Source organism: Arachis ipaensis, chromosome B1, assembly GCF_059453495.1.
Source record: "Arachis ipaensis isolate K30076 ecotype BB chromosome B1, ASM5945349v1, whole genome shotgun sequence".
Classification (NCBI taxonomy): Eukaryota; Viridiplantae; Streptophyta; class Magnoliopsida; order Fabales; family Fabaceae; genus Arachis; species Arachis ipaensis.
The window spans coordinates 86,880,505-86,952,593 of NC_142436.1; the positions used below are offsets into that span (position 1 = coordinate 86,880,505).

At 35.3% G+C, this 72,089-nt stretch overlaps 3 protein-coding genes, 1 non-coding gene and 1 pseudogene across 4 annotated transcripts; 3 read left to right on the top strand and 2 right to left on the bottom strand.

Annotated features, from left to right (window-relative positions):
- The first annotated feature begins 8,961 nt into the window (after positions 1–8,961).
- LOC107618327 (AMP deaminase-like) lies at positions 8,962–11,919 on the top strand. Its single transcript, XM_088501552.1, has 4 exons — positions 8,962–9,004; positions 10,057–10,118; positions 11,227–11,365; positions 11,900–11,919. The coding sequence occupies exons 1-4, from the start codon at positions 8,962–8,964 to the stop codon at positions 11,917–11,919; spliced, it is 264 nt and encodes an 87-aa protein (XP_088357678.1).
- A 9,141-nt stretch (positions 11,920–21,060) lies between these two features.
- Positions 21,061–31,313, top strand: AGL19 (AGAMOUS-like 19). The gene is made up of 8 exons (XM_016334459.3): positions 21,061–21,235; positions 21,415–21,597; positions 27,870–27,954; positions 28,059–28,120; positions 28,231–28,330; positions 30,111–30,152; positions 30,272–30,313; positions 30,921–31,313. The coding sequence occupies exons 2-8, from the start codon at positions 21,416–21,418 to the stop codon at positions 31,080–31,082; spliced, it is 675 nt and encodes a 224-aa protein (XP_016189945.1). The 5' UTR covers positions 21,061–21,235; position 21,415; the 3' UTR covers positions 31,083–31,313.
- Positions 31,314–33,907: 2,594 nt separating this feature from the next.
- LOC107618320 (uncharacterized) lies at positions 33,908–35,272 on the bottom strand (annotated as a pseudogene).
- A 14,974-nt stretch (positions 35,273–50,246) lies between these two features.
- LOC107607540 (uncharacterized) lies at positions 50,247–50,771 on the bottom strand. The gene has a single exon (XM_016309485.1). The coding sequence runs from the start codon at positions 50,769–50,771 to the stop codon at positions 50,247–50,249; it is 525 nt and encodes a 174-aa protein (XP_016164971.1).
- Positions 50,772–57,492: 6,721 nt separating this feature from the next.
- Positions 57,493–57,596, top strand: LOC148577348 (small nucleolar RNA R71). Its single transcript, XR_015903952.1, has one exon. It is a non-coding gene; the product is annotated as a small nucleolar RNA R71 (small nucleolar RNA).
- Positions 57,597–72,089: the final 14,493 nt, after the last annotated feature.

Genomic DNA, 72,089 nt, shown 5'->3' on the forward strand with positions numbered 1-72,089 from the left:
TGTTTAGTAGTTTTAAAATATGGAAAGGAAGAATTTACAATCCAAAATGTATCAGAATTCAAGTTAAATAGAAAAATTGTCATTATGCCATGGTTAGAAAGTTAGAGGAAAGTGAAAAATCAGAAAAGAGATTTCAAAAGGTTAGTATGGTTAGAATTTCTAAAAGAAGTTAGTAAATTAAAATTAGTGAGTCAGTAAAATGCGGGTTAAAGTAAGTGGCATAAATAAAATAGTTCCATGTAACAAGGATTCACAATTATGACTAGAATTAACTCATAACCGAACAAGGAAAACAGGGTGATGTTGATTCTAATAGATATAAAAAAAAGCAAGAACTCGAATCAGAATATCACAAATGCAGTTTATAAACCAGGAAATCAAAGAGGATAAGAAAGTCTGCCATAGCATTCATGAAACAGTTTGGGTAAGGCAGAGGACAACAGAGTTCAGATCGCCAAACCAAAACATGAATGAAAACAATTCACAAAAAATTTGGGCAGCATTCCGGCTAAAACTGGATTGTCCCGGAAAATAAACAGCAATCAAAGCAGTTCATATGAATTAAAATTGAAGCTTGCAATTTACATATAATAAATATAAACATGAAAAACAGAATAAAGAGCAGCATGAATTAAGAAATTACAGCATATGAACTAATATCATAGCAGCAGCAAGATTGCAAAAACATAGAGCAATAAACAAGAACGGTGCAATTAAACAGACCTAAATCCACTAACCACAGCCTAAGCTACCTAACAACCTAAAAATCCACTACAGCAGACATATCTATCTATCCTAATTATGAACAGAAACAGAAAAAAATTGTAAAATAACTGCGAAGGACAGAAAGGCGGCGTTCATCGGAACCTGGTAGGCGTGAGGAGTAGAACGGGGTAAGAAAGCGGCTGGGTGGTGGCTGCGACGGCGTCCGGCGCGGTGGCGGGCACGGCGGCGCGGTGGCTGCTTGCGTGGCAGTTCGGTCAGGGGAAAGGGAGGGGTAATGGGTGAAATAGGGGAGGGGGTTGGATAGGGGAGAGGGGGTGGCGCGGCTGGGATGGCCGGCGGTGGTGGGTGGTGGTTCGCGGAGGGCAGTGGCGGGAAGGGGGGGAAGAGAGGAAGAAAGAAGAAGGAAGAAGAGGAGGGAGGAAGGGGGGTAGGTGGCGGCGGCGTCTGGGCGGCAGCAGCCTCTGGATGGTGGTCGGGGCGGCAGCTGGGTGGTGGTGGTTGAGGGTTGGGGAAGAAGAGAGGGAGAAGAGGAATTGGGGGGGCTGCGCGAATGTAGGGTTTCGCGTGACAGGGGGTGTTATATTTTTGAATCCACGCGGCCGCATGGGGCACGCGGTCGTGTGGTTAGGGTGAAAATGGGAGTGACGCGATCACGTGGGGCGCGCGATCGCATGAGAGGGGTGGAAGAGGGGATGACGCGATCGCTTGGGTCGCGCGATCGCGTCGCTGGAAATTGTGCTAAACGCACGACTCCAGCACCGTTTCAGCGCAACTCTCTGTCTCCTTCGAGGGTGTTGTGGAATCCATGCGACGCGATCGCGTCGCTCACGCGGTCGCGTGGGATTGGTATTGCGCAAGTGAGGCGATCGCATGGGGTATGCGATCGCGTGGGCCAATTTGTGCAAAACGCACAAGGGCCGCACGATTCCAGCCTAACTTTCTGGACGTTGGATATTTACGCCGATCTCCAGGTCACGCGGCCGCGTGGATGACGCGGTCGCGTGGGAAGTGTAGTTCGCCAATTGACGCGATCGCATGGGTGATGCGGTCGCGTCGCGCATCCCATTTTTTTTTTTTGTATGATAAATGCAGAATGCAATGATTAACATGAATGCAATGCATGATTCCAGGTTCAATGAAGTAAAATGAAAAGGAAATAAAAATGAAAGCAATTAACAAGAAATAAATTGAAAAAGAAGCGACCATACCATGGTGGGTTGTCTCCCACCTAGCACTTTTAGTTAAAGTCCTTAAGTTGGACATTGGAGGAGCTTCCTGCTATGGCGGCTTATGTTTAAATTCGTCCAAAAATCTCCACCAATGCTTGGAATGCCAATAGCCTCCGGGGTCCCAAACTAGGCATGTGAAGCTTCTGATCAGCTTCACGCAGATTTTCAGGCTCTCGGGATGACGAATGTCAGAACAGAATCCATGATCCCAAGCTTTATTTTTAAATCCGCCTCCGTCTTGATCTACATGTTTCCATCTGGGCGATTTAAAAAGTAGAATCTCACCATGGTGACCAAACATTCTCCGTGATCCATGCAATTGAGCATGATACCAATCCGTGTACTTCGAGGTGAAGCGTGGAACCTTATTGAACCTTGCGCACCAACTCTGAGTACGAGCCATTTCCCTCTTACTCTTAAAGCCGCAAAGAGCTCTAAGCTGGCCATCTGTTTCAAGCAAACCATATTCAAGTGAATAAGTAAAGTTATAGGTTAAGGATTGTACCCACTTGAAGCTTGTATTAGGTGGTAATGGCCTTGGGATAGGTGTTTTCGGTGGTTCTTTAAGTTCTACTCCCTTCTGCTCTTCTGTGAATTCCTCCACTTCCTTGCAAGGCTCTACAATTGTATCTGTGTCCTGGTCAAAGTCTTCTATGTCTTCCTCATCACTTGAGTCATAGATTGGAGGTTGAGAGAAATCTACCTCCGCATCGTCTTCATATTCACTTGGGGAAGATTCTTCGATCTCAAAGAATTCACTTGCGGATGCAAGTTCATTACTAAGAAAGCCAAACTTGTGGCTATCATCATCAAGGGAATTTATGTCCTGGGTTATTCCGTCTGATTCTTCATAAATGACTTGCCTTGGGGGTTGTGTACTATCCTCCTTGGCATCAACTGTAATGTCCTTGACGGAGTTCTCCTCAGTTCTGGATTCCCATGGAGGTTCAGCATTTCCTAGATCTTCAACCAACTCTTCTTCTTGTACAATGACAGCTTCTTCTACTTGTTCTAGTACAAATTCATTCTCTGTCTTGTCCACTGGAGTTTCTGGTATCTCCTTCATGCTACGCTCTTTGTTAGACTGTTCACATGGGGCCGTGGTTGATCCTTGTGTATTTGAGCGCCTAGAAACCCATTGAATTATTGTTTGCTCCAGTTGTCGAATGGTTGTTTGAAGTTTATTTACTGTTTCCTTTAGGCGAACCTCTGCTTCTCGGGTTGCCGGACTTGGACATGATACATAGGAAAGTGGCGATGATTGGGAGTGATTGGATTAGTACTGGGGTAAGGAAGGATCATATGGTGGCGAATGGTGAAGAGAAGCTTGTGAGTATGGTGGTTCGGGGTTATGTTGAAAGGATGGTTTATATGCACGGTAGAATGGTCTTTGTCCAGGATATCTCGGAGGGTGTTGCTGCCTAAAGGGTTGATTAGATCCTCTTGGCTCCATCCATCCTTGATTGGTCTGACCTTGATGCATATTCCTACTGTAACTTCTATTTCCTTCAACAAAGTTAGAACCAAACTCAAAGTGAGAGGGGTGAGAATTCATGGTAGCAAATAAAGATAAAAAGGAAAAACAAAAATAAATAAACAAGCAAAAGAAAAATATTTACAATAACCAATAATAAGGCACACGTTAGCAGTTCCCCGGCAACGGCGCCATTTTTGACGTTGGGATTTTTGCCAGTAAAGAAGTTCATAAAAACAGTCACGTTGAAGATATAGTCTCTAAACCGACAGAAATCCCTTTGTACAAACGTTTTGGGTGTCACAAGTAACAAACCCCTTTAAAAATTGTTAACCGGGTATTCAAACCTAGGGTCGTCTTCTCAAGGAACTGCAAGGAAGTATGTTCTTATTATTGGCTATAAAGGTTGTAATCGGGGTTTAGAAGGTGAGAAGCAAGTGACTTAAATGACCAGTAAAGTAGATGGCAATTAAATTAAATAAATACTGTAAAGCAAACTTCTGGCAAGGTAAAAGAAATTGGAAGTCCAACTTAACTATCTCTCTCAACAATAATGAAAGTTGAATCTAAATTCCACTTAGTTAACCTTTACCAAAGCAAAGGAAAGTCAAGGGACTAATTAGTTTGACCTTTGAATCCTATTTATTTTCAAAGAAAAAGTTGGGATTATTGAAGTTCAGTTCAATTAGCAAGATAACGATTATCAATTATGCTGAGTTTAATAATGTTGAGTTACTGATTTCTTAACCAAGACCAAAAAGGGAAAAAGTAAAACTGTTGGAATAAAAATGTCCTTAGATGGAAAGCAATAGTAACACAAATTAAAGAGAAAGCAATCAATAACTGAAATACCTCAAATAATCATTAATTCAAATCATAACATGGAAAGGGTTCATAAGTCAAGTTAGCAACATTTATAGATACGAATAAAAGCATTAAAGTAAAAGTAGCATAGAAACATAAATTAAAGCAAATATTAAACCTGGATCGAGAGTTACTCTTAAAAACTAAGAGAAGTCCTAAATCCTAATCCTAATCCTAAGAGAGAGAGGAGAGAACATCTCTCAAACTAAATCTAAATCATGGAAAGTAGTAAAAATGCGAGCTCTCCTTTGAATGGATGCATTCCCCCACTTTATAGCCTCTATTCTATGTGTTCTGCACTTGGATTTGGGCCAAAAAGGCTTCAGAATCTGCTTTGAGCGTATTCTGTAAATTCTGATACGTGGCCTCTGTCACGCGTCCGCGTGGGTCACGCGGTCGCGTCATCTAGAGTTTTTCTTGCCACGCGGTCGCGTCAATCATGCGGCCGCGTCGCTGCTTCTTTGCTTCGGGCACGCGATCGCGTCGTCCATGCGATCGCGTGGATACCAGTTTCTGCAAAACTCTGTTTCGCACTTTCCTTCCATTTTTGTACGTTTTCTTTTCCATCTTTTAAGTCATTCTGCCTTAGAAAATCTAAAACTACTCAACACACTAATCACGGCATCGAATGGAAGTAAAGGTAATTAAAATAATTAATTTTAAAGCTTAGGAAACATGTTTTTCACATACATCATATAATAAAGAAGGGAAAGTAAAACCATGCAATTAATATGAATAAGTGGGTGAAGGATTGAATAAATCACTCAAACTAAGCACAAAATAACTCATGAAATATGGGTTTATCAGTTAGTATTTAAAGGAAAAGATCACTTAGGTCTAGGATCTTCTTCTTTCTGCAGTTTTTAGAACTCTGTTTTCTCTGTAAGTCATGAGCAACTAAACCTCCTGGTTAAGGTTAGGAGCTCTGTTTATTTCTATGGATTAGAACTATTATTCTTCTATTTTAATTTATGTTTGATTCAATTCTAAGGATTGTTTTCATTCTTAATCTTATGAACTGGGTAGAACGAGAGTATGACCCTTTTCTACATGAGTTCTTGGGATTCTCGAGAGAGAGTTATCTCGCTTGAACAACATCTTGAAAACAAATTCCTCTTAAATTGCTAATTGTATGAACTAATATGGATATATAACATATAATCCTGTTAGTCTTGGGTAATTAGGGTTTTCGTGGCGCTAAACTAATTTTCTGAACTTCACCCTCTAATCAGAATCAAGTGACCACGAGAGTGGCAGTTGATGAACGTTAGAGGAGGCTAAATCACTAAGAAATTAGGGTTTAGACATTTAAAGTTTGCCATAGAATGAATCATTCATTGTTAAAATAGTTGGTAAGAAACTTTAATCCGGAAAGGTAAACATCTCCGAAACCTTAACTGTTTTCTCATACTATTTTTACATCAATTCTTATTTGCTTTCTTTAATTTCTTATTTATTGTTCTATGCGATTTCAACTCACCAAACCCCTTTGTGATTCGCCTGACTAGATCCAACTTGACAACCATTGCTCTCTCAGTCCGACAATCCTCGTGGGATTGACCCTCACTCACCTGAGGTATTACTTGGATAACCCGGTGCACTTGCCGGTTAAGGAAGAATACCACTCAAGGAAGAATTCCCGGATGAACAACTCCTAGCCATTAGAGTTATGCCATGATTTGCTGACATGGCTAACTACAAGGCTGGGAGAATCATTCCCAAGGAATATAATCGACATCAAAGGAGGAAACTGATCCATGACTCCCGATTTTTCTTATGAGATGACCCATACCTCCTCAAAAGATGTTTTGACAACATCATTTGGAGGTGCATTCCTAAAGAAGAAATATGAGGTGCACTATGGCATTGCCATGGCTCGTATTACGGTGGTCATTTTAGTAGAGAAAGAACAGCAGTCAAGATGCTCCAAAGTGGCCCCTATTGGCCTACTTTTTTCAAACATCACCCGAGCTTTTTTTTTTTCAAAAATGTGAGAAATGTCAAAAATCTAGAAATATATCCTGGAGACATGAGATGCCACAAAACTTTATACTTAAAGTGGAGCTATTTAATGTATGGAAAATTGATTTCATGGGGCCTTTCTCATCTTCAAACTCAAACCTCTTCATTCTAGCAACAATCGACTATGTGTCTAAATGGTTGGAAGTCATGACATCACCCACTAATGATGCTAAGGTTGTGATTGGATTTTTTAAGAAGGCTATATTCAATAGATTTGGGATTCCAAGAACACTAATAAGTGATGGAGGAACCCACTTTTGCAACAAACAACTCGAAGCTCTTCTTCAAAAATACGGAGTCAGAGATGAAATGGCAACTCCATATCATCAGCAAACTAGTGGACAAGTAGAGGTATCCAACCGAGAGCTGAAAAAATTTTGGAGAAGATGTTCAATGCCTCTCAGAAAGACTGGTCTTGAAAAATTGGTGATGCTTTTTGGGCTTATAGAGCAGCTTTCAAGACACCAATTGGCATGTCATCTTATCAATTGGTTTATGTCAATGTGTGCCATCTATTAGTTGAATTGGAACATAGAACATTTTGGGTCATTAAGTTCTTAAATTTTGATGACAAGACAGTGGATGAGAGGAGACTCCTCCAACTCAACGAGCTTAATGAATTTTAAAATCAAGCCTATAATAATGCTCAGCTATATAAAGAAAGTACAAAAAGGTGGCATGATAAGAAAATCCTCTCAAAAGAATTTGAAGTGGGTCAAAAAGTCTTGTTATTCAATTTACGATTGAAGCTATTTCCCGAAAAATTGAAAACAAGGTGGTCTGGTCCATTCATAGTAGTGAAAATATCCCCTTATGGGCAAGTCAAAGTAATGGAGGAAAGTATTGGGAAAAGGTTCGCAGTCAATAGACAAAGATTGAAGCCATATCTTGAGGAAGAAGTGGATCGACAAAAATCACTACAAGAAAAAAGGCCTATGGCCACGCTTTTTTTTTTGTCACACTTTAAAAGCGTGGCCAAAAGTGGTCAATGGCCATGCTTTTGTGACGGTGGCAATTGAATAGAGATTTGGCCACATTTTTTCTTGCCACGCTTTAAAAACGTGGCGAAAAGGGTCAATGGCCACGCTTTTGGAAGGGTAGCAGTTGATTGGAGATATGGCCAAAACTAGTCAATGGCCACGCTTTTGTGAGAGTGGCGATTGAATAGAGATTTGGCCACACTTTTTTTCTTGCCACGCTTCAAAAACGTGGCAAAAAGGGTCAACGGCCACGCTTTTGAAAGGGTAGCAATTGATTGGAGATACGACCACATTTTTTTGGCCACGCTTCAAAAGCGTGGCCATAGAGAAAAACAGGGACTCTTTTGGCACGCTTTAAAGCATGGCCAAAAGGTTTTTGAAAAATAAACCCTTAATTAATCCCCAAAGTAAGCTTCGATCAGGAAGAGCTCAGATCCCCTTTGAAACCCTTAATTAAAAACTCTTTGAAAAATAAAGCACTCTCTCACTCTTAGCTCTTACCAAGTTACCATCGTCACTCAACTCTCAACTCCATGGCAACCCTGGAAGAGCTCAGATCCCCGCCGTCACCAGCACCGTTCTCGCTGCGCCGTTAGCCTCTCCTCCGCCTCGTCTCCTCCTCGTCACTAGCATCGTCCTCGTTTACCTCGTCACTAGTGTCGTCCTCCTCACCGATCTCCTCTGTATCGTCCCCAGTGTGGTCTTCTCTGCTCTCCTTCCTTCTGGTTTCACCTTACTTTTGTCATTGCCTTCCTGCTCTGGCCATCTTCCTGCTCTGGCCACCATGCCCTAACCCTCACCATTGCGCTGGCCACCGTCTTCTTTGTCATCCCTCCACCGCGCCTCTGCCTCGCATCTACTACATCCCTCGTTCGTGTTTGCCTCGCCATTTCTGCTTTGCTCGATTTTCCCTACTGGTGCGTTCGTTTCTGCCATTCCCTGCCTCGCCGTTTTTGCTTCGCTCGATTCTCTGCTGAGAGGAATCTATTGATTGCCCCCAGGGTTTCTTTGAGGTTTGTACATGTTACTTTACTCTATTCAATTTCTCATTTACAATTGCTCGCGAATTGGGATGGATTACTGTTCATGTCGAATTTGATGCTTCGGATTAGGTTTGGAGTATTTAACTAATTTTAGGGTCACATTAAACTTGTACTGTGTACTAAGAAAAATAGGAAATAGACTTTTCATATTGAATAACTTTTTAGTATGCTAATTCAACATATGAATGGGATAGATAATACTGCTGCAATACTTGCGACATTCAGGATACTTAAAATGATCAACTGATTATCATCATTGCAAAAGTCAATACCAAATGCCTTTTATTACACCATTTTGATTATTAATATCCTGTGAATTATTTTTTAGAAAGATTATGACTGTGAATAATCTTAACTTGTCCAGGTTGTAATATTTAGAGATGGGACATATCTAACCTTAAAAGAAGTTTTTGAGAGTTTGGACTAGACTGGGTAAGATCTTATTCTCTAGTTTCTATTATTATCATAATTTATTACTGAAGTTGGTAGGATTAAGCTTCTGTAAGTTAATCTGATTTTTGAACATATGTTTTACAGATATGACCTCAATGTTGACCTTTTGGACGTTCACACAGACAACAGTACATTTCATCGTTCTTAAATAAAATCCTTGTGGTCAAAGTATGCTCAGGGAGATATTCCTAAAGCAGGATAATCTCATTCAAGGTAACTTCCTTTCAGAATTATACATTTATTTTAGTGTTTAGGGTTCAGTATTATACATTTTGAAGTCCTGTGTAATTCACTTATTTATTTACTTATAACTAGTCACAATGGCAGAAAACCTGTTGGCTTTTTGGAGTCTGCTTGTTACATTCTACTTCAAATAAGGATTTTAGGTAGCGTTTGTTTTGAGGTACTGAGACAGAGACTGAGAGACTGAGACTTAGTATCGTGTTTGTTAGTTCAGAGACTGGTACTAAAATTTCTGTCTCTGTCTCTAAAATTTCAGTATTTCAGTACCTCCAAAAAATAGGGACACAGGGGACTGAAATTTTTAAAGATGGAGACTGAAACTTTAATAACATTTTATACCTAAAATACTTTCATTTCAATTAACTAATTCCAATTTTACCCTTTGTGCAAATTAAATTAGAGTTTCATTCTTGTTTCAATTCCTGTCTCTCATTTTGCACCAAACATAATACTGAAATTTATTTCAATCCCCGTCTCTTAGTCTCTGTCTCTCAGTCTCAGTCTTTTCGGCTCTGTCTCTCCACCAAACGCTACCTTATATAACATGCTAAAATTCAATAAAGTTCATCTGACAATGTTGCTGTACAGAAAAGGACAAAAACCCTCATGTGCTGCGAAACATTGAAACTTGTTAGTAGCTGTCTAATTTCACCAAGCCATATCCATACAAAATTGGAAAAAAAAAGTTGGTTAGGTGCTAGTTGAATGAGTTTCAAGAATATATTTTCAAGCCTACTTGATCTATATTAATTTGCTTTATTTTGGTTGTTGAACTTATTATGTTGGTTTTATAAGAACCATATCTACTTGCAGTTTTAGATTGTTGTCAAAAGCAACTGCTACCTATGGATTAAGAATTAGTTCAAGAAGGAAATAAGAATGTCTTGCAAAGCAATAACATGGGGATATTGACAAAATGTTTCAGCATTCATGCTGGAGTTTATTATTATGATCTGTGTTGATTGATTCAGTTTTATCATCTTTACTTACAAGCGCCCAAACTATTGTCTTGCATTAAATAGGTTGTTTCCTTGGCGAGCTGACAAAGCAAGTGTTTTTTGATCTCGTTGCCAGTAAATATCAGGTGCTTTCCCATATCCTGTCATGTTACAACCTAAAACAACATATAAAATTCTAAAATTCAAGTAGAACACTTCATTTATTTATTTAATTTTGAATTAATTTAATTTAAACTCTTTTAGGTATTGGTTTCCTATGTGCTTTTCCTCAGGCATTAAAATCAACATGGACAAGTTTCTTACTATGCTATTTTGTATATAGTTTTTGTAAACTTGGCTTTGCTATAAGCATGTAGGTTTGTTTTTTTTCAATTCTTTCCATGAAAAGGCAGGTTACCAACTGAGCATAGTTGGTTTTTTTTTCCCTGCTTTTTCCCGATGTGTGTCCAGTGTCCTAATATTTTTTAAATACAACTTTGATTATTTTATATTAAGGAAAGGTCTACTTAAATTTATTTTTTTCTATTATTATTGGCCAATATGTTTAAATTAAGTCTTAGCATTTTTATTCATGACATTTTTCTTTTCAAATTATAATTCAAGCTCTTAATTTTTGTGAACTAGCAGCAGCTGGATGAAGCATCCTTTCTTATTCTTATTTATTTAAAAAATAGAATTTTGTATTTTTTAGTTTTATGATGATTTCCCATTTTCCCATGTAGCGGAATGAGTTTTTGTTGATATTTATTTTCCATTTCTTTATCATTGTTTTGTTAGGCTTATTCCATTTCCCTCCTAGATGCTTGTTAACGTATGTCTTTCCTTACCTAATTTATAGAATATCAATATATGGTAGGAAGCAAAGTGAATGGGACCAATTAGCTAGTTGGATAGTAAATAATGATCTGTACAGTGAGAATGTTGTTTGGTTAATTCAGGTATTTTCTAGTTTTTTTATTTGCTTAAATCACAGATCAGTTTTATTATCACAATTTATAACGAGGATTTGTTTTTAGTTTCACTTAGTTTTCATGCATTAATTCATACCGTCTGATTTGCTCATTTTCAATATCATAGCTTTCAGCTCCATATCATAATTTTTTTTCATGTTTTTTTACTGTTTTCTTATTTAGATTATGAGTTTGAGTAAAACATTTTCTGGCTTAATTTGCACACTGATTGTAATGTTATCATTTCTCTATTGATATATTTATTATAAAATCTATCTTGCAGCTTCCAAGGTTGTACAATGTGTACAAAGAAATGGGAATTGTTACCTCATTCCAGAACATGCTTAATAATATCTTTATTCCTCCTTTGAGGTTACTGTTGATCCTGATTCACATCTCAGCTTCATGTTTTCTTAAAGCAGGTTTGTTTCTCATCTACACTTTCAATTGACTTTTGGAGTAAACATCTATTGCACCATAGGTTCATAATACACTTAATCTAAGCACATTGCACCATCAATATCTCAACCAATCATGTTCATTTCTGAAGTTTGAAGATTATATTAAAAAGATAATGACACTTGATCATTATGAGTTAGAGATACAGCATTATAAATCATTTGGTTGCAAGAAACTCCTCATTCAAACATCATAGGACAAAGCTAAATACTTAAGGAGTAAATATTTGCACTGGATTTTTTTTCTAGAAGAATATAAATAAAAAATTCCATTAACCAGTCAATGCAAAAGCAGTTAGAACCGATTCCAGTCTAAAATTATTGCTTGTGTTAACGTGTAACTATTGATTAACATATCTACAAGTGTTTTAAAGTGGTGTTCCAGTTTTTTCTGGTTGATGAAGGAGTCATTGTTTTATTTGTTGCCACTCACCGATTATGTACTTTTTTATTATGCCTTTTGTTTTTTATGAAGAAGATTTGGATTTGGTTCTGCAGGCTGCAGAGGCTTGGATTGATGTTGAAAGAGTTCATACAATTGCATTAGGAGCCAAGAAGAACTAGTGTCATGATGATCTATCTTTTTTTTTCCGGTTTTAAATCATGTTGTAAGTTTGCTTCATTTTCATCTTCAATTGTATTCCTTTTAGAGAAGTGTAATATTTCAATTTGCATCATCTAATCTTTGGGAGCATTGTGCCTTTGTATATGATGGCGGTGTGCTTCCATCAGGTCGAGCAGGTTCAACAATTGTGGACCTCACTACACCACACAAAGACAAGATACTGAGACCTGGAAGAAACTTGCAAAAGAAACTCTGCATTCAACAGGATCCAGTTGCTGCATCATGCTCTAGGTGTAGAGAATTGTGGTGTTCTTCTCTTCAATAAATCTGAGATACTGGGTTATGGTGATTGTGGGGCTGCTGTGGTTGTCTAATTTTAAGGTATTGAATAAGAAGGACAAGTTCTATGAGCATGTATGCTAATAGCACTATTGCCTTAGTGTACAGTTGATACAACACTTCTGATATTCCTGTCATGCTTCTGCTTTCTTTGTTTGTTTACGTTTCTGTTAATGCTTTCTCTTTTTTTCTCTGAAATTGCAATCAATGGAGTTCAGTTCAGTATAATAGTACTTAGCAATAACTTCTTATACTACTCTCTGCACCTTCTAAATTTTAATTCTATGGACCTTTTTTTATTTTTTCTTATGGATGTATCTATAAATATGGAGTACAAAGTAGTGAAGAAAATAGTTCTATTGCAGGTTGCAATGAAGCTTCTTTCAGATAGGGAAAAATTCATGCAAGTGCTTTGTTGCGGAGGGGAATTTGGACCTTAAATGAAAATTTTTGCACCGATTTCTCGTCGGTGCTTGAGGAGAATCATAAATTCCTGGTGCAAATTTTAATTACGTAATTACTATACTAATTGTATATTGTAATAATCCAGAAGTTTGTCTTAAGCTGACCAAGTTTATTTTTATTTCTATTAGCATAATGCTTATGAATTTTTATAGTAGAATGTGAAGTGGTTTAATTTAGAATTGTTAATACATGCATAAATTAGATTATTTCTTATAATATTTTTATATATATCGTTTTTGTTGGTTCAATTTGTTCTTGATATTTTGCTGCAGGCTAGTATTGGAATGGATAACTTGAACACTTAATGCACAAAGTGGAGCAGTTTTAGGTTGATTCTGATCTTTTACTAAGTATTTAGGTTGATGATCATATCTATTAGTGTAATTTGATATATTATGAGCAGTTCTAACTTGTATTGTTTCTGTATTTTTCTTCAGATTTTAGTTTTGGAATTTGAACTCGAGATTTATTTTGTATTTGAGAATTAGTTTTTTAATGTATAAAACAATTATAGTAAATTATATATGTCACTAACTATTGTTTTATTTGTCTTGTAATAAAAATTTCATACTATATTTGTAGGTTTGGTAATAAAAAAGGATTGAAAATTTATATTGTGTAGTAATGAAGATTAAGGAAAAGAATTTTTTTTAATTTAACAAGGCTTTTGCCACGCTTTTAAAGCGTGGCTCTATATCTTGCTATGGCCACGCTTTAAAAATGTGGCCGTATCTCTCCCTATCGCCACGCTTCAAAAGCGTGGCCGTATCTCTCCCTATCGCCACGCTTCAAAAGTGTGGCCGTATCTCTACCTATTGCCACGCTTCAAAAGCGTGGCCGTATCTCTATCTATTGCCACGCTTTTAAAGCGTGGCCCTATCTCCCACATACGGCCACGCTTGAACGGGTGGCCAGTTGTAAAAAGCGTGGCAAAAGAAAAAGCGTGGCTATAGGTCACCAAAAGCGTGGCGATAGAGCAACCGCCACCCTTAAAGACGCCACCCTTTCAAAAGCGTGGCGGTAGCTCAAAAAGTGTGGCGAAAAGCTATCGCCACGCTTTTTTCAGCTTTTCGCCACACTTTAAAAGCGTGGCAATAGACGTGTTTTCTTGTAGTGAATCAACCAAACTCCTATCTTAAAGAAGCTTCAATTGTCAAGCTAGTGATGTTAAAAGAGCGTTTGTTGGGAGAAGTGGATCGGCAAAAATCAACCTAACACATCAGTACCCTCTCTTTATTCCTCTATTTTATTCTTAGATTTATTTTTGAGTCAACCATAAAAATCTATAAAAAAAAATAGAGAGATGTAACTCCCAAGAGAGTAGGCACCCAGCTCCAAGAAGGAGAGCCTAGCGCCCAGATAGAAGCACTCCCAAGAGGGAGGTAGGTGCCCAATGCCACCTTGGAAAGCCTGGCTCCATCGTGTCTTCAAAGTGGCCTGCACCTAGTCCCCTCATTTGGAAGTTCAACGTCCATACAACTGGCACCAAGGGTGCATTGTTGAGCAATTCTCCTCCACTTATGTCAAATCTTCAAGTATCTTTATAGAATTTAAATTTCAAAAATTGGTTTTCAAAATCTTGCATACATAATTCCTTATGTTTTCAAAACCACCATACTTAAACTTTTTGTTTACCATAAACTATTTGCACACATGCATAACTTCTCATTCAAGCTTAAACCTCTGACAAAACTCTAAGTTTCGTGTTAGTTGGTTAGCAAGGACCCCGAATGGGGCTGCTAAAGTCGAAGAATGAAGAAGATGATGAATGACAATTCGTTGGTAAAGTAAGTCCATATGGTGGTTAGTTTGTTTTCTTTCCATCTTTTTCTTTTCTTTTATCTTTTATTTTCCCTTCCTTGTTTATTTCGTTTCTTTTGTTTTCTTTCTCTATTTTTTTTTCTTGCATTATGTCTTGTATCCTTGTTTTCTTGTTTTTCTTTTCTTGCTTGCTACTTTGTGACTGTCCTTAGGCACTCTAGTGATAGGAGTGACCCTTAATAAAAAGAGTTGAATAAATAAACAAAGAAAGCTATATTGAAATGTGGTGATCAAGTAGTGAGCATGATTATATTCTATGAATTTAAAAATATTCAAATGATCTTGAAAGAGAGGAAAAGAAATCTCAAAGAAAACAAAGATTCTAGAGACATATTACGAGATTCTGGACATCCAAAATCCTTGAAACAAAAAGAAATTAAAGAAAGAGGGAGAAAGAAAGAAACGAACAAAGAAAGAAAGAAGTATGGAAAAATTATGAATATTCAAAAGTAATGTGGCTCTGAACACCAATAACTAGATCTCAGTTATGTGCATGTGATGTTTATGTTTCAAGGAGAGACTTGGGCAATTAGATCCAAGGGGTGCTTTATCACCCGATAAGTTGGACCAACTGGTTTAGGATTATCAATTAAAAGCCCACTTTAAAGAGTTGCCTTGAAACAAACCATTTAGAGTCCAAAGAGGCTCTGAGCATTGATGACTGGATGAACAAAATTCCTAGCTATGTGCTTATGGTGTGATTGTGTTAAGAAGAGGTTTGGGTAATTAGATCCAAGGGGAAGCTTTCATGGTAACTTGGCCCAACTAACCCGGGATTATTGATTGAAAATCCGCTAAGAGCTACCTTATGACAAAACACTTAGAGTTAAGAAATTTCAAAAAAAAAAATCTCTCAGTTAAAACGTTAAGCAAAGTGTTTCAAGGATTAGATAAGTCTAAAAGAATTCTCATGATACAATCTGGAATTTAGTTTTTAAAAATATTCTTAATTCCTAAATATTTAAGACTTATTAGGATAAGAGAAATTCACTTATATTAAAAGCCCCACTTTTGATTTGAGCTTTAAATTTCAAAAGATCTTCAATTTTTTTTCATTAAAGCTAAACTCTATTTATCTTTCTTTTACTTGAGGACAAGTAAAATTTTAAATTTGGTGTTGTGATGACATGTCATCTTAGTCACTTTTTAAGCATCTTTTTCATTTGGTTTCTTAGTTTTTGAATCAAATCTTTATGTTTTTAATGATGTTTTGATAACTAATTACATATTTGGAGTTGTGTTAGAAATAATTGTGTTTTTCGGCCAAAATCAAGCAAATTAGGATGAAAATTAACACAAAAATAAGCTTGAAGGTGCAAGGCCAAAGTGGTGCCTAACTCTATGCAATGGAGCCCAACTCCAAGCAATGGAGCCCAACTCCATGCAATGGAGCCTAGCTCTTTCGTGCATCAAAGTGAAGAAAAAAAGGGGCCAAGCCCGGCTCCATAAAGTGGAGCCCAACTCCACTTCAATTTCACATAGTGGAGCCCAACTCCAAGAGATGGAGCCCGGCTCTTATATGTATCTCTCTTGTTCTCAAGATTTCAAGAATTTCTTCAAGCCCAACTCCATAATTCCAAGCTTGGCTCCAAGTGCATTTTGCACTCCTAGGATTTCAAGAGACACTCCAAGCTCGACTCCACCATCCCAAGCCCAACTCCAATGCATAACCAACTTCCAGGAAGTTTCAATTTAATTCAAGATTCAAGATTTAAAAGATTAGTTAGCAACAAATATCTTCTAGAAAGATAAAGATTTGGTTGTTAGGATTAGATTAGATTAGATTTGAAATTGAATAAGTTATATTTCTCTTTAAAAGACAACATTAGATTAGTTTTTGAATTTTAATTCTAGTTAGGACTTAAATAATAAATAAGTGAACAAGGTTCACAAGAGATGATGGAATCATACGGATCACTCTCTTCATAGTTTAATTATTTTCTTTTCTACCATGAGCAACTAAATTTCTATTATTAAAGGGATCTGTTTTATTTTTATGGATTAATAATGCAAGTGCTTTCTTTATTTTTATTCATGCTTCTTTTCTCTTTTAAGATTGAGTTTCGTTCTTCATTAATAATTATTAGAAGTATTGAGAGATATTCTAATATGTCTTAGATTTCTTTATTACTTTTGAGAAATTGAATATTGAAATTAGCTTAAAACTCTTCTCATAATCTTCACTGATTTTAGAACTAGTTCTTAAATATGTGACATTTAATTCATGTAGGGATAGTCTTTGAAAATTATGTGGCTTAAAATCGAAACCGACCTCTTCTCTTGATTAATTGATCAAGACATTGCCGACAAATTAAGTTTAGAGAAATTGGATTGCCAAGACATTAGAATTTAATTATAAATGATTTTCTATAAAAAGATTTTTCCATGAATCAAAGTTTTGAAAACACAATTGTTATTATTCCTAAAGGATTTAGCATCCCTAAAGCCTTTAACATTCCCTATCTTGATTTTTCTCAAATTCTTTAAGCTTTCTTTCATCCCACCACTTTTTCCTTCACTATTCTTATTCCAAGCCATGAACCAATTCCTCTTTCCAAGGTGTGATTGATATAATTAGAGATGTAATTAGACGTCGCTTGCGTTAGTCCATTAATCCTCGTGAAAATGATATCCACTCACTGTGATATTATTTGATAAGATTTGGTGTACTTGCCAAAGAAGGATGCACATGAGGCCTCTGTTGGAGGCAGTCAAGAGAGAAAGTCCACAAAATTAAAGAAGCAATATAGCAAGTTCACTTGTGAAAAAAGTGGCAATTTTGGTCACACTACAAGGGAATGCGAAGTTGTAAAAAAGCTAAGGACAGAGGAGGCAGTAGTAGCTACAGAACAAGCTGATGATGAAGATGGTGAAGAAGTTCCACAAATTGGTCAAGTTGATGATTAAGTTGGTGATGAAGCTGATGCCTAACAAGGTACTGTTGTGGAAGGTGTTGCTGCTGCTCAAGGTACTACTGTTCAAGGTGCTGTTGCTCAAGATGCTGCTAAGATAATTTATGTTACTAAAATTATTTAGAAGTCACAATTTGAACAATTTTATTGAGTATTATGATCAGTTATTACTATTAATGTTGTAAATCTTAGCATTGTGGTTGACTCTAATTGTTATAATTGACAGTTGTCCAAGCAAAAGATAAATAGGCAAAACAAACTTTCAATTGTCAGGCCATCTGTTGATGCTATCAGTTCTCTAAAGTCAAATGTTAGTGCTGTTAATGTTGTTTCAAGAGAGACAATGAAAGGAGTAAGTGTGGTAATATCTGAAAAAATGGAAGCTTTGTTGAAGTTTGTTCCAACATCTGGATTTAAGGTACCAAGAAAGAAAACCTGATGATGTCATGAAAACTTTAGTTGGTACTTTATGATAGTTAGAACAATTTAGTGTTGTTGCTTTAGTTGTTACTTTTGATTTGCTTTGTGATGGATTTAGTCTGAACTTGTATTTTGTTAGTATTTGTTTTCATCGTGATATGGCCCTAACTATAAACTTTTGGCATAATTTATATTTTATATTTTACACTATGATGTTGCATAATTGACATTATTTTGTGCTTTTGTTAAGACAACACCATTGTCATGGTCATTATAATTATAATGATATATTACGAGTTGTTCTATTTAAAGGTGTGTATTTGTTAGCTTTATTTTGTCATTAGAGTATCCTTCATCCAGGTTAATGAGATACAAAGTTGAAGAAAACTTAACTTCATTTATAATCATAAATTATTACATAATGATCATGAACACACTCACACTCTAGTTATTTCTTAACTAAAAACCAAAATAACCAAACACCAAAACTAAACCCAATAATTATTACAACACATAATAGTAGCAACGGTATCTTTAATGTGCTAAAACTACTCTCTAAAGATTCTATTCTCCAATTGAGCTCATTGAAAATTTCTTGTGCAACTTGAACCACACCTTATTCTTCATATCCATCATTTCAACGAAAAAAATTACAGTGAACTCCAAACTACAATAATGCAAAAAGAAACATTAAATTAACAATCACTAAATCATCCCTTTAAACCGTATCAATTTAACAATTATATCAAATAGAGAGTTTTACCTCATAGTTGGGACACTCATGAAAAGGTCTTCCTAGATTCTCTGGCGTCATTGAATACTTAATCACCCTACGCAACCCACAATTACATAATACAACATTTTTGCCCTTGGTTCGAATTTTCCTGTTGCTATAATTTCTACCACTAGAGTTGTTCTTGTTTGAACTTCCTTGACTTCTATCACCGACGTCCATCGTACCTCATAAAAAAGAACGATTTTTCATAGTTTCACAAGATAAACAACAACAACAAGGAAGAGTGGAGACGAATAATAAAAATGAACAATAGCAATAACAAGAAAAGAAGTGGAGACGAAGAATAAAATGAACATTTGGAGTTAGAATTTTATAAGTGTAAATAGATTAATTTGAGTGTTTTAATCAAATTTAGAACACCAATTTAAATTGAACTCATTATGTATTTATATCAGTATATAGTTAAGTGTCAATTTGACACTTAATTTTATACCTCAGTACCATTAAAATGGTTAGTTATTTTTGAACTAACGAAAATTCACAATTCTAAAGAATAAAAAATTTATTTGATTATTTAAAAAAAAAACTAATCTAATAAAAATTAAAAATTTTAAAAATCATTTTGGATATTACCTCACTAAATTTGGAGAAGGACGATGAACCTGTATATGTATGGTCCCCACAAAAGACAATACACAAGTTATAATAATCACCACCATTTAACTTTGAAAGAACTTTACCTGCACCTTTTAATGCTAACATTCTGGGCCACCGGCTGTATTGGATAAAGTGTACTCCAAATATGGGAAAAGAAAAGTGAGAAAAAAATTAAAAATTATTTAACCAATCAGAGAGAGTTCCCCATCCCCTATGGACCTGGAAATTTCGCACTCGAGACTCGCATGTTGCTGACACGTGACAAGTTAGGAACCCATCTAATAACACCTCATCTGTTGGCAGTTGGCACTACTTTATTGGTCACTCCCTCATTCTTTCTGTACGAAAAATTACTTGTCTCAACTCTTGTACGGACCAAAATAATTTTTTTCTCAAAATTTTTTTTTTCTAAAATAAATAGTCCGAAATATAAAGCTATATATTCTTTAATTATTTTATTATTTATTATTTATTCTTCTAAAAAACATTTTATTTATTTAATCCCGTACGGACGAATCTCTCTAGTCTCCATAAACACACTTTGCATTTTCTATTGAATTTTGCACTGACTTTTGTTAACTATTTGTCTGGAAATAACTGACAACCGACAGGGCTGTTTGCTGTTCACCACTAACAGCGTTGGCCCTGTCCGGGCAACAGCCACCGGAAGCATAGGTTTTCGGTTCCCAAGGATACGTGTCATCATCACAACACAGTATCCACCTTAACACTCGATTAGATTTGACTCTTGGTGACCCAAAAGGGATAACATAAGAAAGAGAAGAAAGATAAAATGTAATAATATTAATTACCGACTTACATTTTTTAAATTTTGCCCCCTTTATTACCACTTCTATCGTCAACACCTATAGCCAATGAATTATTGTGGCTTCACGTGCGAGGGAGAATTTATTCCATGTTTATCTGATTTTCTTAATTTGGGAAAGAGGCTACTTATTTTTATCTTAGGGGTTTGCCCAAAAAAGAAAAAAGATGATTCGGTTCTTTACTTCTTTCAGTCACTCTTGCCATTAGCTTTCTCTAAATATATTTATTTTATTTTATTTATTTTCTAACACAGATACTTTGATACTTGTTCCATTATCATCTAAGGGTGTCCATGGATCAGATCGTATCCGCAGATCCGCGGTAAATATTGGCATCCGATCCAAAAATTGCGGATACGATCCAATCCGCAAATTGATCGGATCGGACCCGATCCGCGGATCCACACTATAATAATTAAAAAATAAATAAATATATATTTTTTGTATTGTATTTACTTGTTTGTATGTTTTAGTTAATAATTATTATTCATATATTGTATTATTTTATTTTTACTATTTAGAGAGAGTTTGATTAAAAATATTTTAGGAATAAATAAGTTTAAGAGTATGAAAGAAATATTTTTATCGAATTCTTTTATATAGAAATATGATTAAAAAGAGAAGGTTTAATTATGCGGATATATCCGATATCCGATATCCGATATCCGATCTGATCCGATCCGTAAATGTGCGGATCGGATCGGATCAGATCTGGCACTAAAAAGTACGGATATCGTATCCGATCTGATCCAATAAAAATTGTGCAGATCGGATCGAATTTTTGGCCATATCAGACCTGTTATCGTTATTAAGTTAGTAAAACCTAATAAGGTAGGTCAAATAGGTTAGATCGGCTGGCATATCATTCAACCAGTCATTCATTCATTCACTTTCTTTACTCTTTTACTTGTTAAATTTTCTCGGGAAAATTTCTCTCCCTCCTGGCTAGGGTTTTTTTTTTTTTTTTTTCTTTCTCTCTAAAGATTGTGCCTCATCACTAGCTACTTATTTCATTGATGACTCTACCTCTTTCTCATAGCTGAGATTACCAACAAAAGATTCTCATTGCTCCGGTTCCAGGCTACTTGTCAGGTTTGACATACTTTCTCTTCTTCGATGATTATTCTATTTTCGCCTCTTTCTAATTTTGGAAAAAAAAAACCATAGCCTTTTGCAATTGATTGGCCAGATCTCATGAAATTGTATGAGTTTAAGTGTTATATGTGGATCAGATTGTGATGAAGAATAATCGATTAATTTTGATGAAACAGGATGGTGAGGGGGAAGACACAGATGAAGCGCATAGAGAACGAGACAAGTAGGCAAGTAACGTTTTCAAAGAGAAGAAATGGTTTGCTTAAGAAGGCTTTTGAGCTTTCAGTTCTCTGTGATGCTGAAGTCGCACTCATCATTTTCTCTACCAGAGGCAAGCTCTATGAGTTCTCCAGCTCTAGGTACATCTATCATCTTCTATATATGTTCTTTCTCTTTGTTTTAATTTAAACTGTTATTTTTCAATCATTTTCAAATCATCCTTTCCTTTCCTTAATTAGCTTAAAACGTCGTCAATACACATGTATTTATACATTAATTATTCATCTCTCTCTCTCTATATATATATATATATTGAAAAAAAAAACTGACTTTTCATATGGCTTCTAATTAACATGAAGGTCAGCCTTTTTATCTAGTGGTTATTTGATGTCCTTAGTTGGTGAGTGGTCCAACAAATTTGTCATCAGTTTAAATAAAAATAAATTAAATAATATATATAATACATAATAGTTAATTTTTAGTGTATATTTAATATTTTTAATTTACTCTCTCATCTAGAGAGAGAGAGAGAGAGAGAGAGAGAGAGAGAGAGAGAGAGAGAGAGAGAGAGAGAGAGAGAGAGAGAGAGAGAGAGAGAGAGAGAGAGAGAGAGAGAGAGAGAGAGAGAGAGAGAGAGAGAGAGAGAGAGAGAGAGAGAGAGAGAGAGAGTGGATGAATAGATTTGAAGCTTAATATATGTGCACAGTAGAGTGGATGAATAGATTTGAAGCTTAATATATACATGGATAAATAGGAAAAAAAGAAAGAAGGGCATCATGGTCTCTGCGCCACTCATCACTAACTAAAGACTGTTACAAAGTATGTTCTAACCCTAGGATTACGAGTGTGAAAGAGGCAATAATAAGTTTCATGGATTTTCATAACACAAGAAAATGTAAAATCAGTGCATCTATATATAGGTTGATAATAAAGACTTTTAGGATATAGAATATTAAAGTACTAACATGTAATTGTTACATGAGTAATGATGCTATATTCCACCAGTAAGAATAATAGGTGTCTAATATATATCTTAAACATTTTTTTTTTGTTATTTTAACCTCTCAAATTTAATAATATAATTATAAAATTTAAAAATGGTCAACTTTCCTTATATATGTGTCTGATTTTACCTTTCATACTTGTTATTTCGAACATGATGAAAAATACTCTGCAACACGAACATTTGCTGATTTGTGGAAGCGTTGTCCAACTTGTATATGTTGCATCACATGTACGGTTATAAATCTTCCGTGATGTTGTGTTCTTTTCGTAGTGTTGTTGACAGTTATTTACCTTGCAATGCGTATCAGTCAAACGATTCTGGAAATTAAATCAAGCTGGTTAGCTTCATTATTTGATCCTTTTTCTAAGATAGTAGCTGAAAGTGTTAAACATATAATTATTTATGATGTCTCTTTTTATTAACCTAAACTTTTAGAATGAATAATTTTATAGTATGATATTAGAACTTTATATTTAAAAAAAGTCTAAAATTAGATCTTTAGTGAATTAAAAAAAAACATAAAATAAATAAAAAAAAAAGAAGACCTATACAATATTGATATGGTTGTGTTGTTAAAACATTTGAGTAATCATATTTTTTTTCTTTTTATTAATTTTTTTTTAAAAAAAATTGCATAAATTTGAGTAAGGTCCGCAGAGTTATGAACTATTGTTTCTTCTAAGGTAAAAGTTAAAAGTTTAAGCAAACATGAATAATTATATATTTAGCATATCTGATGTAAATAATTATTTAATTTTGTATCTTTCAGTCATTAAAATTTGAATAATATCATAAATTATTTTTCATAAGTCTAAGTTATTAGATAAAAATACATACAAATAATTATATGTTTGATCTGTATTTTAATTTTTCTGTCTTCTTTTCTAATATTTTATTTTTTAGGATCATATAAAAAAATATAAAAAACCTAACTTATTGATTTCATTGATTTTTTTTCCAGATAATCTTAAAAATGGTAAATATTACAAACACAAACCAAATAAACCTATAACTTTCTTAACAAATTTGAGTAGAGAAATGCAACATTTTTTTGCTACGCGGTGATATTTAATCTTCTAATGTAAAAATTGTGAGCAAATCTCCTTTTAAACACACACAAAAAAAAAAAAAAAAAAACCCTTAACAGGCCATCTGCTTATAAGTGAATAATTCATAACAAAAGGATTAGTCCTTACTTCTACTGGTGAATACTTAAAAAAAATAAAATAAAATTTTTAAAATGTATGATCTTAGTCACCTATATATGAGATGGTTTGTTTGGGTTATGCAAATACCTACCGACTTTCTTAATTAAGCTAAGTTTATGTGCTTATTATTTTAATTAATTATGTTTTTAGTTCCATTTGAAATTGGCAGGCAATCTAGAAAGTATATATAGTTACTGAACATCCAACAGCTTCGTAGCTGTCTAACAATGTTGTTTACTGTTGTCGTGTCTTTAAGAATAAAATGTTGTTTGATCATATAGGACATGTTCTCCGTCTATATATAAAAAAATTGACGACACCAACCAACTTGGAATCCTGAAATAATGAACATCAAAATAAGAGCCGGTTCTTAGTTTAATTAAATGGCAGAAATTACTATTATAATGATACAATACTAGATATGAACAATCTTTTTCGTACAACTATTGCGCAATAACGATTTAAAAAAAAATCATACTTATATTGAAGGTATATTTTTATATCACTAACATAAATATGAAAACATTTCAAGTTTTATAATTGTATAATAATATAAAAAATATTGCTCACCTAGTAGTGTTACTTAAGTAATATTGTTATGCTATCCTGTGATTCTCTTCTTTCATACACATATATCTTATCTTAAAATAATTATAGGCATGTACAGAGAAAATGAAGATACCAAGGACCAAATTATTATACTAATGCATTAAAATCCTTTCTGCCAATATATTGGGAACTTTTCTTTGCACTATTGTAGGTACAGAATATGAGGGCATGTTATTCTTGAGCATCCAATGCAATGTCTGATTTCTGAACTATATATGTAGGCATTATTACGGCAAAAACTAAGGAACCTCATCAGAGAGAAAAAGCATTATGCTTTTAAGATGTGAAAAGACCTATACTCTTTTAAAAATTAAAATATGATATTGTTTTGCAGGATTCACTTCCTTGATGGGCATGCAGCCTTTTATTAATTCTTTTCTATTTTAAAATATTATTCCTCTCGGCTTCCTTGGTTAATAATAATGTCTTAAGTTGTTCAGTTATTATATATTTATATATATTATTTTATAATTTTTTAATAAGCAATCAACAACAAAAATAATTAAATTTAATATTTTATAGTAATATAATAAACTTTTGAGAAAATTTCACTCCTCTTCCTTGCGAGATGCTAAAATGACACTCCCCTTCTTTTTATTTTATAAATGTACATTTTCCTCTCTTTTAACTTTTAAAAAATCTCTTTTTTAATCTATTTTAAATTTTTTGTGTTAACTAATGTTAACTTTATCCAATTTTTTAAGAAAAAATAAATTATTTTTTAAAAAATACCCATTAACAAAAATTTTATTTTTTATCATTAAATTTTGTTTACCAAAATACCCTTTAATAAATTATTCTTTTATTAATTTTTCAAAAAAATTTAATAATTATATTTTTTTTCAAAAATACCCTTTAATAATTTTTTAAATATTAAATTATAATTTTACCAAAATTTTCGTTAATAATTTTTTTATATTTTACTATTAATTTTTCGATATCTATATATATTATTTTAACATTCAATAAAAAATTTTAGTAAGATTATTTTTCAATATCAATATATATTAATTGTTATACATATTAACAGTAGTAAGATTTTTTTTATTTAATGTTAAAATAATATATATTGATATCGAAAAATTAATGGTAAAATGTAAAAATAATTGTTAACAAAAATTTTGGTAAAATCATAATTTATTAATTAAAAAATTATTGAAGGGTAGGTATCTTAGAAAAAAATAATTTAATTATTAATTTTTTAAAAGTATTTTGATAAAAATACAATTTAATCAATAAAAAAAATTTATTAAAAGGTATTTTAGTAAGAAAAATTTAATGATAAAAAATAAAATTTTTGCTAATGGGTATTTTTTCAAAAAATAATTTATTTTTTCTTAAAAAATGGATAAAGTTAATATTAGTTAACACAAAAAATTTAAAATAGATTAAAGATGATGTTTTTTAAAAGTTAAAAAAGAGAAAAATGTACATTTATAAAATAGAAAGGAAGAAAGTGTCATTTTAGCATCTTTTAGAGGAGGAGAATGAAATTTTCTCTAAACTTTTTTATAAGCATTAAATATATATGGTGACTAATGGTAGTTGATTATTTGTGTCTAAAACATTGTCGTTATTTTTTTACTAACAGAAATACTTTTTAACATTTAGACTCCTATAATTAATGTTAAATGATCAGTAGAATTTATTTTTTTTTTGTAAATAATTAATTAATAATGTTTAAAGTATGGGTTAAAAGTATGTTGTTAAATTGCTAGATTAAAAAATTGGACGAATAACTAAAAGTGTTGGTCAAGAACAATAAATTTTGTTATTTCTTAAATTTTTTTCTTTTTATATTGATACTCACTTTATTATATTATTGCTTTAAATTTTTAATGCAACAGTTATTTAACGTTTAAATACTAAGTTTATTTTATTTTAATTTTCTATGGAATGTTCATAAACATGCTCACTTTTAGATGAATACATTAAATATCATAACTATTCCTCTGGAATTAAACTGCAAGACTGCGTTTGGTCTGGAGAATAATAAAATATAAAATAAATTGATACAAAAATTAATATATTTTGTATTTTGTTTTTTAATAAATTAAATATAAAAAATAATAAATTATGAATGTCTTTTTTTTATTTATTTATTTATATAAAAATTTTTAGAAAAAAAATATAATAAAAAAGTAATTAAAAAATAATAAAAAAATAAAAAATAAATTATGTTTTATATTAGTGTCTTTGTATATTTCCAGTCAAGAAAGATACAAAATATATTAATTTAATATTTTAAGATATAATGTCTATATTTATATCTATCTATCAAACGTAATTTTATATTTTTATGGTCTTATTTCAGTATCTAGTACTTATAAATAAATTCAGTCCAAATGTATCATGAGTAATGTTATATGTTCAAATCTTTTTATGAAGTAAGTTTAACCAAATTAAATAATAAGACTTAAAATAATATTAATTATAACTGATTTTTATTATGTTAAACTAACTTAATTAAACATAGTTAACAAAAAAAATTTAGATGTGAAACATTATTCATGCATGATATGTTGGTATCACGGAAACTATTGAGATTTTAGAATATTGAAACAATAATAGTGTCATATTTATTAATATTACAAACTTTGCATTGAACATATCTAATTATCTATTGATATCCAAAAATATTTGAAAAATAATAAAAAAATAAGTTTAAAACAGTTTATAAAATTATCTTATTTAATATTTTTAATTATATCTTTTATTTTATTTTGTATTTTTATTTAATTTTAAAATAAAAAATAATATTAAATATAATAAATATATAATTATAAATATTACAGATATAAAATTATAAATATTAAATTAAATAAAATAATTTTAGATTATTTTTTTTCCAACATTGTTTATTGATATTATAGTATTCTTTAATATTATTATATTTGTTCTGGGATGAAAGTAGTGGTCCTGCGTATTATTGGAAGTTTTTATGATTTTCGAGCAGCCAATACATAAAAGAGAGTTTCTATAAATGAACCCATATTTGGAAAGAGAATCTTATAAGATTTTAGACTCTTCCATCGTAATAGCTAATTTTGCAGCAATGATTCTCTCAAAATTTTACAGCTCATCATTACATTAGTGCTTAGGATTCTAATGGGTGGAAGGCTAATTGAAATGTCACTGATTGAAACCGTTGGAACATTGATCTTTAACGTGATGCTATGTTATAAATCTCGAGCAAAGATTAATTAATAGAAGCAACATCTGAAAAATAAAGTCTAATAAGCCTTGATCTTTTTCATTATTATAGCTAATTTTTGTGGTAATAATTTTTCGAAAATCTTGTAGCTCATGAGAGGCATGTGTGAATAGTTAGAGCTCGCTCTTAGCTGGTAAATAATTTCGATGTCCTTAATACGTACCTTTAGTTAAAGTAGTGTCTGATTGATACTAGTGTATTATGTAAAAGACGTTGCAACTGATACTCATTTCACCAAGTGTTACAAATTAATAACCATGAATGCTTTATCGAGTAGATATGATATTATTATTATTAGTAGCAAGTCATGAGTCTCTTGTGTAAGCCACTTTTTACATTGTTGCTGATGTTATTATGCATTTGGAGATGTTTCAGTGTAAACAAAATAGTGGAACGCTATCAAAGGAAGGTCAAGGATCTACATAGCCTCAACACCAAACAAATCCAAGAAAATACACAGGTTAATAATTAGCCCCTTAATATCCATTATATTCCTATATATATATTCATTCTATATCTGCAAGCTATAGTGAATGTTTGTTGTTTCTTCCGTACATGGAGCAGGTAAAGGAAGGTGATGACATCAACATCACAAAGAAGCTAGAGCAACTAGAAGTTTCTAAAAGGTTTTAAGTACTGACTTTATTTAATAACTTAATTTGATGAGTTCATTAGTGTGCTGATCATCATCATATTGCGTTACTGATGAAGTGAGAAACACAAAATATTGTTGCAGAAAGCTTTTGGGAGATGGTTTGGATTCATGCCCCATTGAAGAGTTACAACAGATAGAGAATCAGCTGGAACGAAGCTTAACCAAAGTTAGGGCAAGAAAGGTATATATGTTCTTCGCTTAATTCAAACTCATGTCAGCTTTCTAATTCTAACTATTTATGTTGTTTATCCATCTTGCGTTCTAGTACATCGGTTTTAAATTTTAGTTTTTATTTGGAATTGCAACTGCAATGTGATTTTTATTCGCACAATTAGAGCCATTATAGGCCACATCAACTCGCAATAGCTGAAAATAAACTCAAAATTAAAATACTTCCTTGTGTTCTAAACTTTTTAGAAATCTTATCTCGCATATATATAAAAAAGAGAAAATATAAGAAAATAATATTTTTTAAACAACGTGAACAAATAATAGGTTAAAAAAAGAAAGTTAATTTTAATTTTAAAATTTAATTTTAATTTAATTAAATATAATCCTTATTTTAAATTTGATTTTCAACAACCACAAACCCTTTCCCACACCCATACCACATCCCATCCCTGCTCCCGACAACCCCCCGCCGTCTCTCACAAAACACCACGCACAGTCCGGCTTCCTCATGTGTTTGCAACCACCGCACGCATCCGTATTTTGTCGCGCCTCCCCAACCGCAGCACGCAGCCCAGCTTCGTTGCGCCTTCATCGGTGTCGTTGCAAGCAGCCCATCTTTGTGGCGAGGTGCCTTTTCTTCTAAGAACGTCGTTGTCTCTGCACCCATGCAGTCGTAGTCATGCATTTTTTCACGAACCTATGCTCTCGTTGTCACTACGATTCACAATACCAACGTGATGACAAGGTATACAGTGAAAGTTTTATATGCATGCAAATTTTTATTTTTTTACAAATAGGTGTCTGTTTTTAATACAAATGGGATGTTTATTCTTTATACAAGTGAGATGTTTGTTTTTAATACGAAACGATTCACCTACACTCGGGGTTGGTGATAACAAGAGACGGCGGCGTTGGGGAGCTTCCTCACGAAGGGCTGGCTGTAGTGAAAAGGGAGTCTGGGTTAGAAGTGGGTGTAATTAGACAATGTGAAATTAGGTAAAGGTGATGAGTTTATAGTGAGAGTAAAATTGAATGGTTAGTGGGCTTGAAAGGGGAGCTGTTGTTCGCACCTCTGATTATTCACCTAGCAGGGGTTAATATGAAAATTGTATACAAACATTCATAATTATTAGCTAGTCTACTATAACTCACATATGATAAATCAACTATTAACGAATTTCTGACAGATCATAAAAACATATTATTTGTATATAAAAAATATTTATATAAAATACATATTAAAATATAAAATACATATTAAAAATATTTAAAATAATACGCACACATTATGACTTATTTTTTATCATTAATCTCTGAAAAGGCAATATTGGAAAAATTGAAGGATATTTGTTGGACCATCTTTTGAGTTAAACCTTATTTATTTTCTGCAATTCCAAACAATTAATGAGTGATCAACGTCTAGCTTAATTTTTATTCATATATCATCTCTTGTCCACTTCACCTATTTTCATTAGTATTTTTATATTAAAAATATGTGAAATAACGTATATTCATCATTTGTATATGTACTTTTACATGTGGCTAGTGCTCTTAATTAAAACATATTCATTTAGGAATGAATATTTCTTTTTGGATGAAGGTGTTGAAGAAGGTTCAAAAAATTGTTACTTGTCTTCCAGTTTTAATTTGTACAAGAATTTGGTATATTTATATATCTGTCTATGTTCATAATCATACATATATCATCATCATCATCATCATCATTTTGAATAATCTCAATTTTGAATAAGAAAACTAACATTAATTAACTTGGTCCTTGCTGTACCCAGAACCAATTGTTCAGGGAGCAAATTGAGAAGCTAAAGGAACAGGTAATCAATGTGATGTTACTTGCATGATTACATGGATATATAATTTGTATGTTCTATTTCTTTTATTGGGGCATGGTGCTTATTAGAATTACCCTTCTCTCTTTGATATCTCACTTCAGGAAAAATGCCTTCTTGAAGAAAATAGAAAATTGAAAGAGAAGGTAATTATCTTTCTTCATGTACTTCATATTATCCCCAATATTGATATTATTCAACTTTAATTTTGTCTTCTCTTTAATTAGTTAGCAAGCAATTATTTAGAGTCCTACTCTACTGTCTTACACTTTGTTTGATTGAGTTACATTATTAGTTATTCTTTGTTTTAAAATAATGCACATAAAAAAAAAACCTATATGAACGTCAAAAATAGTCACAAAATCAGATATTTTAATATTTTATACCAATAACTAATTTAATAATTGATTTTTTGTGTTTACCTAACATGGTTGAATCCACATTACTTCCATATATATATATATGAGATAGCTATTTATAATATACCACCTAAGTACTAATCTTTTCAGATACTAAATTTTATAAGATAATATTAGTTATCAGTAGTAATCTTAATAGTTATTACAAAATGTGTGAAACGATCTTTTATTTCTTTTCAAGATCTCATATGAAGTATCAAATAATACAAACAATTTCATTGAAGTCACTCGTATATATGCCACAAATCTATTAAGTTGGAAGGTTAACTTTCCCTTATTTTTCCAGCTTGATTAACTAATTTCCAGCATAATTCCATATATATGATTTTTGTAGTGGCTTGAACAGCAACGGTCTTTAAGCAAACAAGGCGTGTTGCTTGTCGGAGAAAGGCGGCCGGCAGTGGAAGAGGAAGAGGAAGAGGAGGAGGAAGAGGAGGAAGTGGTGGAGACAGAGTTGGAGTTGTTCATAGGGCTACCCGAGAGAAGAATGCCTTAATAAAAGTTGGGCCTTCTATATATATAACATGATGCTCATTTAATTAAACATTAACATGCGCAAGCGTCATTACACATACATATATTTAAGCTTAATAATGTTCATATAATCATTCACCTATGTCATGTATGTTATATTCATGTTTGATCAACATTGTATAACTTGTAACTTAAGAAACAATCACAATGGTGGCCATGTGAACTCTCTGATCAAGTAATTTCTGCTAAATAATCTCACTCCAAAAAACTCTTATTTTCATCAGTCTATATCAGTTTTGAATTTTGGTTTCATTATAAGTTAATTTGTGTTAGCCTCAACCTACCTTCGTGATAAAATGGGCTAATATTATAGATGTTTGGTTTCACTTTTAAAATGGTGCATTAGAATATATATAATTATGTTCATGTTTTTTCGTCCCTAAAGATGAGACAGACGATTGGGAGTCCCCTTTGGTTATCTTACGCTTGGTTTTCGTTTAATTTGGTGGTTTGATAAAATTCAAAATTGTTATTTATTACTTATTTTAAATAGTTTTCTTGTGAGCTTTCTTTTTTAAATATTAATATGATCAGTTAAATGTTCTTGATATATGATACGTTTGTTAAATTAATAGTTTAGCTGGTTAGGTTAGTATATAATATATGATTAATACTTAACTACTTATTATAATGAATTAACAAAATTAAAAGTCTCTAAATTAAAAGATATCATTTTTAAAATTACTAAAAAAATAAAAAAATTTAAAAATAAATAAAAATTCTGACACTTTTTTAAGAATAAATCTATTTTTTAATAAAAAATACTAGACAACCAAATTTTTTAACCAAATCCAACCAAATCAAATTTATATACATTTACATTTTCTGGTTCATGTTCTTTATCATCATTATAGTTATCATCATCATCACCATTTCCTTCTCTACCACCACCTCTTCCTCCTCCCTCCACCTCTTCTTCATCTTCTTCCTCTTCTTCTTCACCATCTTTTTTTCTAGTTTGATTTTTTCTCCTCTTCTTTAACCTCTTCCTCTTTTTCCTTCATTATCATCAAGTTTATATACGCATGTTTACATTTTGGTTCATGTTCTTCTTCTTCCTCCTCTTCCACCTTCATTATCATCATTTTCTCGTTTGATTTTTTTCTCCTTTTCTTTAACCTCCTCCTACTCCTTCTCCTTCATTATCATCATTGACATTATCATCGTCGTCATCATCATCATCATCATCGTCATTATCATCATCTTCTCCTTAACACAAAAATTTTAGGTTAATGACACAAGAAATATGTTGAAAATGACACAAGAAATTTTTAGAGAAATACAAATTCAAAATTTTAATTCATTCAACACTACAACAAAACAGCATTTTGGCGACGGCTTTTTTTAATGCTTGGTGACACTTTTCACGGTCACTAAATAGTTTTGCGACGGTTAAAAAAAGCGTCACAGATTTGAGCGTTGCCAGCTGACATAGTGATGGTTTTAGACTACCGTTGGTAAGGAGTGCCGCTAAGTTATTTGTGACGGTTTTCAAAGTATAAAATCGTCACTAATTTGTAACACTTGTAAATGTGTTTTTTATACTGTATTTCGCGACGTTTTGAAACTGTCGTTAAATTACTAAATTTTGTGACATTTTTTTTTTTAATATTTCATGACTATTTTAAACCGTCACAATATTTAGAAACTATTTGAAGCCGTCACTAAGTTACTAGTTCTTATGACCGTTTTTAGGCATATTTAGTGACTATTTAAACCGTCACAATATTTTTAGTGACAGTTTTTCGATTTAAAACCGTTACTAAGTTACTTATTCTTGTGACAGTTTTTTCCTGTATTTAGTGACTGTCATATTCTCTCCAACATCAAAGCTTTCTTTTATTAAATATTGTAAAAAATATTTCTATTCTAAATAATAATTTATATGTGTCTATCAACAAAATAATAAATAGCATTATATTTCAACAAATTTAAACTCAATCCCACAAGTTTTATAAAAATAGCAACAATGTATTTCAAAAGTTGAATTCTACAAGTTTTACATAGTCATAATCCATAAAATATAAATTCAAAAAATCTCAACTTAATCCAAACATGTAAAGCTAACAATTGTACTTGTAACTTATTCCTCAACTTTTCTCCGCAACTTCGCTTCACCTTCAACCTCAATAGTATTCAACTTCAGCAATTACTTCAGAAGCAACTCTTCAACACAAGAAACTCTCTCTTGTCCTCTTCAACAATTTCTTGTGATCCCGTGTTACTGAAAACCCAAATAAGACAAATCATGCATCAATGAACAATATTCTATATGAACAAACTAATATTATAATAATATTAATACTACCTGCTGTTGTTACCCACACTCCGTTATTAAGTGATTAACCTTTGGTTCTAATTTCCACAGCTCATAGTAAATTTTCCTAATATCACATACATTAACATCACTTGTAGATGGTTTATGATTGCAATAACTCGATTACTCAAATACTTTATAATACCAGAAATCCAAACCAGTAAGGAATAATGCTTTATTATGTACCTCTTTTTAAATTATAGGGATAAATATAGCCACCGCTGCTGAGGAGATAAAAAAAACCCCAGATTAACACGTTAAAAAAATTCCTTCAAACTCAATAAAACTAACACCCCATGATTCCAATTTCTTAGAATAACTAATGCATAATCTACAGTCAAGTTTAAAAGTTGAGAAAAGCCTAACCTTTATAAGTGAATTTCTGATTATTGAGCTAAGCCTTGAAGATGAAAGTGAAAACAAACCCCCAAATTTCCAACATTCTTTGTATTGTTGAGTAAGTCTTGAACCTACTCCAACAACCTCCAGGCGTAACCACCACCTGTCATAAAAATTCACATGTTCATCTCACGTGTAAAAAATCTTCGAAATTCTCTTTTCTATACTATGTCCTAGTTGCTATTACTACTGCCACCATCAGTTACCACAAGTAAAGCAAATCTACACACACTGACCACTATCTCTACTTTTTCATCATATCAGTTTCGTCTAATTACCTTTGTTTTATTAATTACTTATTTTGTTTAGTGCTACCAGAATATGGTTTTGTATCTCGTAACATTGGCATAGGCATCTTAGATTTCTCTACCACAAAAGCCTGTAAAAAAAAAGTATCAACTACATGATGAGGCTGCCACATGGTAAATTTTGCAGCAAGAGCAACGCTTAGACCATTAAAATTGTGTTATTCACTATGAACTCAGTAAATTTTAGAATATTAAGTGCCTTAACAAACTTGACAGGTTCAAATGAAGACTCAAACAAACGAGAATCTAATTATGTCAAGAGTAAGAATGAACCCAAGCTCAATAGGAAAATTGACTAACAGTTCATAGAGAAGAATCAATGAATCAAAACTCAATGATAACAATTCACTAATAAACCAATCACAATAAAGCTACTCCTATTTATACTCTTAATTTTATATTTCTGTATCATATGCAATGTTAATTCCATTGTTGATGATGAAACAATATTAACAAATTTTGCATGGAATTAAAATGGAAAAGAAACTGACCTCACTCATTTCGAATTTTCCCCCGGGCTTTGTAGTAATTCTACCAAGCATTTGACCAAGCACGGCATCGTATTATGGATCTCTTTCTTCCAGAACATTCTCCAAGTTAACTTTAGAGCCACCATCTTAAACAAACACAACCACCACCAATGCCATCAAACAGCACCATTAACGATCACAAATTCACAGTTTTCAAAGTCAAAATCCACAATTAAAAAGAAAAAGGTATAATAATAATAATAATAATAATAATAATAATAATAATAATAATAATAATAATAATAATAATAATAATAATAATAACTGCTGAATATAGAGCAACTTCCACGATTTTCTAAGTAAGGAACGAAATGAGCTAAAAATTTTCGGGAACCACAAAACCTTTAAAGTAACTTATCGGCGTTTAGTGTGTCTTGTGGTTGTGCGGCGGTCTTGGAAACATCCACCTTCTGTGGGGGCGGTGGATCGACGACCTTCTTAGGTTTGGGAATAATGACTTCGGATGAAGTTCGTATTCTTCCAGATGCTCGATGAAATGCCTGACCCATTTCTTTCACTCTCTCTTGCCACTTCAAATGCACTTTCCTTTTTGTCTCGGCTCTTAAGCTTTCCAATTGCGACTATTTGTTTAATTTATTGATCTACATGGGCACAAGCAACTCAATTTGATCTGCATTACATACATTCCAATCAAGAAAAATGAAATTAGAACTTATATAGGAATCACGAAAATTATTGAATTGTCATAATATTGCATCTTTTCTGTATCACATAGGAGTAGTCCAAGTTTGAAGTAAAATTCACAATCATTTTAAAGAAATGATGAAGTTGTAGAATAAAGAAGCTAATTACCTTGTCAGAAAATACTTCATCAAAATGCACCCAATATACACTATTAACAAAAGCCAGACCTTCAACTATATATAAACAGTTAAATGCTGAAAAGAACAACAATTATTTTACTATACATGGAACTCAAAATGCCAGTAGAAATACCAGGTGCAGGAAACATTATTATTAAATATGATCTCAATTAAAACTTGAAACACTTGAGCAGTATCACCAAGAGAATATCTCATTCATAGAGAATTTATGACCAAAGTTTAAGAAAGTACCAAAGGTTACCACAGAGTTAGTGTATATATATTGTATTACATTAAGTTCTTGCCACTTGACAAGTTGAAACAACGAAAAACACATAATTGTTAATTATATTCAAACAAGTGGGATTCATTATACCAATGCCTCAAATAATTTTCATAAAAATATACATATGCAAAGTGATATAAATAAAACCAACAAATCAGGTAAATGCACACTACAACAAATATGGCCTTTAGCAACGCCAAATTTTTCAACGCCTTAAAATCGTTCTCTTAGATAGTTTTAGACAACAGTTTTTTATAGTGTTACTATTGAATTCAATTTTTCATTATTTTCTAGCAACAAATTAAAACCGTTCTCTTTGACTATTTTAAAGAACGGTTTTATAACCGTTACCATGATTTGTTTTTAAGCAACAGTTTTTGCTTGTTGTTTAAATAATTGTACAAAAGAAACGCATAAAAATCGTTGCCAAAATGCTACACTCTAAAATCGTTCTATTAGATGGTCTTAGACTACGGTTTTTACATTGTTACTGTTGAAGTTCAATTTTTTATTACGTTATAGCAACGAAATAAAACGGTTCTCTTTGACTATTTTAAAGAACGATTTTATAACTATTACAACAATTATTTATCAAACAACAATTTTTTAACATTAATTAAATAATTATAAAAATTAAAAAATACCAATAAAAATAATATTAAATAATCATATAAATTAAAACTATTTTTTCTATAAATATATAACAAATATTATTTTACAAAAAAATAAAATTAAAATAAATTTACAATAAATATTATATATTTTTGTTATAAATATATAAAAAATATTATTTTTAGAAAAAATAAAGTTAAAATACATTTATAATAAATATTATATATTTTATTATAAATATATAATAAATATAATTATAAAAAAAATTAAAATAATTTTAAAATAAAGATTAAATATTTATTAACAAAATTTTTCTCTAAGATAATAACCAAGGACTCTACCCAAAATCAAAAACAAAAATGAAGGACTTTACTGATCTCTTAAAAAAGAAATCAGAGCGCACTCTTCTTCTTCCCTCCAACATCAACGTAACCCTAACCCATGTAAGAACCGGATTTTTCACGCAAAACCGTTTTAATAAAAGTAATAATTTTGAGTTCCCGAGATGGATTCAAAATTTACAAGTTTTAATTTGAAAGTAAAAAGGTGAAATTTGGTTTCAATGAATTTTTCTAAGTCGGAAAATGTATTTTCTGCGGAAGACCGAGAACCGGCAGTCGAACCGGTCGAACCGATTTAAGCCTGTCCGGTACTGTGTTTTGAAAAAAATAATATTTTGGAAAATTTGATTTATTGTTTTGAAAGAAAAAAATAATTTAAAATTGAAAACTGGGTACAAATCTTAAAGGTTTTGGCCCAAAGTGAGCCAAACGGATCTAAAACGCTAACGGGTTGGACCGGGCTCAAACCGGGCCCAAGGTCCAACATATATATGTGTGTGTGTGTGTGTGTGTGTGTGTGTGTGTGTGTGTGTGCGTGTTTTTTTTTAATGAGTTTTAAACTCATTTTGTTGGGAAAAGAGAGAGAGGCCCGCGGATTTAGAGAAGAGAGGAGAAAGGGGGTGGTGTTACTATTCACCTCCACCTTCCGGGAGTCATAACTTGAGCTACGGACCTCCGATTGACGAGTCATTTGTGGCCACGCGAAGCTCTTGACGAGTTCTTCTCTTATATCTAAGAGAATCTGATAAGGAATTGCGTTCTAACTCCTAGTTTTCTGTCCTAAGTTTCTGCGCGTTTTGGATTTTATCCCTAATCTTGTTGGATAAGATAAGGTTCCTTGTGTTTAGTTGTTTTATGTATCTTAGGCTTTGATTTTGGTGATATATATTTTGTTAGTTTGAGCTTTGGTGTTGGTTAGAGTTGGTTGAGGCTTTGGATCAAGTTTGGTGATTTCGTTTTGGTGTTTGGAGCGTTTGGGAATCGGCCAAGGTATGGTTTTGGTTTTCTTTATATAATATGTAATGTTTCTGGAAACTTAGGCTAGTTGACCCTAAGATAGGATTGAATGATATTGGTGTATGAATAATTATATGTGAATGGATGTAATTGTTGGTTATATTGGATTATTGTAGTTGATGATGATTATTGAGGATTGTTAGTGTTAATGAGTATTGATGATTGATGTTGTTGGTAATTGAAAGTAAATTGTGATTTAGAGATTGGTATGAGAGTGGGTGGAGTGGATATGGTTGATGAGAAATATTAAATGTTGATGGTTGTTGGTGTTGAGAAAGTAGATAATAAATGTTGTGGATTATTATTGTTGATAAGGGTTTTTGATATGGTTGATGAGTAATGATAAATAATTGATTTTGTGGGTGATGGTGATTGTTGAGAAGTATTGGTATTAATGATGTATTATGATGTGGTATGATGTGGGTGAGTGTGTATGTTGATATTGGTAATATGGATGTTGATTTTGATGGCTATTTTTGAAGATGTGAGTTTTATGAGATTAATATGAGGAATTGTAGTGGTTGATGATGTTGATTGATTGATGATGATTGTGAATGATTATGATGGTTTTGGATGTTGGTGGCTAAGGGTATTGATGGTGTTGAATGATGAAATTGGGATATTATAAATGGTTGAATTGGGAGAGAAATGGTATGGACTTTGATGTTTTTTTGGTATTATATGGGTTATGATTAGTTTGGTTTTAGATTGTTGAGAATTGAGTTTACAAGTAGAAATTGGATTATGGAATTGATGATCTTTATGTGTTGCTAAGTTATGGACTGAAGGAAAGGTATATGAATATGGTTTAGGTACCTTGGGACTATTTTGAATGTGGGATAAGTGATTTTGGATTGAGGGTTGGTTAAAATTGAGGTTATGAGGTTTTGGGTAAAAATAAATTTTGGGTGAACTTTGTCTGATCATAACTTTTGCCTCGGTTTCCCAAATTTATTGAAATTTGTATAGAATTAAAGATCTTTGAAATCCCTTTAAATCGATATAAAGTTTGTGAAAATTGGAATTTTGTAGAGGAAGTTATGATCATTCAAAGTTGGTGTTGAAAATTTGAAATTCTGCTAAGTTGCAGAATTTCATGATTCCTGATATGTGGAAGCACACACCCTCGTGCGGACGCACACCCTGCAAAAATTTTGACCTGTGCGGACGCACACACCTGTGCGCATGCACAGGCAGGGAGATGCATTCTGTTTGCAGCGCTAGCGCAGCTTGTGCGGGCGTATATCTAAGGAAGAATTTCAACCTGTGTGGACGCACACATTGGAAAGGCCAGTCTGTTAGGGGCGCTGGCACAGGTTGTGCGAGTGAACAGATCCTGTAAGTTTTGCCACCTGTGCGTTCGCACACATTTTAAAATCTCCTGGGCGTGCACACGCACACACCCCTGTGCGGCCGCACACGCCTTGTTTCTCAAATTTTACTTATTTTTCAACTATTCTACCTCCCCAACAAGGTTGTAAGCTTCTATAATACCATTTTAAAACTTTTGGGCCTAGTTTTGAGTATTAGAACATGGGATATAACCTAAGGGTTTTAGTAGATAATTTTATGATAAATTAGAAAATGGAAGCCTAGGTTTCTGGTGTACTGAGAATGGGTCGGGTGAGATTAAAGAAGAATTGGTATATGAGATGAGAACTGAGGAACTATGAGTTCGGAATGGAAATCATGAATTGAGGATGGTTGAGATGAGTCGAGGACTCGAAGAGAAATGATGATATTGATGAATATTGAGAATTGATAACTGAGAGAGATTTGATGATGATGAAATGATTGGATTATATGATAGTGTGCGGAGCCTATATCTCCGGTGTAGCAGATTGTTCTGCTGCATGACTAGTTGTTGTTGAGAGTGTGCGGAGCCTATATCTCTGACGTGGCAGATGTTTCTGCCGCATGATTTGCTGGATGTTGAGAGTGTGCGGGGCCTATATCCCTGGCGTAGCAGTTTGTTTTGCTGCATGATTTATTGTGGTTGGTTCCTTCTCTGCTGCAGAAAGTGTGCGAGGCCTATATCCCCGGCGTAGTAGACTCCTTACTATATGAGTGTGCAGAGCACTATATCTCTGGCGTAGCAGAAGAGCTGCTGCATGAGTGTGCAGGGCACTAAATCCCTGGCATGGCAGAAAATGCTACATCCGGGAGGATGTGTCAGGTTGGCATTTATGGACCAACAAGTGATATCACGAGCCAATAGGATAGACATTCATCATATGCATCTTCTATATGCTTGCTTGCTTTGATTACTTGAGTTTACCTAATTGTATAATATGCCTACTTGCTTCTTGACTTACTTGTTACATGTATGAATTCTACCTGTGCTTTCCTTGCTTGCATTATCTATGTTTGTTTGATGCTGAGGAGGTTAGGTAGGCGGTGGCAATGGGATCGCACGGAGGTTCGGTTGGCAAAGGCTATGGGATATAGCGGTGTGACTAGTTCTAGTTAGAAATCCCCTAAGTTAGATAATCCTGCTTATGGTTTATGGTTTAAGTTCTTTATTTATTTATTTATGTTAAGCTTGAATATCGGTTTGGTGTGAACTTCTAGGATTGCCTTCGACGTCCCGGGGCCTTACCTCTTACATTATTGGGCACTGTTACCATACTGAGAACCTCCGGTTCTCATTCCATACTTTGTTGTTGTTTTTTAGATACAGGTCGTAGTCCACCTCGGTGAGATTGCGGATATGGTGACAGAGCAGAGTATGGTTCCTCCTTCGTTTATTTATGTTTTTCTTTGTTATAGTTGCTCTCACATCTTTTGTATATTTATCTTTATGGCCTTAGAGGCTTATTTGAGAGAATAGTTGTATAAGCTGTTTTTAACTCCAAACTCTATATGTGTGTATATACGAGTCGGCTTAAACTCCGCAAGTTGCGACTAGTCCCCTATGATTATTATACTATTATATCTATATATATTCCATTCTTTTGAGCTATATCCTTCATCAGGCTTCTAGATTATATTATTTCCTTCTATATATATATATATATATAAATATGTATAAGCCTTAGGATTGTCGTAACCTCTGATTAACCTTTGCTTTACGGCTAAAGGTAAGGCTTAGGGTAATTGGGGTGTTATATTTAGTGGTATCAGAGCGGTTCGTCCTCGTGAGCCTGAGGGATGGATCGATTGTGCTTCATTGCACACTCTGGGTCATTTTTCTTTTATGCTATTTAGGTTATCTCATTGATATTGCATAGCATGCTTGTTTGTGAGTGCCTTTGGGGATAATTGAAGCACCGAGCTTGAGATATTGAGACTGATCACCTTGGTATCGATTGTTTGGTGTGAAAAGGAAACCTGAATGGCAACTCATGGACGAGGTCAGTTACGTGAACGGAGAGGTAGTGAGGATGGATAACCTAGCCTGTGCATTACGAGCTCAGCATGTTCCGAAAAAGTCTGTTCGTGGAGTTTGCGACATATCAGTTGATGGGTGTGGCTTAACACTTGTGGCAACGGAAGTAACGATTGACGCTTTTGTGGTTTTTACTTATGATTTTCGATTTCTAACTGTTATAGTGTTGAACCATGTTGAAAAGTTTTAAGGTTTATAATGATTTTTCGATTTGGTTTGAAACTTTTGGTTTAAACGATTTGGTTTTGAAACTACGTCGGAAATTCTTGGTTCAAAGGATATTGTTTAAAAAGAAAAAGTGAGTTCTACGATTTTATCAATTTGTGAACTTGGTTTCTAAATTATCTTGTTGAATGCGGATTTAAGTTGAAAATTTTTATTAGAGAAAAACATTATTTCAAGTATTTGACTTACGAAGAAATAATTTTGACTCATATAAAAAAGCGTTAACAAGGAATATGTTTAGATTGAATTTGTTTTGAAGGTTTTGAAAAGTATTACAAAATCGGTATTTGTTTTAAGAAAAATTTTGGGTGCGTAATGACGATAATCAGAGTGACGCAGCGGAAGGAAAAAGGGAACATCGGCATGGTAGAACACTTTGAGGAGGATATATCGCGTGATTCGAATTTTCGAGGGCAAAAATTTTATTAGGAGGGGAGAATGTAAGAACCAGGTTTTTCCGCAAAACCGTTTTAATAAAAGTAATAATTTTGAGTGCCTGAGATGGATTCAAAATTTAGAAGTTTTAATTTGAAAGTAAAAAGGTGAAATTTGGTTTCAATGAATTTTTCTGAGTCGGAAAATGTATTTTCTGCAAAAGATCGAGAACCGGCAGCCGAACCAGTCGAACCGGTTTAAGCCTGTCTGGTACTGTGTTTTGAGAAAAATAATATTTTGGAAAAATTGATTTATTGTTTTGAAAGGAGAAAAATAATTTAAAATTGAAAACAGGGCACTAATCTTAAAGGTTTTGGCCCAAAGTGGGCCAAACGGATCTAAAATGCTAACGGAATGGATCGGGCCCAAACCGGGCCCAAGGTCCAACATATATATATGTGTTTAATGAGTTTTAAACTCATTTTGTTGGGAAAAGAGAGAGAGGGCCGCGGATTTAGAGAAGAGAGGAGAAATGGGTGGTGTTACTATTCACCTCCACCTTCTGGGGCCAAAACTTGAGCTACGGACCTCCGATTGACGAGCCGTTTGCGGCCACGCGAAACTCTCGACGAGCTCTTCCCTTCTATCCAAGAAAATCTGGTAAGGAATTGCGTTCTAATTCCCAGTTTTCTGCCCTAAGTTTCTGCACATTTTGGGTTTAGTTCTTGAGCAAGTTTTATGGTTTTGCTTGTTTAGGTGATCTCTAGTAGCGGGTAAATGTTGGATTTTACCCCTAATCTCGTTGGATAAGTGGTATGCAAAATTGTTACTTTGAGGTTGTAAAATTTGTTGTTCGTTCTCTCCCTGGCAATGGCGCCAATAACTGGTGCACAATACCATGGTCCAAACATAACTTCACAACTTCGCACAACTAACCAGCAAGTGCACTGGGTTGTCCAAGTAATAAAACCTTACGTGAGTAAGGGTCGATCCCACGGAGATTGTTGGTATGAAGCAAGCTATGGTCACCTTATAAATCTCAGTCAGGCGGATATCAAATGGTTATAGTATTTTCGAATAATAATAATAAATAAACAGAAAATAAAGATAGAAATACTTATGTAATTCATTGGTGAGAATTTCAAATAAGCGTATAGAGATGCTTTCGTTCCTCTGAATCTCTGCTTTCCCACTGTCTTCATCCAATCAGTCTTACTCCTCTCCATGGCAAGCTTTCTGTAAGGGCATCACCGTTGTCAATGGCTACATCCCATCCTCTCTGTGAAAATGATCCAAATGCTCTGTCACGGCATGGCTAATCATCTGGAGGTTCTCGATCATACTGGAATAGGATTTACTATCCTTTTGCGTCTGTCACTACGCCCAGCACTCGCGAGTTTGAAGTTCGTCACAGCCATCCCTTTCCAGATCCTACTCGAAATACCACAGACAAGGTTTAGACTTTCCGGATCTCAGGAATGGCCATCCATGGGTTCTAACTTATACCACGAAGATACTAATAACTCGGACTCGGTCCCCTGTATTAGATATCTAAGAGATATTCATTCAAGCTTGTTTGCATGTAGAACGGAAGTGTTTGTCAGGCACGCGTTCATGAGTGAGAATGATGATGAGCGTCACATAATCATCACATTCATCATGTTCTTGGGAACGAATGGATATCTTAGAGGCGGAATAAGTTGAATTGAACAGAAAAATAGTAGTACTTTGCATTAAATCATGAGGAACAGCAGAGCTCCACACCTTAATCTATGGAGTGCAGAAACTCTACCGTTTGAAAATACATAAGTGATAATGGTCCAGGCATGGCCGAATGGCCAGCCCCCATGAAAGTCTAAGATAGCATAAAACTGATCAAAGATATTTTTAAAGATAATAGTAAAAAGTCCTATTTATACTAAACTAGTTACTAGGGTTTACAAAAGTAAGTAAATGATGTAGAAATCCACTTTTGGGGCCCACTTGGTGTGTGCTTGGGCTGAGCTTGAAGTTTACACATGGAGAGGTCATTCTTGGAGTTGAACGCCAGTTTGTAACGTGTTTCTAGCGTTTAACTCCAGACTGCAGCGTAGAACAGGCGTTCAACACCCTTTTGAGTCATCTAAACTTGAACAAAGTATGTACTATTATATATTGCTGGAAAGCCCTGGATGTCTACTTTCCAAAGCAATTGGAAGAGAGCCATTTTGAGTTTTGTAGCTCCAGAAAATCTACTTTGAGTGCAGGGAGGTCAGAATCCAACAGCATCAGCAGTCCTTCTTCAACCTCTGAATCTGATTTTTGCTCAAGTCCCCCAATTTCAGCCAGAAAATACCTGAAATCACAGAAAAACATACAAACTCATAGTAAAGTCCAGACATGTGAATTTAACATAAAAACTAATAAAAACATCCCTAAAAGTAACTAGATCCTACTAAAAACATACTAAAAACAATGCCAAAAAGCGTATAAATTATCTGCTCATCAATAAGGTAAGGTTTCACTAAACCCTTGTGTTTAGTTATTTTATGTATCTTAGGTTTTGATTTTGGTGATATATGTGTTGTTAGTTTGAGCTTTGGTGTTGGTTGGATTTGGTTGAGGCTTTGGATCAAGTTTGGTGGTTTCGTTTTGGTGTTTGGAGCGTTTGGGAATTGGCTAAGGTATGGTTTCAGTTTTCTTTATGTAATATGTAATGTTTCTGGAAACTTAGGCTAGTTGACCCTAAGATAGGATTGAATAATATTGGTGTATGAATAATTATATGTGAATTGATGTAATTATTGGTTATATTGGATTATTGTGGTTGATGATGATTATTGAGGATTGTTGGTGTTAATCTTTTATTATTTTTCAGGATTGAGATGTTCCTTTAAGTGCTAACCAAGATGCTGCTATGAAATCTTTATTTATTGATCCTTGATCTTTGATTTTTTTTGTTTTTCTTCTGCTAAGAAACTTATTCCTCAATTGCAGCTTAGTGTCATGTGTTGCAGTAGCTTTTTAGCTTGTTTTTCAGTCAACACATCTTCACCACAGACACTTGACTCACAATTCTTCTTAAGAACATTGGTGCCTAGCACCTCTTTGGGTTAGTAAATGCCTTGTAACTATGTTGCTCTTGATAGTGGACTTTCAGTTCATAATCCTAGATTAATTAACCCAAGTTACCAAGTTTTATAATACTCCTTAGAACCTAATTGTCCAAGCAGATCCCAGTACAATATCACCAGAGGCATGTATCTTAAGGTCCAAGCTATTGGTGTCCAGCCTTATTATTTATTTCTTTCATTTTTGTTGCCAATTCTTGGCTTTTCTTCATTTCCTTCTTGCTCTTTCTTTATCCAAGGATCTTTGTTTACCAAGATTTCACGGACAGTCCTAAGTTCATACTTAAAAAGAACACTCCACCTTTCTTTTTTTTAGTGAACTTACTTAAACAATCTAGCACATACCACTGATGATTGGACTTTTGTGTGGTCTAGAATTCACAAATGAAATCTCATTGCAAGTATAGTTTCTAAACCAACAATAGTCTTTTCATACAAAAATTTGGTTGTCACAAGTAACAAACCCCTAAATTTATAAACCGAAGTATTGAACCTTGGGTCGTTCTCCCTAGGAATTGCAATGAAGTGTCTTGTTATTGGTTATGAGTTATGTTTGGGGTTTTTTATAAGAAACATGAAAAGTAAATGACAATGAAAATAAACTAACAACTAGAACGCTCTTGGCAAGGTTGTGAGAATTAGAAGTCCTATCCTAGTTATCCTCCTCAATTGTGACCACAAATTGTCCATTGCTACCACTTAGTTAACCTCTAACCATAGAGGAAAGTCAAGTGGATGAATTAACTTGATTCCACAAGTCCTAGCCAACTCCCAAGGGAAAGACTAGCTTTAGTGGTATCCAAATCAATTAGCAACTTCTAATTATCAATCAACAAGGGAATTAGATAACTCAAGCGTCGCTAATTACTCTACCATAGCCAAGAGGAACAAATTCTACTCTAAAATCCAACCAAGCATTTTATCAAACACTTGGAAGGCATAAAAGAAAAGCATAGTAAAATTGCAAGGAATGTAAATCTACACTAGTCAATTGCAAGAAATTAAACAACAATAAATCAAATGAACAATAAAGGAACATGAGAACATAAATTGCATTGAAATGAAAATAGAAGAAACAAAAGTGCATGAACATAAAAGTAGAGAATCACAAGAATGAAATACAAAATCAGAGAGAGGAGAAGAAGAGGAACTAGAAATTGTAAAGGAAAAGTAAATCAAAGCATGAATTAAACATAGATCTAAGAAATTCTAATCTAGATCTAAAACCTAATCCTAATCCTAGAGAGAAGTGAGAGCTTCTCTCTCTAAAACTAACCTAAACTAAACTAATGATCAAAAGTATCTAAAGTATCTTGATTCCCCTTCAATCCTTGGCTTAAATAGCATCAGAAATGAGTTGGATTGGGCCCACAAGGTTTCTAAAATCGCTGGCCATGGGTTGCATTAAGTGAAGCATGTGCCACCATCGGCGCATCTGCGCACCGTGCGTGTGCACGCCCCTATGCGCGAATTTAACTATGGCAAATCTTATATCATTTCGAAGCCCCAAATGTTAGCTTTCCAACGCAACTGGAACTGCATCATTTGAACCTCTGTAGCTCAAGTTATGGTCGTTTAAGTGCGAAGAGGTCGGCTTGACAGCTTTTGCGATTCCTTCATTTCTTCATGAGTTCTCCATTTTTACATGCTTTTTCTTCATTCCCTTGATCCAATCTTTGCCCCCGAAATCTGAAATCACTTAAGAAACATATCAAGGCATCTAATAGAATCAAGGTGAATTAAATTTAGCTATTTTAAGTCCTCAAAGCATGTTTTCACTCTTAAGCACAATTAAAGGAGAAGTTATAAAACTATGCTATTTCATTGGATAAATGTGGGTAAAAGGTTATAAAATCCCCTAAATCAAGCATAAGATGAACCCTACAAATGGAGTTTATAAACCACCACTGAACTTTATTCTCATTCTATCAAATTGGACAATTTTTCTTTTTGTTTCAACATTTTCCTTTATTTATGCAGAGGGGAACAAGACATGAATTTAAGTAAGATGAGTGATGCATAAGCAAACTATCATAATAATGCAGAACATGAAACTTATTCAAAAACATAAAGGTGTAGAACATATAAGCTTAATCATAAAAGTGCAGAACATGGAAACTTGGAAGGCATATCATTTTTCAGATATGCATCTTCCTTAATTACAAAGATTATGAAAGGAACTCCACCACCTCTAATTTTTGTGCTCCTTTCCTTTGCTAGACTCTCCTTTCTTCTTTAGCTCCTACTTCCACTTCTTTTTTGTTTCTTGTTGTTCTTCAATAGGGCACCTTTGATCCCAAGAATGGTCTATCTGATCCTAGAGTCCAACCTCCTTCAACCTTTGCTCCATTCTTTCTATATTTCTCTGGGCTCTTGCTCTTTGATTGTTTACTAATTCCTGACACTGGACAAATGGTTTAATCTCTCGGTTCACCACTGGCATGTCGCAGGCTATGTAGTTTAGCTTTGATTGAGTCTCTATATCATACTCTATTCTGTCTAGATACCTTTGCTCTCCAGCTGTGTGGTATATGTTCTTCCATTGATAAAGATTTTGGATGTACTTCTCATGTTCAGCTTGTTGTTGAAACAATTTGTCGAATGATTCTTGAGATTGACTAGATTGTTCCCTTTGCTGTTCCAAAAATCTTGCATGGAATTCTCTCTGTTGGTCCATCATCTTCAGCTGGAAATTTTCTTGTTGCTCCATCATCTTCAGCTGCCAGTTCTCTTGCTGCTCCTGAGCCCTCATGTATTGTTCTTGTTGTTCCTTATCCCTCATATATTGCCGAGACATTTTTTCAATGGTGCTCTGCATTTGGCTTAAATCTATTGCGCTAGAAGCTTGTCCCTCTTCCATTTGTGGTCTCCTTCTTCTTCTTCCTTGAGGTCTTCTCTCCTGCTGAGTGTCAGTGATACCTTCCATCCTCTGCTTGGTGATTCCTCTGCCTCCCTTTACCCGGTCTGTGTCTGCATCCTCAAAAAGTACCCCTGCTCTATTGCACAGTCGCAATATGGTACTTGGGTGACCAAGTCTGCTTGATTTGCTTCTGTCCTCAGCCATCTCTTAGATGCTATCTGCTATGAGTTGTGGGACATTGATTTTTCCTCTTTTGAGTATGCATTGTGTCATGATCGCTCTCTGTATTGTAACCTCCGAAGTATTTCCAGTAGGAAGTATAAATCTTCTCACTATCTCATACCAACCCTTGGTCTCAGGTGAGAGATCAATCCTCCTCAAGTGGCTTGGATCCCCATCTAAATCTCTTACCCAGTCTTTTCCTTCCAAACATAAACCATTTATTAGCTTATCAGGATCATTCTCACCCTTCATTCTTTCATCAAAGCTGGGCTCTCTGAAGAGTATTGCTCTTATTTGTAGGACCCTCATGATTGTTGATGGACTGAAGTCCACATCAACTCCCCTGACATAGCTTTTGTAGGGTGGGCTGGTTTTGCTTAGCCTTACTGCATTTGTATAGAATTCCCGTATCATAGTTGCACTTATATCTGTAAGAGGTTCACACAGGAGTTTCCATCTTCTCTGTTCAATTATTTTCCTTATGATGGGGTATTCACCTTCTTTTAATCTAAAACCAATCTCTGGAATGACTTCTTTCACCTCCATCTACCCATGATATTGTGATTCATGAAATTGAGATTTAAATCTCTTGTCATCATAGGTGGGTGGTTTAGCTTCAACTGGTTGCTTCCCTTTTCTTCTTCTGGAACTTGATGAAGCCATTTGAATGGGGAAGGAGGGATGACAAGAAAATCTTGGCTAGAGCATGGCTCAGGATGAAAGGAAAAGAAAGTGGGCACCGTGTGATGTTCTTGGTTGGAAGAAGAGTGATGTAGATTGTATAGAAAGGTTATATGAATAAAGAAAAGGTGTGTGAGCTCAGGAGGTGTTACTGGCCAATTTATAGCAAGGACAGGAGTTATTGAAGCAAGATAAGGGGTTGGTGGTTCGGTCATATTGAGATGAAGGGTGAGGATTAAGCAAGTATTGGTGAAGATGTTGTTGAGGAAATGAGAATGAATGGTGTGCATGTAGAGGTGAGCAAGGACAAAGATCACCTCTTCATTGGGAACATGGGTTCGGTTTTCTAGGTGATGAGCCTTCCCCACCATTGTGCAGATTTGTGCTTCCCAAGGATCCATTTTCAAGCACATGTGACATGCTATTCACCCTTGCAATTTCCGTACTGCATGGTCTTGTCACTTCTCTCAATCTTCTCCTCTCCATACTTATCCACCCTAACAAAACAACAAAATTTGAGTTCACAGAGGTGGTGGTGAGCAAGTGAAAATTAATAGCTAGATAAAGAAAATTGAAAATTTTTGTCCACATGTTCCTTATATATGAATAACTAGTCGTGCCACATGTATGTAAACATAGCTTTGGTGGACACCAAACTTGTTTTTCATTAAATAGTTCATGTGAAATTTTGATTTTTATCACTATTAGTTTATTCATTACAAGGAACATTTTATTTTCTACTTTAACAAGATAAATTCACAAAATGATGCAAAATATGGTTTTGTCTTTTCATGAATTTTTGTCTTAGAGCAGATGTAACTTTCTTGAAACTCATAGCACATGTAGAATACCAAACTTAATGTTTGGCTATATACTTCAATAAAATGAATGAGTATATATCCTAAGATGGTTATATGATCATCATGCTTAGAAAGCCATTTTATAGTGCTTTTAGGCACACCAAACTTAGGAATCAGACATATGCTTTAATGCAACTATCAAATCTACCCATGAAACCTCAAATTTATGCTAGAAGAACCATTAATTATTGATATTAAAATAAAAGCAAGAATATTAAATCACGGGCTGCCTCCCATGGAGCGCTCTTTTAGTGTCACTAGCTTGACATCAGTTCTCTGTTAGGGTGGCTGATGATTATAGCGCCTCAGCTTGTCCCCTCTCGCTGTGAGCCTTTTTTCTGTGCTTTGATGAACAATCTCTATATGTTCCAACAAGAGTATTTTGTTAACAGTGTAATAATCATTAGATTGTGGGAATGTCTCCAACTATTGGTAGATCAGTTTCACTTTGTCTCCTTCTGAGAACTCTTCAGTTGGGATTTTCTTGTTTCTCCACCCTTTTGGGACCTTTTTCTTGCTCTTCTTTCCTTCTTTTGGTGACCCTTCTTTCTTGGCAGTAGGCTTTATGTCATGGGCTTTCTTCTTAATGATTAATCTTTTAACCTTTTTTTGCAATCCCTTCTCAGCCTTCTTATCCTCATGACCCTTTTGTTTTTCTTCAATGTCTGTCTTCTGCTCCAAGGGTGAGTTGATGAGTGCTTCCTTGGGTTTTTCCTTCCAGTTTAAGTCTTCCTCCTCAATTCTCATGCAACCTTTATTTTCATCAGGATGCTACATCTCCTTAAAGACATTTAGAGTGATCTGCTCATCATGTGCTCTGAGGATCATTTCACCTTTCTCCACATCAATTATAGCTCTTGCTGTGGCTAAGAAGGGTCGTCCTAATATGATAGAATCTCTTCCCTCTTCATCTAGATCCAGGATCACAAAATCCACTGGAAATATGAACTTACCCACCTTGACTAGGAGATTCTCAACCACTCCATTGGGGATTACCATTGATCTATCAGCAAGTTGCAAGGACATCCGTGTAGGCTTTACTTCCTCTATAGACAAGCTTCTCATCATAGATAGAGGCATCAGATTGATACTTGATCCTAGATCACACAGTGCCTTATCAATGGACATGTTGCCAATGGTGCAAGGCAAAAAGAAGCTCCCAAGATCTTTGAGTTTTGGTGGGAAACCTTTTTGAATTACTGCACTGCATTCTTGTGTCAAGATCACGGTCTCCTTTTCATTCCAGCTTCTCTTTTTGTTAATGAGTTCTTTGAGGAACTTAGCATACAATGGCATTTGCTCTAGAGCTTCAGCAAGTGGTAAGTTGATTTCCAGTTTCTTGAAGACCTCCAAAAACTTGGGAAATTACTGGTCCTTGACCTCCTTTTTCAACCTCTGAGGATATGGAAAAGGTGGAATATAAGGCTTCACCTCCTTCCTCTGTTCTTGTGGATGCTCTTCCATGACTTGTTTTCCCTTCCTTGGAGCTTGTGGCTCTTCCTCCTTCTTCTTGAGCTTCTCCTAGTCTTTTTCTTCAATTGCCATGTCTTTCTTGTTACTGACCTTGTCATTTTCTAGTGTTCTTCCACTCTTTAATTGGATTGCTTTGAGCTCTTCTTTGGGATTTGGAATGGTATCACTTGGAAAAACATTGTTTGGTCTTTCAGCTTGTCTGGCCAATTGCCCTACTTGTCTTTCAAGATTCCTCATGGTGGCCTCTTGGTTTTTGAATGTCAGGGCTTGACCTTTCCATGCAGCTTCCTCATTTTGTCTTGCCATCTCTTGATTTTTGATGAGCTTCTCCATCAATATATCTAGATTCGAGATTCTCTCAGAGTTTGGATTTGGTAGTGATTATGTGAACTAAGATGGTTGTTGCTGAAAATTATTTGAATTAGTTGCAGGTGTATTTTGTGGGTAGAATGTGGATGTGGAGAAGTTATTTTGGTGGTTTTGTGAGTTGTTGTGGGGTTGGTGATATGTATTTTGTGGGTTTTTGAATTGGTTAGTGTTATTGGATGAGTGATTTTGGTTGTTTATGTTACGGGAGTTGTTTGAATTATGGTTCCTTTGCCATGAATTCTGATTATCACCTCCCCTCAAATTGGGATGATTCCTCCATGATGGATTGTATGTATCCCCATGGAAGTCATTCTGAGAAGAGCTTGAGGTGTTATCCATGTACTGGACTTGCTCTGGTTGCTACTCATAGTTGCTTTTCTCAAAAGCTTCTTCACTTTGGCTCCATCCATTTGAAGGTTGACTTGCTGTGTTTATTGCAGCCACTTGAAGTCCATCAATTCTTTTTGCCATCATCTCCATTTGTTGTTGGATTTGCTGGTGTATCAACTTGTTCTGTGCCAAGATTGTGTCCACTCCTTCAAGTTCTAATACACCTTTCTTTGGAGCTGGTTGGCGTTGCCTTTGATGAGCATAAAAGTATTGATTGTTGGTCACAGTGTCTATTAGATTCTGAGCTTCTTCAGCTGTCTTCATTAGTTGTAGTGAACCTCCTACAGAGTAATCTAGGGACTCTTGAGCTTTTAGAGTCAACCCCTCATAAAAATTCTGAAGTCTGTCCCATTCATTAAACATTTCAGGTGGACATTTCCTAATCAGAGCTTTGTATCTCTCCCATGCCTCATACAGTGATTCTCCATCCATTTGAGTGAATGTTTGCACTTCTGTCTTCAATCTTATGATCCTCTAAGGTGGGTAGAACTTAGCTAGGAATTTGTTCACCAAATCATCCCAAGTGTTGATGGTTTTTTTGGGGAATGTCTCCAGCCATTGAGATGCCTTATCCCTCAAAGAGAATGGAAACAACAGTTTCACATATCCTCAAGAAGAAAGATAATTGTTGATTCGGGTCTTCAAGGGGGCCTCCTCCATAGGAACAATTGTTCTGTACCAGAGCGATAAGTTGAGGTTTCAACTTAAAGTTATTTGCATGAATATTGGGAATTAGTATACTGCTTCTACAGTTTCTTGGATTGGGGAAGGTGTATGATGCTAGAACTCCCCTTGGGGGTTGGCCATTGTTGTTGGCCACCTCTTCTGGTGAATTAGGGAAGTTACCTTCCATCTCTTGATCTTCCCCTTCTGATTATTCTTCTCCAATCACTCCCTTCCCTCTTGCTTTTCTTCTCAATCTCAAGAATGTTCTCTCTGGCTCAGAATCAAAAGAGGTGGATGCACCTCTTCTTCCTCCTAGCATACAACACAAACAAACCAAAGGAAAACAAAGACAGAACACTCTATTTCTAGAGTATAGTTAAAGTTAGCAGAAACAAAATCACAAATAGTTAATATGCTTAGCAAAAACAAAGAAAAAAAATGCTTAATCTAGATTATCACCTACTTAATCATTGTCAATCTAAATCAATCCCTGGCAACGGCGCCAAAAATTTGATGAAGGAAAATCGATTCCACACAAACTAACCGGCACGTATACCGGGTCACATCAAGTAGTAAAACTCACAAAAGTGAGGTCGATCCCACAGGGATTGATGGATCAAGTAATTTTAGTTGGGTGATGAATTTAGTTAAGCTAATATTGATGATTTAAGTGAAATTTGATTAACAGAAAGTAAATTTCAAGAAAGCTAGAGAACATAATGTAAATTGACAGAAAAGTAAATGGCAAGAGGCTTAAACGACTGAAACTTAAAGTGCAAGAAATTAAAGGGCTGAAACTTAAATTGCAAGAAAGGTAAATAACTGAATCTTAAATTGCAGGAAAGTAGAAGTGCAGAAACTTAAATGACAAGAAAACTTAAATCGCATGAATTATAAAGGGAATTGGGTGCTGGGAAATCAAAACAGAAATGAACAATGTAAACTGCAGTAAATCAGAGAGATCTAAGTTGAAGAAATTCAAAGAAAGTGATTCATCAGGGATTGGAGATATTATAATTCTTCATGAATTAATTGGATCTCAACTTCTTTCTCAATCATATGAGTAGATCTATGGTAGATTAAAATTGATTGGATCCCAATTCCTTGGCAATCCAATCTCTCTAATCACAATTAATCTTGCCAATTCCTTGATCTAATTGTCATGAGAAGAGGTTAAGTGCATATCTCATCCATAAGCCACACTAACTCTCAGGATCTCAATTCCTCCCGAATGGTGTTGATCAAGAGAGTAGTAAAGGATAGAGCTCCAATTCTAATGCAAGTGATTCCCCCTTTCGAGGCTCACACAAGCATTCGCTGAATTAAACCCCTTCCGGAGTGAGTAATTCAAAATCAAAACAGAAAATACCCAATAGCTACACAAATGAATAGAGAAGAAGAAGAATTTCATTGATTCATTGGAATTACAATAGAGCTCCTCCCCCTAATGAAATTGGGGTTTAGTTATTGCTCTAGTACCAAACAGAAAAGAACAATTGCAGAAGATGAAGAAGATGAAAAATAGAAAGAAAATAAAATGAGATCTACTAGCTAAAAACTCTAAAACTACCTAAAAAGAAGAACTAAAAAGAAGAATTTCCTATGAAATTAAATTCTCCTCTATTTATACACTTTCCAATTCAGTCATCAAGTACTTGGAGTGGGCTTTTTGGCCTCTGTTGAAGTGGGTCAGAAAAAGGTACTTCAAGGCAGCATCAGGAGAACGTAGCATTCTCAAAGAGAGCGTAACGCTCATTCACCGACGCGTACGCATCCCCTGCGCATGCGCGTCCCTTGCATTTTTTCACTAGCGACGCGTACGCGTATCATATGCGTGCGCGTCGTCACTATATTAAGCCTCAGCCATGCTTGCGCGTATCATACATGCGTGCGCGTCCTTTGGCAGCGTTCTTTAAATGAGCGCTACGTTTGCGCCATGAGTGCTCCTAACACGTGTGCATTCTTTGCACGTGCGCGTGGATGTCAAATTGTCAACTCCCAGCTTCCGCGCCATCCACGCATACGCGTGCTTATTCCCAGATGCGCCATCCACGCGTGCGCGTCATGTACGCGTGCGCGTCATGTACGCGTGTACGTCAGTGGCAAATCTTCAATCCCAAATTTGAAATTGTCGTAGGCTCTCGTTCAGAGAACGTAGCGCTCTTTTGTTGACGAGCATTGATCATACCCACGCGTACGCGTCATGCACGCGTACGAGTGGGTCTTCCAAAATTCTGGCCCTACGCGTAAGCGTTCTGTACGCGTGCGCATCGCTAGAGAGCGTAGCTTTCTTCAATTGAGTGTAGCGTTCCTCTGCCTTGCTTCTTTCTCTGTTTCTTCCTTACATCTTTTCATCTGTCATCAATCAAACATTCAATCAAAGCCTTGCTAAAATCATAAGATTTTACATCATTCATAATAATCACATAATTCTTGCATAAATCTCATGATAATGCATAAAATCAACAATGTTTGACTGAATCAAGATAGACATGAAATTCCACTCCAATCACTTACTTATTGTGCAAGAAATGCATTAAACCTAATGAAAACAAGTAAAAATTGCTAGTAAAACAAGCCTAAAATGACTTGTCATCACACCCACTGGTCCGGGGAGGATAGGAAATTTGAATTCCCTACCCCTTGTGGGCGTTGAACACCCAGCTGCTGCTCCTGGCTGGCATTCAATGCCAGCTATATGCTCCTTACAGGGCGTTGAACACCTATTGGGGGTTCCTTCTTGGCGTTCAATGCCAGCTCTCTACCACCTTTGGGGCGTTTGAACGCCTAGTCTCTGCCCCCTGGCTGGCATTCAACGCCAACTTCATGCTCTCTGGCTGGCGTTCAACGTCAGCAATGCTGCTCCTCAGGGGCGTTGAATGCCCTCTCTGGCCTTCTTGTCTGGCGTTCAACGCCAACAAGGTATCTGCTTCAGGGTGTTCTGTTTGCAATTCTGACTGTTTCTGTTTCTGTTCTAACTGCTGCATATGATCACAAACTTAAACAATTATGAAAATTAAACTGATATATAACTAAAATAAAATGAAAAACAGAAATAACTTTAATTATGGTTGGATTGCCTCCCAACAAGTGCTTCTTTAACGTCACTAGCTTGACTGTTAGCTCCTTACGAAGATAGATAGGGGCTTAGAATTTCTCCCCTTGCAGTGAACTTCTTGCCTGTGCTCTCATGGATGAGCTCTATATGCTCTAGAGACAGGATCCTGTTCACTGTGTGTGGAATAACTGGATTGTCAGTGAAGACAACTCTCATGCCAGGAGAGAGGCCTTCAGTGGGGATCTTTTTGTCCCTCCAGCCTTTAGGTACCTTATTCTTAGTACCTTTATTCTCAATGCTTGATGATGGTTGCCCAACTCCAAACCTTGAATTGGTGTCTGGAGGCTCTGTATAACTTTGCACTGAGAGAGAGGGTTGGAACACTAGGTGTTGCACAACTATCTCTTTTTTGTCAGAGGGAGAGTTGGGGTTAGGCATCTTGCATAAGATGTGGTCCTCCCATAACTGTAGAATTAGCTCTCCCTTTGCTACATCAATGATGGCATTGGCAGTGGCTAGGAAGGGTCTTCCAAGGATAATGGATTCATCCTCTTCCTCCCCAGTCTCCAAGATTGTAAAGTCTGTAGGGATGTAAAGGTTCTTAACCTTTACTAGGACATCCTTTACTAGACCATATACCCTTTTCATTGACTTGTCTGTCATCTCTAGTGAGATTCTTGCAGCTTATACCTCAAAGATTCCCAGTCTCTCTATTACAGAGAGTGGCATAAGGTTTATGCTTGACCCTAGGTCACACAGAGCCTTCTCAAAGGTAATGGTGCCTATGGTGCAAGGAATCAGGAAGCATCAGGGATCCGACAGCTTCTAAGATAGTTTCTGTTGAACCAAGGCATTGAGATCCGTGGTTAGCACTGGAGGTTCTTCCTTCAGTGTCTCTATGCCAAATAACTTGGCATTCAACTTCATAAGGACTCCCAGGTATCGAGCAACTTGCTCTTCCTAGTTTCTTCTTCCTCATCAGAGGAGGAGTGATCTTCATAATCCATGAATTGCAACCAGACATTCAATAGAACTTCTGTAGTTTCCTCATGAGCCTTAGTTGCCTTTAGTTTCTCAATAGGGGGTTTTTAGTGGGCGTTGAATGCCCAGCTGCCCTATTACTGGCGTTCAACGCCAGCTTCTGTCCCTCTTTGGGCATTAAATGCCCAGCAAGGCCTTCCTTACTGGCGTTCAACGACAGGAATGGTGCTTCTTTGGTCGTTGAACGCCCAGTAAGGACTTCCTTACTAGCGTTCAATACGAGAGTATCCCCTTCAGATTCGGCCTCAGCTTCTACAGTGATGGCCATGCACTTTGCTCTTGGGTTTACTTCAGTGTTACTTGGGAGAGTGTTAGGAGGGGTCTCAAGGATTCTCTTGCTCAGCTGACCAACTTGTACCTCCAAATTCTGATGGAGGACCTAGTTTCTGTTATGAAACTGTGAGTGGTCTTAGAGAGTTTAGAGACTTTGGTTGCTAAGTCAGAAAGGCTCTACTTAGAAGTCTCCATGTTTTGCTGAGAAAAAGGGAATGGTGGTCTGTTGTTGAACCTATTCTGGGTTCTTCCACCTTGATTATTGTTGAAGCCTTGCTGAGGCTTCTGTTGATCCTTCCAAGAAAGGTTAGGATGATTTCTCCATGAGGAGTTATAGGCATTTTCATAGGGTTCTCCCATGTAATCACCTCTTTCATCATGGGTTGATCTGGATCATAGGCATCTCCTTCATAGGAGGTGTCTTGAGTGCTGCTAGCTGCAGCTTGCATTCCAGTCAAATGCTGAGAGATCATATTGACCTGTTGAGTCAAGATCTTGTTCTGAGCCAATATGGCATTCAGAGTGTCAACTTCCAGGATTCCTTTCTTCTGAGCTACCCCATTGTTCACAGGGTTTCTCTTAGAAGTATACATGAATTGGTTGTTTGGAACCATTTCGATGAGTTCTTGTGCCTCTTCAGGCGTTTTCTTCAAGTGGAGTGATCCAACAGCAGAACGGTCCAAAAACATTTTGGACATCTCAGATAGACCATTCTAGAAGATTCCTAGGATAGTCCATTCTGAGAGCATGTCAGGAGGACATCTCCTAATCAATTGCTTGTATCTTTTCCAAGCTTCATAGAGGGATTCACCCTCTTTTTGTCTGAAGGTTTGAACTTCCACCCTGAGCTTGCTCATTTTCTGAGGTGGAAAGAACTTGGCCAAGAATGCATTGACCAACTTTTTCCAAGAGTCTAGGCTTTCCCTAGGTTGAGAGTCCAACCATATCCTAGCTCTGTCTTTAACAGCAAAAGGGAAAAGCATAAGTCTGTAGACCTCAGGATCCACTCTATTTGTCTTAACAGTATCACAGATTTGTAAAAATTTAGATAAGAATTGATGTGGATCTTCTAGTGGAAGTCTAGGAAATATGCAATTCTGTTGCATTAGAGAGACTAACTGAGGCTTAAGCTCAAAGTTATTTGCTCTAATGGCAGGTATGAAGATATTTCTTATATAGATATCAGAAGTAGGTGCAGTGAAGTCACCAAGAACCTTCCTTACATCTCTACCATTGTTCTGTTCGGCTGCCATGTTTGTATTTTCAGTTTCTTGCTCGAAAAGTTCTGTGAGATCTCTTCTGGAGTGTTGTGCTTTAACTTGTTGTAAACGCCTCCTTAGGGTCCTCTCAGGTTCAGGATCAGGATCATAGAGAGGTTCCTTATCTCTGTTCCTGCTCATAAACAAGAAAAAGAAAACAAGAAAGAAAGAGAATGGGAGTTTCTATATAGAACTCCCTGTGAGATGTAGAGAAAAAAGAAGAATGAGGGTAGAAGAATGAGATGAAGGATTCGAATAGAGGGGGTAAAGAATTCAAAAATTAAGAAGTAAAAAGAGAAACTAGAATTAAAATATTTTTGTTTTTATTTTATTTATTTATTTAATTTCGAAAACAAGAAGGAAAATAAAAGCTAATTAACTAAAAATATTTGAAAATTAAATGGTGGTTTTCGAGAAAGAAGAAAGAGAAAGAGGTAAGAGATTTTCGAAATTAGAAGAGAGAGGAATTAGTTAGAAAGTTTTGAAAAAGAAGGAAGAGAAAACAAGTAACTAATTAAGAAAGATTTGAAAATAAGATAAGATGGGAGATTTGAAAAAGATTTGATTTTAAAAACTTTGCAATTTAAAAATTAGAAAAGATAAGATAAAAATTAAAAAAATTTTGAAAAAGATTTGAATTTGAATTTTTTTGAAATTGAAACACTATAAGATAAAGATTTGAAAATAAGTTTGAAAAGATTTGAAAAGATAAGATTTGAAATTTGACTTTTGAAAAAGATTTAATTTTGAAATTTGAAATTTGAAATTTGAAATTTTAATTTTGAAATTGAGTTTTAAAAATTGAATTTGAAATAAGATAAGATAAGATTTTCGAAATTTAAAGAAAGATAAAAAGATAAGATAACGATTTGAAAAAGTTTTGAATTTTAAAATTTAAAAGAAAGATAAGATTTGAAATTTGACTTTACCAACAAGAAAACACCAATCTTAAAAATTTTTAAATCAAGATAAGAAAAGAAGGTAAGAATTTCGAAAATTTGAATAAAGATAAAAAATATATTTTTAATTTTTTGAATTAATGAAGAAAGAGAAAAACAACCAAAAGACACCAAACTTAAAATTTTTAGATCAAAAGACACTAATTTTCGAAAATTAAGAAAACAAAGACCAAAAGACACTAAACTTAAAAATTTTAAGATCAAAACAAGAAAAGAAACAAAAACAACTTGAATACCAAGAAAGAAGACTAAGTAATTCGAAAATTCAAGGAAAGATAAACACACAAGGGACACCAAATTTAAGAACTGACACTACACTCAAACAAAAGACACTATTTTTGAAAATTTTTAGAAAAAGACACCAGAAAGTTCGAAACTTTAACAAGAACAAGAATAAAAGAGTCACACAAAAGCAAAGATTAATAAAGAAAAGAAAAGGTTTTGAAAAATTTTGGAAAAGAAAACAAAAGACACAGAAAAAAATAAAAGTACCTAATCTAAGCAACAAGATAATCTGATAGTTCGTCAATCCGAACAATCTCCGGCAACGGCGCCAAAAACTTGGTGTACGAAACTAACTCCGCACGTTTCGCATAGATAGACCGGCAAGTATACCAGGTTGTCTAAGTAATATCTCAGGTGAGTAAGGGTCGATCCCACAGAGATTGTTGGTTTGAGCAAGCAATGGTTACCTTGCAGAACTTAGTCAGGCAGATAGAAAATATAGTTGTCACGAGAAAATGCATAAAACAGATAAATAAATAAAACGTTACTAGATAGGTGTGCAATCAATGGTATGAGAACGGTTAAGGCTTCGGAGATGCTTCTTCCTTTTGGATCAACTTTTCTCACTATCTACTCCAACTTCTGATTGATTCATTCCATGGCAGGCTGTAAATGATTAACGCCGGGTTAGCGGTCATTAATCTCCTCTGCTTCAGATCAAACGCCGGGTCAACGGTCATCCAATCTGAATTGGGGGCAAAGCTCTAACAGTCCATTCTCTTGGTGATCCTACTCAAAACGCCATAGACAAAGTCGGATCTTCCGGATCAGAGAATGCAGCTCCTTTGGTTCTAGCCTATATCACAAAGGCCTTAATCACCCCGCACCTCGGCTGCACTGATGTCTCGAGAAATACCCAATAAAGCCATGGATTAGCCATCTAAGTGATGTATAATCAATCTTGTGGTTCAATACTATCCCATCAAGGACTTGCAAGAACCCATGTGAATAGGGATGACGGTCAAGTTACACTCCCAATTCGTTAGGATGAGGAACGAAGATACATCTTAGAATAGAATCAAGCATAGATTGAAATAGAATAATGATATTATTAATCCATAAGAATCAACAGATCTCCTAACCTTAACCTTAGGAGGTTAGTGACTCATACTGTACAGAAAGGTAATGTAAAACGTGTAGAGTGGGCAAGAGTTCTTTAAAAGTCCTGAACAAGGGTGAACTCTTGTCTATATATACTAATATGCTAACTAAGAATTATAGAAACTAGATAAACTAGTCTTGTAGTGCGAAAATCCACTTCTCGAGCCCACTTGGTGAGTGTTTGGGCTGAGCTTGAGTGAAATCCACGAGCTAGTGCTCCCTTTTGGGCGTCCAATGCCAGCTTTGGACTCCTGAATGGGCGTTGGACGCTAGGAATGGGGCTGGTGGCTGGCGTTGAATGCCAGTTTTGGGCCTTCATTTCCAAAGAAAAGTATGGACTTCTGTAGCTCCAAAAATGCTCCTTCGAGTTTATGGAGGTCAGAATCTGACATCATTTGCAGTCCTTTCTCTGTCTCTGAATCAGACTTTGCCAAAACTCTTTAATTTCAGCCAAAAAATACCTGAAAACACCATAAAACACTAATAAACCCCATTTTTAGGGTTTATCTTGTGCTTTATTTAGAGGATTTTATAACCTTTTACCCACATTTATTCAATGAAATAGCATGCTTTCATGATTGTCTCCTAATTTGTGCTTAAGTGGGAAAACATGCTTTTTAGGACTTAAAATAGCTAAAGTTAATTCACCTTGATTCCATTAGATGCCTTGATATGTTTGTTAAGTGATTTCAGATTTAGGAGGCAAAGATTGGATTGAGGGAATGAAGAAAAAGCATGTAGAAATGGAGAACTCATGAATAAATGAAGGAATCGCAAAAGCTGTCAAGCCGACCTCTTTGCACTCAATCGACCATAACTTGAGCTACAGAAGTCCAAATGATACGATTTTAGTTGCGTTGGAAAGCTAACATCCGGGGCTTCAAAATGATATGCGCCGATGGGTGCACATGCTTCACTTAATGCAACTCGTGGCCAGCGATTTTAGAAGCCTTGTGGGCCCAATCCAACTCATTTCTGATGCTATTTAAGCCAATGATTGAAGGGGAATTAACATACTTTTGATCATTAGTTTAGTTTTGGAGGGAAAGTTAGTTTTAGAGAGAGAAGTGAGAGTATTAGGAGTAGGTTTTAGATCTAGATTAGGAATTCTTAGATCTAGGTTAATTTCATGCTTAGATTTACTTTTCTCTTTGTAATTCTTCTCCTTCTACCTTTCCTCTCTCTAGTTTTGCTTTTAATTCTTGTAACCCTTTACTTTTATGTTGATGCATTTTTGTTCTTCCATTTTTCTTTAATGCAATTTATGATTCATGTTCCTTTATTATTCATTTGATTTGTTGTTGTTTAATTCCTTGCAATTGAGTAGTGTAGATTTGCTTTCCATGAAATTTTACTATGCTTTCCTTTTATGCCTTCCAATTGTTTGATAAAATGCTTGGTTGGATTTTAGAGTAGAATTTTATGCTCTTGGCTTGGGAAGGTAACTTAGGAACTTTTGAGTTGCTAATGTCCAAGTGAATGACGATTGGGAGCCATTAACTCTAGATCTCACTAATTGATTTGGTGGAGAACTAGGACTTATGGACTTGGATTGATATAGCTCACTTGACTTTCCTCTACTATTAGTTAGGGGTTAACTTAGTGGGATTGATCCTTGCTAATTCTCATGTTGTGGTTAGTGATTAGGATAGAGATCCTTGACCACCAACCCTTGCCAAGGCCTTTTGTTATTTGAATTTCTTTGCCATTTACTTTTCATGTTTCTTATCCCAAAAACCCAAAATATCTCATAACCAATAAAAAGACACTTTGTTGCAATTCCTAGGGAGAACGACCCGAGGTTCCAATACTTTGGTTTATAATTTTAGAGGTTTGTACTTGTGACAAACAAAATTTTTGTATGAAAGGATTATTGATTGGTTTAGAAACTATACTTGCAACGAGGATTCGTTTGTGAATTCTAGACCGTCAAAAGTCCCGTTCATCAAAATGGCGCCGTTGCCGGAGAATTGCAATGGTGTTGTGTTATTGGTTATTGTATATATGTGAATAGTGTGAATATGTTTGCTTTTGTTAGTTCTTGCTAGCTTTAGGGTTTGGTTTTCTTAGTTTTTTTATTTGATTTTACTTTCCTTCTCTTTTGCTACCATGAATTCTCACTTTGGCTATGAGTTTGGTTCCAACTATGTTGTAGGAAATGGGAGCTACAATGAAGATATGCATCAAGGATGGGATAACCAAAGGTGGGAGGAGCCATATGCATATGATCAATCTTCATGGCAATAACCTCCACCAATGCACTATGAACAAGAGCCATTCTATGATGCATACCAATCCAATGGCTATGGTGGATCTTCTTATGACTTTCAAGAACCACCACCATATGCCTATGAGTCATACCCTCAACATAATCCTCAACCATACTCACAAGCCACTTTTCACCAACCACCTTCATATGACCATCATCCATATCCACTATTTCAATAACCATATGAGCCATATGAACCATATATTGAACCACCACCATCTCAACCACAATACTTCCAAGAACCACCCCCTCCATATTATTACCAAGATGAACCATCTCCAATGCATGACAATTTTCAACCACAAGATGAATTCTACTTTCCACCACAACCCCCATGGAAGAATACTCATGTCCATTGATCCAAGAGCCATATGATCTTACTCATGACATCCAAGAGGAACAAGAGTCAAGGGATCGTCTCAAGGAAGCATTGGATCAATTTCAAGCAACCATGGAGCGTGTTGTGCAACAAGTGGAAAGAGTGGAAATTATTGAACCACCACAACTCCACCAAAAAGAACCACCTTCCTACTATGAATCCTTCCCCCAAATTGATGAACCCCCCCATCCACCCCAACCTCTAATGGATGACATCCTTGATGTTATTGTTCAAGGACAAGAGGAGATGAAAAGGGATGTGCAATAATTCACAGCCGCCTAGGATGAGGTGGTAAGCCAGTTAGCATCCCAATGCTTGAATACTCAAGGAACTCCCATGGCCACATGTGGAGAATCAAATAAAGAGCATAACATGAAGGAGAGACTGGTGGCGACTGAGGAAAGTTGCTTTCTATTGGAACAATTGGAGGAAGCTATAATTGTTGAAGAAGAGGAAGAATTGGTTGAAGACTTAGGAGATGCGGAGCCTCCATGGGAACATAGAATTGAAGAAAACCCCTCCAAGATGATTGAAATTGATGCTAGGAAGGAAAGTGCACACCTTCCAAGGCATATTCCATATGAAGACTTGGATGGGATAGAGCAATAACTGAGTTCCCTTGGTGATGAAGATCAAGCATCAAGTCTTAGTGGTGAAGAATCCTTTGAGCATGAAGAACCTTCTCCCGATGAGATGGAAAGCAATGTGGAGGTAAATGTCTCTTACCCTCCCATTTATGATTTGAGTAAGGGAAAAGAGTTAGATAAAATTGTTGAACAAAGGATTATATTTGAGAAATCTTGTGAAGAGGTGGAAGTCCCTAGAAATAGAAGAACGGGAGTCGGTTACGCTTTATCTAGACCCTTGGAATTGCCTTTGCCTAGGTTGCCGTCTACTCCTTCATTTCAGTGGGTGAAATTCATTTCTATAAGCTTTATTATCCCACTTGACTATGGTTTGCTTGAAACGGATGGCCAACTTAGGATGCTTTGTGGGATGAAGCGTAAAAGAAAAATGTTTCGTGGTTGGCGTTGCAAATCAAGGCTCATTATGGTTGATGCATCAAACATGAGATACAAAGGGTGGAATAGTGCTCACCTAGATAGGTCTAGGATGATTGTTGGCCACTTCATTGAGAATTCATCTTGCACACCACCTGGTTGGACTAATAATGAGAGTCAACTTCAAGACGGGTGTGAAAATAAAGTATAGGATCCCGGATTACAAGATGAGGATCACTTTTGGGAGTCCATGGTTTGTGAAGAACTCCACCCAAGCTTGGTGTTATTAATTTTGAAGAATGGTGCTTATTGGAGACTCAAGCATTGGTGGGTGTTTGATGAGAGGAACTTTTGCGTGGTCTAGAAATTTGCGGATAAATCCTCGTTGCAAGTATAGTTTCTAAACCTTCAAAAGTCCTTTCATACAAACGTTGTGGTTGTCACAAGTAACAAACCCCTAAATAAATTGATAACCGAAGTATTCAAACCTCGAGTCGCCTTCTCAAGGAATTGCAGGGAGGTGTTCTTATTATTGGTTATGCAAAGGTATGTTTTGGGGTTTTGGATCAAGGTAAAAAGTTAGTTGAATGACAAGTAAAATAAAATAATAATAATAAAATAAATAACTATAAAATAGACTCTTGGCAAGGTATAAAAATTGGAAGTCCTATCCTTATCAATTGTGATGAAAATTAGATTTTAATCTCACTTTGTTAACCTCTAACTATGAAGGTAAATCAAGTGGATTAATTAGCTTAATCCTCAGGTCCTAGTCAATTCCTATGGAAAGACTAGAGTTATTGGAGCAACTCCTAATTTCAATCACTGCTTTATTGACAGCTCAAGCATTACCAATTACTTAACCAAAGCCAAAAGGAAGAAAATATCTAAATTAAAAAGCATCAATATAAATAAAGCAAAGCAAAATTAAATCTGAAATACCTCAAATTGTATTAACAAAAGAAATTAAATCTGGCATAGATGTTCATAAATTGAATTGGGAAAATAAATAAAAATAAAGAACCTGGGATTGAGAGCCACTCCTAAAACTAAGAGAAATCCTAAATCCTAATCCTAAGAGAGAGGAGAGAACCTCTCTCTCTAAAAACTACATCTACTCCTAAAATTGTGAATATGAAAGCTTGTTTTTGAATGGATGCATTCTCCCACTTTATAGCCTCTAATCTGTATTTTCTGGGCCACAAACTGGGTCAAAAACAGCCCAGAATTCGTTGGTTGCGAATTCAAACACGCTGATTTTCGTCACTGCAACGCGGCCGCATGGGTCACGCGGTCGCATCGCCTAGCGTCAGGGAAACAATAGCATATTATATATCAAATCGAAGCCCTGGACGTTAGCTTTCCAACTAAACTGGAACCGTGTCATTTGAACCTCTGTAGCTAAAGTTATAGCCATTTGAGTGCGAAGAGGTCAGGCTGGACAGCTTAGCAATTTCTTCAACTTCTTGTATTCCTTCTACTTTTGCATTCTTCCTTTCCATCCTCTGAGCCATTCCTGCCCTGTAATCTCTGAAAGCACTTAACACACATATCAAGGCATCTAATGGTGATAAGAGAGGATTAATATTAGAAATTATAAGTCCAAAGAAGCATGTTTTCAATCAAAGCACATAATTAGGAAGGCAAATGTAAAACCATGCAAATAGCATGAATAAGTGGGTAAAGAGTTGATAAAATCCACTCAATTGAGCACAAGATAAACCATAAAATAGTGGTTTATCAGTGTTCCAAGATGAGTTTAAGCACAAGCCACCTTGAGAGGAGCTCCCCATAAGTCCAACTTAAGGACGATAAACAAAAGTACTAGGTGGGAGACACCACACCATGGTAATATCTTTTCATTTTCTCTTTTGTAAATATGGGTAGATTTAGTTTAATTTCATGTTTTGATTAATTTGTTGAGTATAATTGATAGTTTAGTATGTTAAATAAGGTTTTAAGGTGTTTTGGTAGCTGTTTGGAGGTTTCGAAGGCTTGGTTTGGTGCAAGAACTTGGAAAAATTTTGAAAATAGAGCACCAACCCCCGCGTACGCGCGCCTTAAGCATTTTCGACCATCCACGCGCACGCGTACATGGCGCGTACGCGCGGTTGCAAAAATTTCACCCCAGCCAAAAACCTGAGAGTTAGGCCTGCGCCGTGCGAATATTGGGCCTAAGGCACAAACCAAACCACGCGTACGTGCACCTGGCGCGTATGCGTCCTTGATGCTAATTGCGCAATGCGCGCGCATGCGCACTGTGCGCGCGTGCCCGCCACCTGCCCTCCTGGTAGATTTACCAGAGAGTTGGGCCAATCCTGAGTTGACACTATGCGCCCAGCCTAGCCCACGCGTGCGCGCACCTGGCGCGTACGCGCCCTTCGGCCAAATTGCGCATCGGCGCGTATGCGTGCATGACGCGTCCGCGCCGGTAAAAAAAAAGAGTTTTTTTCCTCATCTTCCATTTTTTTTGTTTATTGCATTTGCATACTTCTATTCTTTACATTTTAATTTTGATTTTATAGCATTTTTTCATTTTTTTTAAGTTTCTCATTTTAATAATGGTATTGAATTCTTATACTCAATTGTTGAGGAATTCTTGCATTATTTTGGTGCTTCGTGACTTGTTTAACATTAATGGTCATATTTGTTCCACACACAAGATTAGTGCTTTAGTCCTTCCTAACTCATCATTCTTTGTTTTTATGCTTCATGATCAATGAGTTAGGATGGGACCAATTGCTCTCATGCTTATCACTAATCTTGTTTGTGCCAATTCTTATTTGAACTTGATGCTCAATATGTTCTTCATGCCTTAACTTTACTCTTGCATCAAGTATTAGTTGATATGCCCTTTCCCTATATTGCTTTCTCACTTACATGCGTAGCTAACATGTAGTGAGAACCCTACTTTTATTTGGCATTAGCCCCCCGCCTATGTTCTATTTGCTTTGATATCTTTGTTATAGGCTTAATTTTTCTTTCCTTTTCTTTTTTTTAGGTTGGCCGCGAAGAATGGAGGAAAAGGAAAAGCTTTTAATTGGGACAACAAACAAGTCATCCGCACAATCTTTTGACAGAACTCATCAATTGTAGCAACCCACCCACATTGCTCTTCTTTGAGTGCACCGAGGACAGTGCAAACTTTTAAGTGTTGGGAGGTCGTCTGACCAATCGGCGATTTTGGATGACAAGTTTCTAATCTCAACACTTTTGCATTCCGTTCTAGGTTTTTAGGATTTTTACTTGCATTATATATATATATATATATATATATATATATATATATATATATATATATATATATATATATATACATAATAAGCTTAGTCAAAATAATGAGGTTCTTCAAGATTTCTATCTATAGGGCACTAATTGATTTGAGTGAAAACTTTTCATAGGACTTGCTTGAATTATATATATATTGTGGATCACGTTTTTGAGCTAAGAACACAAGCTTGTGAGATTTGAGCCTAATGGTGTGGTTACATCTTATAACCACTTATCTTCCTTCTTGTGTGCATTATTCTCTTTCTATGATTGTAATCTTTGATTTGTTTGATTCTTTATGTCCATTATTTTGTGTATTCATGTATTTATATGATTGAGGCCATCATTTCATTTATCTCACTTACCCAAATAGCCTTACCTTTTATCTTCCATTGTTAGCCAACTTTGAGCCTACGCTTAACCCGGTTGTTCATAATTTTAGCACATTACAAGCCTTAAAGCGAAAAACAACAAAAGTCCTTATTTGGATCTTTGATTAGCTTAGGCTAGTGTGTGTGTAACATTCAAGTGTGGAAAAACTTGGGACATTGGTTGAATAAAAGGGTAGTTTTGCATTTTTGTTGTAAATATTGGGAATTGGGTATATGCTCATGTATTGATTAAATGTATAGATCTTATGCATTGACGTTCTTGTATATGAAAGAAAGAAAGAAAAAAAAATAAAGAAAAGAAAAGGAAAAAAATATAAAAATGAAAAGAAAAAAATAAAAAAAGAAAGAAACAAAGAAAAAGAAAGAAATAAAAAAGGGGACAAAATGCCCCAAAGCAAAGCTCAATAAGGATCAATGCATAAGTGTTGTAAAATGAAAAGAAAATGCATGAGTATGTTAAAAAAGTAAAAAATGGGTAGTTAGGTTAGAACTTAATTGTATAGGATGTCATATGTTAGGTGGGAAGTTTAAGCTTATCAAAGATTCAAATTTCAAGCTCACTTGACAAAATATGCATCCTACCTTGACCCTAGCCCCAATACAACCGATGAAAAGACCTCATGATAATTGTATGCATGCATTGAATATATGTCGATTGTTAGATGAAAAACAAGTCTTGGAAAGCATGAAATAGAGGAGAATCGAGTGAATCAACCCTAAACACTTGAACAAATAGAGTTCAAACACTACCGGTGAGGGTTCGATTGCTCAATTACATGTTTTCACCAATGATCATCTTTTCATGCAAGTTTGTAAAAATATTTCATAACTCAATTCAATTGTGGATTAGACTTGCTAGTCCTAGGCCCTTGCGCATATACACTCCTTGGAAATTGATTTATTTTGACTAAGCAATTGCATTCATTTAGGTAGTTGCATATAGGTAGTTTGCATTTAGATTAGTTCACATTGAATAAATGTTGATACCCTTTGCTTTCTATTGGTTTAAGCATGAGGACATGCTTGGTTTAAGTGTGGGGAGGTTGATAAACCCCATTTGTAGGGTTTATCTTGTGCTTGATTTAGGGGATTTTATAACCTTTTACCCACATTTATTCAATGAAATTGCATGCTTTCATGATTGTCTCCTAATTTGTGCTTAAGTGGGAAAACATACTTTTTAGGACTTAAAATAGCTAAAGTTAATTCACCTTGATTCCATTAGATGACTTGATATGTTTGTGAAGTGATTTCAGATTTCAGAGGCAAAGATTGGATTGAGGGAATGAAGAAAAAGCATGTAGAAATGGAGAACTCATGAAGAAATGAAGGAATCACAAAAGCTGTCAAGCCGACCTCTTTGCATTCAATTGACCATAAATTGAGCTACATAGGTCTAAATGATGCGGTTTCAGTTGCGTTGGAAAGCTAACATCTGGGACTTCAAAATGATATAAGATTTGCCATAGTTTCATCTGCGCATAGTGGCGCGCACGCGCACGGTACGCGTACGCGCCGATGGGTGCACATGCTTCACTTAATGAAACTCGTGGCCAGCCATTTTAGAAGCCTTGTGGGCCCAATCCAACTCATTTCTGATGCTATTTAAGCCAAGGATTGAAGGAAAATTAACATACTTTTGATCATTAGTTTAGTTTTGGAGGGAAAGTTAGTTTGAGAGAGAAGCTCTCACTTCTCTCTAGTATTAGGAGTAGGTTTTTGATCTAGATTAGGAATTCTTAGATCTAGGTTAATTTCATGCTTAGATTTACTTTTCTCTTTGTAATTCTTCTCCTTCTACCTTTCCTCTCTCTAGTTTTGCTTTTAATTCTTGTAATCCTTTACTTTTATGTTGATGCATTTTTGTTCTTCCATTTTTCTTTAATGCAATTTATGATTCATGTTCCTTTATTATTCATTTGATTTGTTGTTGTTTAATTCCTTGCAATTGAGTAGTGTAGATTTGCTTTCCATGAAATTTTACTATGCTTTCCTTTTATGCCTTCCAATTGTTTGATAAAATGCTTGGTTGGATTTTAGAGTAGAATTTTATGCTCTTGGCTTGGGAAGGTAACTTAGGAACTTTTGAGTTGCTAATATCCAAGTGAATGACGATTGGGAGCCATTAACTCTAGATCTCACTAATTGATTTGGTGGAGAACTAGGACTTATGGACTTGGATTGATATAGCTCACTTGACTTTCCTCTACTATTAGTTAGGGGTTAACTTAGTGGGATTGATCCTTGCTAATTCTCATGTTGTGGTTAGTGATTAGGATAGAGATCCTTGACCACCAACCCTTGCCAAGGCCTTTTGTTATTTGAATTTCTTTGCCATTTACTTTTCATGTTTCTTATCCCAAAAACCCAAAATATCTCATAACCAATAAAAAGACACTTTGTTGCAATTCCTAGGGAGAACGACCCGAGGTTCCAATACTTTGGTTTATAATTTTAGAGGTTTGTACTTGTGACAAACAAAATTTTTGTATGAAAGGATTATTGATTGGTTTAGAAACTATACTTGCAACGAGAATTCGTTTGTGAATTCTAGACCGTCAAAAGTCCCGTTCATCAAAATGGCGCCGTTGCCGGAGAATTGCAATGGTGTTATGTTATTGGTTATTGTATATATGTGAATAGTGTGAATATGTTTGCTTTTGTTAGTTCTTGCTAGCTTTAGGGTTTGGTTTTCTTAGTTTTTTTATTTGATTTTACTTTCCTTCTCTTTTGCTACCATGAATTCTCACTTTGGCTATGAGTTTGGTTCCAACTATTTTGTAGGAAATGGGAGCTACAATGAAGATATGCATCAAGGATGGGATAACCAAAGGTGGGAGGAGCCATATGCATATGATCAATCTTCATGGCAATAACCTCCACCAATGCACTATGAACAAGAGCCATTCTATGATGCATACCAATCCAATGGCTATGGTGGATCTTCTTATGACTTTCAAGAACCACCACCATATGCCTATGAGTCTTACCCTCAACATAATCCTCAACCATACTCACAAGCCACTTTTCACCAACCACCTTCATATGACCATCATCCATATCCACTATTTCAATAACCATATGAGCCATATGAACCACATATTGAACCACCACCATCTCAACCACAATACTTCCAAGAACCACCCCCTCCATATTATTACCAAGATGAACCATCTCCAATGCATGACAATTTTCAACCACAAGATGAATTCTACTTTCCACCACAACCCCCATGGAAGAATACTCATTCCATTGATCCAAGAGCCATATGATCTTACTCATGACATCCAAGAGGAACAAGAGTCAAGGGATCGTCTCAAGGAAGCATTGGATCAATTTCAAGCAACCATGGAGCGTGTTGTGCAACAAGTGGAAAGAGTGGAAATTATTGAACCACCACAACTCCACCAAAAAGAACCACCTTCCTACTATGAATCCTTCCCCCAAATTGATGAACCCCCCCATCCACCCCAACCTCTAATGGATGACATCCTTGATGTTATTGTTCAAGGACAAGAGGAGATGAAAAGGGATGTGCAATAATTCACGACCGCCTTGGATGAGGTGGTAAGCCAGTTAGCATCCCAATGCTTGAATACTCAAGGAACTCCCATGGCCACATGTGGAGAATCAAATAAAGAGCATAACATGAAGGAGAGACTGGTGGCGAATGAGGAAAGTTGCTTTCTATTGGAACAATTGGAGGAAGCTATAATTGTTGAAGAAGAGGAAGAATTGGTTGAAGACTTAGGAGATGCGGAGCCTCCATGGGAACATAGAATTGAAGAAAACCCCTCCAAGATGATTGAAATTGATGCTAGGAAGGAAAGTGCACACCTTCCAAGGCATATTCCATATGAAGACTTGGATGGGATAGAGCAATAACTGAGTTCCCTTGGTGATGAAGATCAAGCATCAAGTCTTAGTGGTGAAGAATCCTTTGAGCATGAAGAACCTTCTCCCGATGAGATGGAAAGCAATGTGGAGGTAAATGTCTCTTACCCTCCCATTTATGATTTGAGTAAGGGAAAAGAGTTAGATAAAATTGTTGAACAAAGGATTATATTTGAGAAATCTTGTGAAGAGGTGGAAGTCCCTAGAAATAGAAGAACGGGAGTCGGTTACGCTTTATCTAGACCCTTGGAATTGCCTTTGCCTAGGTTGCCGTCTACTCCTTCATTTCAGTGGGTGAAATTCATTTCTATAAGCTTTATTATCCCACTTGACTATGGTTTGCTTGAAACGGATGGCCAACTTAGGATGCTTTGTGGGATGAAGCGTAAAAGAAAAATGTTTCGTGGTTGGTGTTGCAAATCAAGGCTCATTATGGTTGATGCATCAAACATGAGATACAAAGGGTGGAATAGTGCTCACCTAGATAGGTCTAGGATGATTGTTGGCCACTTCATTGAGAATTCATCTTGCACAC

What these genes read in the sequence shown, in the direction of transcription:
- LOC107618327 (XM_088501552.1), top strand. Translation starts at nt 8,962, where the DNA reads ATGCTCAGGGAGATATTCCTAAAGCAGGATAATCTCATTCAAG. An exon ending in TCGTTGCCAGTAAATATCAG is followed by an intron (nt 10,119 to 11,226) that starts GTGCTTTCCCAT and finishes TCTATCTTGCAG; the next exon opens with CTTCCAAGGTTGTACAATGT. An exon ending in TTCATGTTTTCTTAAAGCAG is followed by an intron (nt 11,366 to 11,899) that starts GTTTGTTTCTCA and finishes TTGGTTCTGCAG; the next exon opens with GCTGCAGAGGCTTGGATTGA.
- AGL19 (XM_016334459.3), top strand. Translation starts at nt 21,416, where the DNA reads ATGGTGAGGGGGAAGACACAGATGAAGCGCATAGAGAACGAGACAAGT. An exon ending in CAACTAGAAGTTTCTAAAAG is followed by an intron (nt 28,121 to 28,230) that starts GTTTTAAGTACT and finishes ATATTGTTGCAG; the next exon opens with AAAGCTTTTGGGAGATGGTT. An exon ending in CCAAAGTTAGGGCAAGAAAG is followed by an intron (nt 28,331 to 30,110) that starts GTATATATGTTC and finishes TGCTGTACCCAG; the next exon opens with AACCAATTGTTCAGGGAGCA.
- LOC107607540 (XM_016309485.1), bottom strand. Translation starts at nt 50,771, where the DNA reads ATGCCATTGTATGCTAAGTTCCTCAAAGAACTCATTAACAAAAAGAGA.